Here is a 57,634-nt window from a genome sequence, read left to right on the forward strand (position 1 = left end):
CACCCAGCGTCGAATAACATGGGTACCTGGGGGAAACCCTGGGGGGTAAAGGCGGTCAGGGGCGTGATGCTCATCACATCACCCCCACTCATGACCGGATCAAGAAAGTGTGGGGCGTTACCCCCACACCCCCTATACGCCTTCATGGCGTGGTGCTATGCACAGGGGAGCACTTTTTTACTTTACTTTATATATATATATATATATATATATATATATATTATACAGGTGTATATATGCTTATCATTCTTTTGAATATTGTGAATGTAATGTACAATTTATTTTTATATTTTTTATCACATATACAGGGTGATTGGTAATTAGATGTATTCCCTGAAAGGGGGTAAAGTAGAGACAATTTGCAATAAATTTGACCATATGATATCCCGTCCGAAAATTAGTAGTTTTCGAGATAATCGAATTTCTATTGTTTTTTTAAAAAAAATGACAATTTTCCACATAAAAAGATGAATTGAGAAAAAACTGCTCATTGTATGGAACTTATTTCAGCGTTTTCTGATAGCTAACAAATAAGTGGTTCGTTGAAAAGAAAGTTTGTCCCAAATAACAATCACATGTAAGTAACGGGTGCGTCTAAACTTACAAGTGATGATAAAAAAATGCACTCTATGTTTACTTGGCAACGTATTAATAACAAAAATGGTATGACATGAAGCGTACAAATTACTTTAATTACTTCCTTGTGTCATCTGCTATCCAACAAGGTACAAATGTTGCTAACATTCACATTTGTGTACAAGAAATAATATTTCATTCATCTTCATGTGAATGGAATCAATGAACATTACAATTAAAGAACATTACACGTCTTGCTCAAAGTTGACACCTCCGTTACGAATGCAGGCACGCAGGTTTTTTCGGACATTTGTTCTCTTAACTCGTGATGTGATGGTGTCCTTGATGTGTTGACCAGCTGTTAAGATCCTCACCCTAAGCTCTTCTTGCGAGTGTACCGGTGTGTTGTAAACTAATTCTTTCATGTGGCTCCAAATGTAGAAGTCGCAAGGCGTTAAATCGGGGGATCGAGCCGGCTAGCGAATCGGGCCGCCTCGGCCAATCCATTTCTCTGGGTAATTTTCATCCAGCCACTGTCGCACGCCCAGGCAGAAGTATGGATGGGCGTCATCAACAATCATTTGATCGAGCCATTTTTCCTGCCCCAAATCTTAAATGGCATCACTTATGAACATTTTTTGAGGAACGGGATGGCAATATTGTTGGAGGATGTGCCTCTAGCTACAATACGTGACATGATTTATCAACATGATGACTGCCCAGCTAGATCCCCCGATCGATTTGACGCCTTGCGACTTTTACATTTGGAGCCACATGAAAGACAGTTTACAAGACACCGGTAAACTCGCAAGAAGAGCTCAGGGAGAGAGAGGATCTTAACAGCTGGTCAACACATCAAGGACACCATCACATCACGAGTTAAGAGAACAAATGTCCGTAAAAACCTGCGTGCCTGCATTCGTAACGGAGGTGCCCACTTTGAGTAAGACGTGTAATGTTCTTTAATTGTATTGTTCATTGATTCCATTCACATGAAGATGCATGAAGTATTATTTCTTGTACACAAATGTGAATGTTAGCAACATTTGTACCTTGTTGGATAGCAGATGACACAAGGAAGTAATTAAAGTAATTTGTACGCTTCATGTCATACCATTTTTGTTATTAATACGTTGCCAAGTAAACTAAGAGTGCATTTTTTTTATCATCACTTGTAAGTTTAGACCCACCCGTTACTTACATGTGATTGTAATTTGGGAAAAACTTTTTTTTTTTCAACGAACCACTTATTTGTTAGCTATCAGAAAACGCTGAAATAAGTTCCATACAATGAGCAGTTTTTTTCTCAATTCATCTTTTTATGTGGAAAATTGTCATTTTTTAAAAAACAATAGAAATTCGATTATCTCGAAAACTACTAATTTCCGGACGGGGTATCATATGGTCAAATTTATTGCAAATTGTCTCTACTTTAAAGTCTTTCAGGGAATACATCTAATTACAAGTCACCCTGTATGCAGCATGTAAAAATCTTTTGTTCTTATACTGCAATAGTGTAATTGCTTGTATACCATACCTTATATTTTCATATGATTATGATTAGGATAAATCTTTGTTTACATTCAGTAGTAGTACGTAATATCATAGAATAGTTTATTCTATGGTAATATCAGCGTGTTGTCATGGCTGGTAGGAAAGAAACGTAGTACTCGCCGGTAACTGCAAAACTCCAGGCCAACGAGGCTATGGCGCCTGGACTAGCCGTCAGTAATTATAATCTTCTGAGGGGCTTGTGTTGTGTTGTCCACATGTTTGTGATTGTCCCTTCATCCGTTTCATCGTATCGCCATTCATCCACATCGTCGCGTTTATTCAAAATTGGCAGGAATGCGACGTTTAATAAAGTAAATCAACGGAAAGCATTAAACTTTTTCTCTATGGATCTGGCCACTTTTATTTGAATATGGCACTATTGGAGGTAGGGGGAATAACTAGTTTCTATGGGCCCTATCTATGCGTGCATAACTCCCACTGAGATCTGGATAGCTCAGTTCAGTTCTCCGCCTGCAACTTGGCCCATGATCGAAACCGAAGAGTGTTAAAAGAGGCCAAGTCTCACACTGTTCTGCTACTCATAAACGTTCCCATGTTGACCCAAACCTACAGTGAGAAATATCTATCATCATCTTCCAGGACGTGTAATTCAAGTTGTTCGCCACCAAGCATAAACTTGTGATATTTGTCTCGGTGGACCTAAGGCCAAGTTACCTCCCTCCCCGTGAGGATAATTTAGATTTTTCTGCCTGTTTAGGCTAATCGCGACGGCGCGAGGATGAACGATCGTGGAACTGATGAAGGGACTCGCAACAGGGAAAGTCGGTGGTGATATTGAGTTCATCATCGAACGCTCTGGGCACCAAGGCAACGATCAGTCGCCCGAACAGAGCTTGATGTTTACCACTTCCTGGGAATCTTCTATACCACTCGTGTTTGTATGTTCGACAGGACAAACAATATTAATTTAGAAATGAAAAAAAGTTGGAACAATTAACTTGGCTATCTTAAATTGATCCCATATACATGCCAAGAGATTTTTGATCACCCCTCGTTTATTAACATAGTACTCACGTATTGCAAATAATTTTAGAATGTACTTTACAATACATAAGGAAACGTTTAAAAGCGATTTCGCAAATTTCCTTCTAGGGAGGGGTGTAACCTTTCCCGCCCATCCTAGGAATACTGCCTATCACTTCTTTTGTTTCTTTTTGTGTAAGCAGTGGCTTGTCCAGGAGGGTTGAGTGAGGTCATAACCCTCCCTTTTGGTCTAATTTTCCTCATAAAAGGTGGCAAAATATGACTGACCAGTGAAAAAAGAAGACATACCTCCCTTATCTGAATCCTGGATGCGCCACTGCAGGTAAGAAATGGAGTGCAAAATCATTTAAGACTGGTGGGGGGAGAAAGATCTTAATCTACAAACCCCCTCCCCACAAACATACATATAAATTATACGATATGTTATTAAAAGTAAAAACAATTACAAAAAAATATATTATTATTAATTACCCCCTCCAAAAAAATGGTTACTTTTAAATATATCAGATATATTATAAAGTAGCAAACTACATACTTTACTAACTGGTTAAAGATGTTAATAAATTATGAAATAGTTGGTGGTTTTATTTTGTGTAAGTTTTTATTAAGTTTTTCCTTGGTTAATATAAATCAATTAGATTTCCTAGTTATTATTGTTTTGCATTCTTGTTTTACTTTTATTGTGCGTATTGACGTAGATTTGTTAATGATCTCTCTCGAGAGAAAAATCATTGCACTCACAACCAGTGATGTGCCGTAGACTATAAGTTTACGTCTACATGCGTTGTCTACACGTAATCTACGCGTAGATTACATTGGGTTGTAGTTTACATAGACTACGTAGACAATCTAAAATGCATTAAAATTAATTTTCAAGGGTTTCATGAAGGGAAAGTGACATACTCAACTATATTGGTTCCTAACGAACTGACAAGAATCCTATTTACAACAAAATTTCTCTTCTCTTCTACCATCAACTATGGAAGAAGATAAATAGTATGCAAAAAACAACAACAGATGGCAGTCGTGACGCAAGAGTGGTCTTTTCCACATAAAACACTAGAATATTTCCTATATTAGGTTTCTTCCTAGGTGAGAAATTGTTCGAATTTGGAAGAAAGAGTATGAAAAATTCTCCTCAAACATCGGCAACTGATACGCAGTATAATTTTCTATTAATTCCAAGGCGCCCTTTGCTAAGTTATCACCTTTCGCCATGTTGTTTACATAGATTACCTAATCTACGTGTACAAAATAGTCTACGTGTAGAATGTAGACTATCGTTGTTTACGCGTAGACGCACATCACTGCTCACAACTACACTAATTTGCGTTTTTTTTCGATATTATTCTTAGTACAGTATAGTTGAAATTAAAAGTTATTGTTTATCTCTTGTTTGTATAACAAAACCTCTCTGAGGCAGAGATTGTTGGTGGGGGAAATCCCCCCAGGATTTCGCACCCTGTATGAAATATTCCAAAAGCTTGCGCTTTACTAGAGTATGAACACATGCTTCACCACTGCCGGGTTCACATCAACCTAGTGTGTAGTTTTCTTGTAGTCCTTGGTGATTGTTGCATCTGATTATCTTCATTCATTCTCATTGTTGCAATGAGCCACAAGTGGCAACAAAGTGACAAAATAAGAAAACCATAAATTTCAGTCCTTAAGTGTCACAATTTTCTTATTCTTCAATGTCACTTCTGCGTTATTTCACACTTAATGTATCTGTATATTATCCCCTTGAAAGCTTAACAGCCACTCAGTTTCCTGCCATACCATAATAATTATAACCAGAGTGCGAAATCATTGAATACTGGAGGGGGGGGGGAGAAAGTTCATCTACAAAACCCCTCCCCCACAAATATTTGTGTAAATTATACGATACATATTTGTAATGTTATTAAAAGTAAAAATAAATTACTCAATTAAAAATATATTACTATTATTAATAATTACATAAAGGAAATTAATTTGTTACTTTTATACATATCACATATTGCAAAGCAGCTAATTAATCCCTTTACTAACTGGTTAAAGATGTTAATAAATTATGAAATAGTTCAAGTGGTTACATTATGTGTAAGTTTTTGTTCAGTTTGTGCTTTATGATAAATCAATTAATTTCATAGTTATTATTTTCTTGCATTCTTGTTTTACTTTTATTGTGCTTATTGATGTAGATTTGTTAATGATCTCTTGAGAGAGAATGCATTCAATACTCACAACTACACTAATTTGTGTATTTTTCGATATTATTCTTAGTAAAGTATATTTGAAATTAAAAGTAATCGTTTATCTTTTGTTTATAACAAAAACTCTCCCGCCAAAAAAATTTAGTGGGGGGGATTATTGAGGCCAAGATTGTTGGTGGGGGGAAATCCCCCCAGGATTTCGCACCCTCATTAGAACCCGTGGTGCAACAGCCCTTGAGGGCCAACCAACTGTAGGTCTCATTTCCACACGCTTCAGCAAAACTCTGTGGTGGAGTGCCGTATGACCCCAGATTCAAATCCTGGCCTGAGCATGGAGGTTCTTTGCGAGTGTCCCTTCATTAATATCATATCACTCATCCTCATCTTCACGATTAGCTAAAAGTGGCAGAAAAGCGAAGTGAACTAAACTAAATCAATCCCATATGCCTCAGAAGGGATGGGCTATTATCCGACAGTGGTCGGAAGTAGCACGCTACTTGTAGCGTTGCTACTGTAGCTAGCTACAAAATTTGTAGCGGTAGCTGTAGCGGCACTACATTTTTTAAATTGTAGTTGTAGCGGTAGCGAAGCTACAAAATTCCTGTAGTTGTAGCGAAAATTTCGCTACAGCTACATTTTTTTCTCAGCATTTTGAGGTAATTTTTGAATGTGGCAACGGCGTAAAAAAAAATGACAATATTGCTTACTTTTGCAAGAGACTCAAAAAGACAAAATCCATTACATGCAAATACAGATAATCTAGAATATAAATATCTTTATATCGCAGATTATAAATATCTGCGTAATTTATTTAATTAGCATCTGAATAATTTTAATATCCAGATAACTAACTGGCATATATGAATATATTCCGGCTAATAGCCATTTATTTTAGCTGTATCTCTATTTTGGGGAGAATCAGGCCGCATTTGCTACACCACAAGGAAAAAAAATGCCCTGTTTGTGCCACCCCTGGAACAAATCCTGTGGATATCGATGGCGTAAGACAGCAAAATATTGATAATTACTGTGCAAAAAAAAAACAAAAAAAAAACTTACAGTGCAAAAACGGGCGATCCATTTTCTACTAATCTGACAAAGTAATAGTGCCAGCAATCAATGGTTCAGTACGTTAACAGCATTGATCATCGTCAATGTATAGGATCACACAGGCAAGAAATTATTTTCACAAGAACGATAGTGTTTCTGGAATTACAATTATTTTGGTCATGATGTTTGTTCGCAAATTTTAAAATTACAATATGTTTAGAACACTCGGGTTTACACATCAGTTTCCTCAATATATTTTATCATATTGTAAAAAAAGTACATGTTATTGACTTTCCTGCAGAAATGACATTTTTTTTGGTTAAAATACACAGTTTTCAAATTTATGTACTTTTCCTACTTTTGCGTCCCTTTTCTGTGACTTTTTCTAACCTCATTGTTTATTTAGTTATTTTCTTATCTATGGCCGTTTTCTGCCACTTTTGACTAATTGTGAGAATGAGGAAGAATGATAAGCAGAGTGGGGAATGGAGGAGCAGGAGGATCCCATCTTCCCAACTAGGAGTCTTTCCTAGTGTTTGTTTTGAGTCCACTTTATGCACAAATCAGCTGATCGAGACTGATACGAACCACCATGTGCCCTCCGGCTGGAATTGAACCTAGGGCCCTTTGAATATCAGTGGCGGCTCGTGGTGAACCAAAGTGGAGGGGCGACAGGTCACAAATTTGCTCTACTTGTAATGTGAGTTTAATTGATTAATTTCGTATATAACAGCCAACATGATAAGAAATTGATATATTCGTCTTTACCGAATATCATGTTTTGCACGTTTGCACATATTATGATAAATTAATAATTATTTAACAGTAATGCGAAGATTACTAAAGATGAAAGAAGAAATAGAGTTCTAACAGATTTAGTTGTTTGTTTTTTAACTTAACAGAGGGGAAAATTGATAAGCACAATGACGAATATTTACGTGCATTGAACGTGAAAATTACTATATATAGTAAAAATGTTACACAAAAAACGTTTCCTGTCCAACATGACTAATTGATATATGAAATAGGGCAGCAAAGTAAATATCTCGCTGGAAAGGTGATATCTGCGTTACCAGAAGCTCAAGCTCTACAGTAAAAACTTCAAACTTGCCAGAAATCTTCTTCAGACATGCTTGTTCTAGATTCAAATTCGGTCTAGGCCGGCCTAGGTTTTTTACGTTTATTTTATTCATCCAGACTTCTGGTAGAAAAACTTCGCAACAACTTATCCACATAGCTCGTCGCAACAAACGCACAACTACAGCACACTACCGAAAAAGCTTCACTTTTCCATGGAAAACGAAGAAACAACAAGCAAAGAGATTCGAGTATTCTCTTTGCAACAAGTGTCAATGCTATCGTCATAGAAAACTATTTATTCTATGCTATCGTCTTCCCATGCAGTCATTTTATTGCCTCAGGGTTGCCAGACAATTTTGCCAAATTTTCAGAAATTCGTAGTACACAGGTTTCTGTAGCGGCTTTTGGTGAGTTTAGATGACTAGTTTCTAATTTATTTAACAGCCGGCTTGAAAAGAAATTGTGAAACTTTGTCACACTATCAGGGTTTTTTCAAAACGTGCTAATCAAAACATGTAATTAAATCTAATTTTGTGAGTAACACGAAGCTGTAGCCGACTTCCGTGGCTAGCATACAGCATTGCAAAGCCATGGATCCTGGGTTCGAATCCCGGCCTGGACATGGGTGTTCTTTGTGAGTGCCCTTCCATCATTTAATTATCGCTTATCCTCATCGTCGTGATTACCGAAAAGTAGCAGAAAGCGACGGTAAATAACAAATTTCAAGCACCTGTCTGTACTTTTTCAGTTACCGATATTTTCTTTCCTCATTGGAAATTGCATTATTTATTGTTCTATGGAATACAGAATGATTTCTTTCCACGGTTGGTAATTTTCCTTCTTGTGTTAACTTCATTGCTTCTGGCAACTCTTCATTGTTTACCGTTCTCCGGAGAGAGGGCCAGTTTCGCCTAGGGGGTTGGTTTCGGACGACAAACCCTCCGTCCTCCCAGCCCATTCCCAGCCACAGATCCCGCGCGTGTTATTCGGCCAGTTCCCTCGCCTCTTACCCCTCGCGGCCGCGCCTGAAAATGCTCTACGTCTCGTAAGGTGGGAGGACGCCGCCCCGCCAGATTTCTCTCGAAGTTCCGTATTCCCCCGTACGGTGGCGTGCAAACTTAGCAATTGTCGCGGAAGAATGAATACAGAACCGACTAACCAACGATCTATAAGCAACGGAATATTTGTAATTCAGACAATGTAAAAGATAATATATAAATGTTAAAGTATGTTTGTTCACTTGTGATTACACACGGCAGTGCGGCGTCCGTATCGTCCTTATGAGCGGCCGCCCCTGCAAGGTGACAATTACAATTTCCACTGTGTCTTCGAGGAAGCATTTCCAATAAAAAAAACTTACATAAAGCATTGCTCCACCTGTTTCTCATTTATACCATTCGAGGCATCCCCCAGCTATCCTCAAGGTTCGAGCAAATATCCGCCATCCCCCAAATATCATTCTGTTTAAGTTAAGAAGATTATATTGCTAAATATCACATTTTTATCTTATTCCCATTTTATGCAACACGTTATAGTTAATTTCGATACATGTGATATTGTTCCAATTAATTTTAAAAAGAAGTTTGTCACATAAATATTTTTCAAATGACAATAAGAACATCACGGATACGTGCAAGACCTAGTTTTTTTTTGAACTGACATGCCACTTACATAGGTACTTTATTCTCAAACACTTTATTAAAAAATATGTAACTGAAGTAACACTGCTATAAAAATTATAGAATGAAGGGAATCATGGTAATAAATAACAGAATCTATTTTTCAGTACGTACAACTATCATACTAGGGCTTCTTTTGAATACACACATAGTTGTTTAAGTTTTTAATACAGAAGCACAAAAGTAGCGAGTAGCGAACAGGAGTAGCGTAGTGAGCTACTTTCTGGTAAATGTAGTTGTAGCTGTAGCGAAGCTACATTTTGGAAGAGTAGCTGTAGTTGTAGCGAAGCTACTTATAAAATGTAGCGTTCCGATCACTGTTATCCGGCCAGTTACAGGGTGATGTGTAGTCAGTTGTCGTCGTATGTTTCCCACACACTAGTCACTCACAGTTGACCAATTTCCTCATGATGGTGGGTGACCAACGGTTCCATACACTGGCAGAAATGGCAGGAAAAAAGTTAAGCTTGCCCCCTAAGGAGACTAAAACCAAAACCCATCCATGTAGCCATCCATGACTGACACCTTAGACTGTACGGTCATAGTGCGAGACTGCCATATCATATGATATGTTGATTAAAATGGATTATTGCCCTTCTGAAGTTGTAAATTTCACACCAAAGTGAAAAATGGCACATCAGTGTGGCCTCTCTAGAACCATGATGAAATTCCCAGTTTTCAAGGTAAGCTTTCCAAAAATTTAAGGGTATGATCCGATGTTTTCTACATTTCAACCTTAAGTATTTTAACCTCCCCCCCTCCCCCACACAAATATATTAACAATATACAGGGTCTGTGTGCGTATGGTTCCAATGTATCCAAGAATATTAGTTCAATTCAATTAAACGGTATATATATTTAAAATACTTAAGGTAAGGAATTTCCATTTGTCATTTCACTTATTTAGACTCGAAATGCATGTACAAACACAAGTCACAAATCTTACTAATCTACGAAAAATTGTTAAATGTATAAGAATTGGAATTCAAACTCAAATTTATCTCAAGATATCTTATCTTGCAATAATCTTCCGTATGTAAGCTAGATTGTTCTGCAAAGGACACTAACAAAGTAAAGGATTGAGAGAATTCTCTTTCATTTTCCACGCAGCTTTCTTTTCCTTCTTCGATAAAAATTAAAGCTAAAGTAAGTTGTAATTTTTTCACGTCTATGTAGAAAAATTCACGCATAATTCCCGGAATTCCCGGTGAGTAGCCACCCTGCACATGTCACTTTGGAACCAAACAGTGGCACATTCTGAAAATTTGACCTAGTTCACCACAATAATTCTTATTTATTGTAGATAATTATTATATATTAATTCTATATAATAGAAATAATACACCAATACAGGTACACAAGTAAAACAAAAACCGATGTCCTACAACTTCAAATTTTCAGGCAATTTCTAAATACTATATCAAAAACATGGGAGTATACGTCTCTGCAATCAACAGCAACATTTCACACCATAGCAGCATGACATGCTGCACAAGGTTGAATTCGATTCGTGAAATCCTTAAGCGACATTCAACACATGCCACTGTGAAGTGAAATTTACATAAAACTAACAAGTCTTCAACTAATCCTCTTAAAATCTTAAATTAAGAAGTTATCACACCTTAACAAGAATCATAAAAATAACAGTTAATATACCAGGCTGTCCCAGAAGCCCTGCACCGCCAGCACACTGAGCTCCACAGGTGAAGTTTGCGAGGGTAGGTGGTACCACCGGTGAAAGGCTGTTGGCAGGCATAGAGGACAGGTTTGTTGGATCAAGTGAAGGCATGCACTGCATGTGTAGCGAGGGGTCCCATGAGGTTAAAGTGGGCACAATGAGTGAGGATCAAATTTCACTTCATGCAGTGCAACATTTTTTATGGAAAAAAGGACTAACAGCAAAAGTGGCAGCGGAGGAAATTTGTCGTGTGGAGAATGAAGAAGTGGTGCATCAATCGACAGCTTCCCTTTGGTTTAAAAAATTCGCTTCAGGTGATCTACGCCTCGCGGACAAGCCCCGCATGGGACGACCTCCTATAGACATTAACGAGTCTCTGAAGGATGCTGTGAATGCTACATCACAATCCAGTACACATGGGTTAGCAAGAGTGGTTGGAGCATCCAAATCGACAGTAAACAGTCGCTTGCATGACATGGATTACACCAATAAACAGCCCCGACAAAGTCCGTAAGAGCTGACAGAGGTGCAGGCTCAGCGCAGAGTTGCAATTTGCCAGACTTTGCTACAAAACCTGCGCGATCTTCGTTTTTCGAGGATAATTGTGACAGAACACGAGAAGTGGGTGTTTCTGAAAAAACCCTGATATACGTAAACAGTGGGTGAAAAAGAGGACAGCGGCCATGTGAAACAGGACAGATTTGGGTAAAAGCTCATGCTGTGTGTGTGATGGAATATTGACGGGATTGTCCATTATGACTTTGTTCCAGAAGGTCATGATGTAACAGGTGAACTGTATTCTGAGCAATTACGCCGGGTGTATGCCATTCTTAATGAGAGAGGAAGAAGTTACTACTGAAAATTGACAATGCTCCAAGTCACCAGTCTCGATGAGTGACCAACACCCTGGCTGAGCTCGACGTGTTTGAGTTGTTACCTCATCCTGTCTCTAGTCTGGACGTTGCACCATCGGATTACGGTGTGTCTCGCTCTCTCTCACATTTCCTGTGTGGTCGGCAGTTCAATTCATATGATGAGGTAAATTCTGCCTGTCCTGAGTTTTTCAATTCTAAACCTGCCACCTGGTATCGCCATCAGATTGAACTGTTGTTGCAGAGATGGGTGAAGGTAATCAAACATGGAGGTCTGTACTTTGCTGAATAAAGTCTGTCTTTTGTTTCTGATATTGTGTGTTTCATTTTTCCCCTTATATGGTGCAGGACTTCTGGGACAGCCTGGTAAAAGTACTTAGCAATCACCCAGCTTTGATGTGTAGAAAGGTGATCTCTTCACATTGCTATCTAAAATTATATACAGGGAAACATCCTGCCGAAACAAAGAGCCAATAAACTTACGATTAAAAATGTGATTTCCCTCTTGTAATGTCATGAATTCTTCATGAAATTTTGGCGATTTATATTGTATCAGCAATATATATAGTGTTTGCGATGTACAGCGTGTTCCCTTCAAACCTCCCACATTTCAATTCATCATTGCTAAAAGGTTATGAAACATAATTGAATGCGAGTGGTACTAGATGAGAGAGAAACTTAAAATAATTTTATTGCATTACCTCAAAGTTCACCATTCTCTCACTATGCAGCGCCACAATCGCATAAAGCACAACGGAGACTTCGCAGCAGCTTGAACAATCTATATTCAGGTATGCAGAGACCAAATCAATCATTACAGTGCAAATAAATTACCGGAGAGAATATGGAGATGAAGCACCAGATGGGAAAACCATTAAGGCATGGGGTGCGAAGTTTTTGGCGACTGGAAGTGTTAATAAACAATCCAGAGGTTCTCAGATTGAATATTATTTGAGCTACAAATGGTGCACATATAGAGGTGTATTAGAGTTCAATATAGAGGTGTATTAGAGTTCAGTATAGAGGTGTATTGGTGTTTAGTGCTACATGCAATAAAATCCTTTTGAGTTTCTCTTTCGTCTAGTACCACTCACATTCCATTGTGTTTCATAACCTTTTAGCAATGATCAATTGAAATGTGGGACGTTTCAATGGAACACCCTATATATCATGTTAGCGATATATTATCACGATATTTGGCGATATATATTGTGGAGATGATATATCACTGATATCACAACATGGAAAAATTTCATTGACGATATATATATCAAATTTCCGATATTGTCCATCTCTATTCAGAATCCATTTTAAATTGTAGGTCCAGCTCTGATTTGCCTATCTGGGCATGAAGAGGACTCAGAATAAACCAGGTTTCCATGCTGTAATTTCCAGTTTAATTTCATTCAGATCACTTCAAGGGAACGAGTGCTAAATGCTTTCAGGAATAACCATTTGGGAGCAAAGTTACACAGAATTTTCAGTCTTAGGGACCTCCAATCTGTAGAAAAGCATTCCCTGCTCATGTGCAACCAGCAGATAGGCGATGCATGTTGCTTGTTACTTTGGGGTAAGAGCTCACTTAGATTTAAGAAACATTTTCTGGTTTTGTGAAAATAAAAAAAAAAAAAATAAAAAAATTATCAGCACTACTTTGGTGACAATTGGGGAGTAGAAAAGAACTAGCAGTCTTACTTCCAGAAAGAGAGATAACAGTAGTAATGAAGTTTGATTCACAGACGTGTCACCCAATGAAACACCACTTGGCAGACATTGGCCCTCAAAGGACTCTTGCATCAGATTTTAGTTTTAATAAGTGTTTATTTATTATTCAATTAAATAATTACGTTGATACATAAGAAATCCACCAGCAAATTCATTGAATTGTCGTTTTAAGTCCACTTTATGTACAGATCGGCTAACGGGACTAGACCTACAGTTTAAAGTGAGATTCGAATCACTATGCAATGTTCTCACTGGGAACCCTTGATTACAAGACGATGTTACCACCGTGCAATTGGTGAGGCTCCAAATTCCTTTCAATGAATTCTGATTTGTACATTTTTAAATGTGCAACTATCTTTTTGCCTTATGATCTTGATGCTACAAATGTGCATCTTTTTCTAGAAATCTGTAGAATAAAAAAGTTGCACCATAGAAATGCGTAGAATAAAAAAGTTGCACCATAGAAATGTGTAGAATAAAAAAGTTGCACCAAATAATGAATATTATTTATGAATAAATCAAAACTCAAGAAAATGAACACTCATTTGACAAATACCAAAAATTCTATAAATTCCTTTGCATGAACCGTGATCTAGATGTTTCTCTCAATATTACCACCCATTTCGAATCAGTCTACTCATATCTTGCTAACCAATCACAAAACAGTATTTTGGAAGCATGGTACAAGTAATAGCAATGCAACTTTATTGGAAACGGATGTGTACATACTTACGTAGAAAACCTACAGTGTACAAAACTCAGTCAAGTTTTGCAAGTACTACTCCTGGATTGAAAATGTTCATTCCAATTAACATTCAAAATTGTTGAACAATCTATTTTTACATATTCTGCACTAAGTGACACCTTGAAATCAATACCGATACAAAAAATATGTGTGTAATCAAAACTAGTTTATATGCTTGGATAGGGAGGACATAATATTATTGTTCATATCTACTTAGTCTTCCTAAAAAGAAAACAAAAAAAACAAACAAACTGCAAAACAAAATCAGTCTACTCAAAAAAATAATTTTTTTCTCAGGTGGCATATGAAAATATCAGATTTGACCATTTTGGTGACATTTTACATGTACAGGGAGTCTATAAAGTCATGCAGGAAACTAAAACTAACTTTTTAACTGTTACGTTTAAGAATACAAAATTTTTGGGTGAGAAGAAGGGAAGTTTAAAATTTTGTTCTAGCCACACTGCTCAATGACGCTTGCACTGGTAATCACGTGACTTAAGATGGTGTCCATCCAGGAAAAGGCACAGTGTGTGCTGTGGTTTGCGGAGTTAAAATCTTACGTTTCAGTGAGGAGAAAGTTCCAAACAACGTATGGGAAACCACCCCCCAGCAGACACAAGTATCAAGAGATGGTATGAAAAGTTCAAGGCAACGGGAAGTGTGTCAGATTTGCCACGCAGTGGAAGGCCAGGAACGAGTGACGATGTGATTCAGACAGCGCAGGACACAGTGGGCCAGAGTCCAATGAAATCGCTTAAATGAATACCCTTGGAACTGGGAATACCGAAGTCAACGTTACACAAGATCATACGCAAGAAGGTGAAGGCCGGGCACTAAAAGTTAAAATTTGTACACGAGCTGATAAACGAAGACTGTGATATGAGAATGGAATTTTGTGAATCAATGCTTAACCATTTACAAGGTGACGGTGACCTTCTGTCTCAGATTCTGTTCTCAGATGATGCCATGTTTCATGTGTTGGGAAAAGTGAACAGGCACAACTGCCGAATTTGAGGGGTTAAAAATCCACATGAGTTTGAGGTGCAAATGCAGGGTAGTCCCAAAGTCAATGTGTGGTTTCAATGGACCACATCATTGGTCCATTTTTCTTCGAGGAAGACATGGTAAATGGCAACAACTATCTGAACATGCTACAGACATTCCTTGTGCCAGAACTTAATAGGTTAGGCATCATCAATGAGGTCAACGTGCAACAAGATGGGGCACCACCGCATTATGCCCTTGAAGTTCGGCAGTTTCTTAACGAACCATTTCAGGAGAGATGGATTGACCGAAGAGGACCCACAGCTTGGCCTGCAACATCACCAGACTTGACACCTTGCGATTACTGGCTGTGGGGACATGTAAAGCCTGAGGTATATTCACAGAAACCAGCTAATTTGGACGACCTGAAGGACAAAATAAGTGATGCGATTCCTAGACGAGCACCGTCAGTGTGCAATTCTCAGTTTCGCAAAAAGATTGCAACAGTGTTTGGATGTGAATGGTGCACAATTGGAGGTTTGGATGAACCTTAACAAGCAGAAAAAAACTTTGAACCTTGCTGTAAGTACAGACATTTTTTTGTTAATAAAATTAATAGTTTTTAGTTAGAGAGTTTTAGTTTCCTGCAGGACTTTTATGGACTACCTGTATTTTAAAATTCTGTGTTGTGAGCAAGCTTTCATCATTATTTTTATTTAAAGGTGTTTTCTAGTTGAATTATCACTCTCTTTGAATTCCCTACACTTAGAAAACTAAGTAAACTAAGTATGAAATGAGCAAATGTCATGACTGAATGACATGCTAATGTCACGAGCCGATATTAATGCTAAATCAGCAAACACCAGCCAACTCCCCGGTGATGAGAGGTTGCAGGGACAGTCGGAAGTTTCTGGCCAAGAGAGTCGGAAGCGAGTAGCCTTAGTGTGTGTACCATAGAGTGGGCCTGATAACTTCAGACTGCCCCGACAACCTCTTGTCACCTGGGAGTTGGTTGGTGTTTGCTGATTTAGCATTTAATGTCTACTCATGACACTAACACGTATTCACTGTCTTGTGAAGAACCCAAGATACTGCTTACCGTTATTGTTAACTAAACTCTCATTTTTGTTATTTTTTCAATACGATTGCACTACGATATCAGGTCAATGGGTGTTCTGTCAAATACATTAAAAATTAAGCTGCTTACTCAGTGTGGCATGCTGAACCTAAACACACTGAACCACTGTATGTTGGGCAATGACAATATTTACCTTTTCTTTACCTCTGCAAAGAATACCCTGTACCCGGTATGACAAAATGAAAGAAAATTCTTCGAGAAACATACAGGCTTCTGATGTGGAAATTCTGGAAGCTGCTTTCCCATATTTTCAGCACGTGCACTAGTGGTTGTTGCACCATTTGATCGACAACAGGTGGCATATGGGCCGAGTAATAATCTTTACAGTGAGTGACAAGGCAGGTGAAAAAGTACTAACTTTAATTTTATAAGTACTCCCAGTATACTTCTAAGTAGTCTATTATCTTTTCAAATGCATTCAGTGGTTATTTACTTATCGATAAACAGCATGGTAGATATTCTGCAATAGTTTTCACTAACAGTAACTATCTGCAATAAAATTCACTAACAACATCATTATCATCTTTCCAATAACTGTAAGAACTAGACTGATCAAACTAAACTTATATTAAAACAAAATGCCTTGTAAATTCTAATAACAATTCCTTAACAAGATGAAGGCTTTACTCACTCCTTTTAAATTAACATGTATATTTATAATAAGACGTAACAAAGTTACTAATATTTCTCCGCGAAAACTTACTTATAGAGGTTCTATTAATTTTGGTGGCCTCTGCCACCATCCACTTAGGAACTTGTTGCTTCGCGGATAAATATTAGTAACTTGCTTACGTCTTATTATTATCAACCGCATCTTTTATTCCCCAAACACAGATGTATATTTATGTTGAGAAGGATAAAAATAGTCAACAATCTTCGTTTAAAACCTTAGAAAGATATAAACTTTATTATTCTTTTACTATCAACATACCAATAAACAATAGAGATAGCTTTCAGGCACAAAATTGTAAAAATTTCCAGTACAATTGAAGAAACATTGCATTGTAAGAACTGAGTGTCTACATAATACAAGGGAAAAATTATATACAGTATTAATGATGCATGCACATCTAATTTCACAATATCCAGCTTATGCACTGAACACTATTGTTCTGAGAGAAAGAAAAAAAGAAACATAAAAATTCCTACAAAAGCAATTTCTTGTAATGTACAAGTGGTGTAACTAAATTACTGTACACCCCATCCCCCCTTCTTTTATTCAATTTTGCAAATCAGTGCCAACACCTTTCAGAAATAATGAACTCATAATTATTCCATACTTTCCACGGTGGAGCAAAGTGACATTTTGTAATCACACGTGATTTCACATTTCTTTTTTTTTTTTGCATACTACATATGCAAAATGTCATTTGCATGCTCCAATCGCAAGAAATGTGTTCATGCAGACTGCTTGGCTCGTTCAATGATTTCTCTCGATACAATGAGCCTCTGTATCTGGGCTGTGCCCTCGTATATCTGATAAATCTTGGCATCTCTCATCAGTTTCTCAACTGGATACTCACTGTTAAAACCATTGCCTCCGAATATCTGAAAAGAAGTCAATAATTATACTTGTCTTTCAACATATATAGAGGCATGAATATATTGAAATAACACACTATAATGTTCATTTTACATGTTTCTGAAATATGCGAGGTGCATTTTTCTACCATGTTTTATCACAAAATATGCAAAATGAACTACAAAATGCGAAATAAACCCATGAAATTTAAAGTTTATTTACCGATGCAACACACTCTGAAATCTGAATTATCCTGTGATTTATGAAAATCACGGAAAATTGATTAATTCTGCTGTGAATATTTGAGAAGCAAAAATGGACTCCTTTACACAGGAATAAACTTAATACTCTGATAACTATATAAATGTACTATTAGAGGGGAAAATGTTTATTTTGTGTAACAAGTGTAGTTTCTAAAATCAAATTTAGGGTTGTAATCACCATTTTAACAGTCATGATATTTTATAAACGGCTTTTGACCCCAAAATGTACCAAAGTCTTGATCTTTTTACTCACCACAAATATGTGGCTCTGAGTATCTAAATTGTATGTATTGAAAAATGTTCTAAAAATCTGAGGGAACTCTTCACTTAGAATGTTTATGTGCTTCCTTTTAAATTTCACTGGCTCTCCAGTGAGGAGAATTTGGTTCTCTGTTCTCCTGCTAGTGGCTATCCTGTGCCTATGCTGCAGCCTACCCCTCTTGTTGTTCTTTTTACATTGCACCCGATAAGTTTTACGCAAGGAGAAACCAGCTGAAAGGTGACAAGAAAATCACTTTTGTATTTCTAACTACGGGTGCCTGACACAAGCTGCGAACTTCACGATACAGTTGACATTCACACAATTTATCCTACTTGAGTGTAGGATGAAGCCTTTTGACACTGCTTGAATACATGTATTACATTTCACAATGTGACAAAGAAGGGTTGACAGATTTTTTTATTTTCTGGGTTAGAATAAAGCCATATATTCATGAACACAGGTTGTGACGTGAAAGCACACCAGGAATGTGCTGGTATGGTCAAACACCATTTCGATCTCTGCTATACTGGTGGTAATGTGATCAGCACCCCACTCTGGCTGACTTTACCAGCCAGAGTTGCCCCCAGGTCCCCTTCTTAGAGGCTGGGTGAGACCCAGAGCTGTTCCAAGTACAGACATTATTGGAAAAGTTGCCACCTGAGATAATCCACCCTGGGTCTCCCATACAGAAGTCAGATTAAAAAAACAACTGAAAAGTTACTAATTCATGTCATTTACAAAAGATTAATAATTACTTGATTCCCTTCCTTATCGTCACAAGAGAAACAGAAAGAAAATATTTACAACACCTTACCTGCACAGCATCACTAGCGCACTTGTTAGCAACATCCCCAGCCAGAGCCTTGGCAATTGATGCGAAGTACGTGTTTCTCCTACCATTATCGGTCTCCCATGCTGAGCGCATCCACGCTAGTCGAGAAACCTCGACACCGATTGCCATCTCTGCCAGCATGAATGCCACGGCCTACAAGAAGAAAAGGAATCTTAGTTATATTTTCCAAACACCCTGTGTTATTGAAATCCTGGACTGTTCCCACCAAGTCAAGAATGAAAGTCCCTTCACAAATCAAATACATATTATTAGAAGCAACAAAAATCTTGGGAGATGTTAATGTACTGGAAACAATACCCTTGAAACTATTATCCCTTTTGGTGGCCGCTGCCACCATCCACTTATGCATTGGTTGCAAGATCGCAAGTGGCCAAATTAATCTTCAGCGGACGGTAGCCTCTCCTACTTGTAAGCCTCTACATACAGGAGATGTGTAGGCGAAGTTTTCAAATGTGCAGTCAGGTACAAAAAAAATCATAACATGAGAACTACTGTATTTGCTGTGGAAAGGCGATACCGCTTTAATTTTTCTTCCAATGACAGGCTGTTACAGGGAGGTGAAATTCATTCACTCCCCACCCCACCAAAAAAAAAAAAAAGAAGTAGAAAAAGAAAATTCAAATTTTACACAAATATCTTCTTGCGCAGGTCAGTATGACTACCTCAATGAACTACAAGAATGAAAAAAAACTGATATGTAGTACTGTTACCTTCTCACAAGCATACAAAGTCACATTGAAAATCGTTACTAACTTACTGAGAATATATAAAGGAAATCAGGGCAGTCATCTAATGAAATAGATTTCTGGAAAACCAGTTCCATCGTCAGCCCTATGAAAGTTGGATGAACAAAGTTTGCAGAAACTAACAATGAAATACCACTCTTTGATACCATAGAATTTCTGACTCCACACTTTGTAAAAAGAACTGCAAAAATGCAGATAATCTCCCGCTCCCGTTGGACCCCTAATTTCCGAACTGTGAAAATAAAACAGTCCTGTCTCGTAGTATGTACAATGTACATGTATCTAAAATCAAGCAAGCTTCCTTTGGCAACTCTTGAATAATCAAGTGTGTGCAGTTGAAAAGTAGAAAAATAAATCTTATACCACTTCTTCAGTAATATTACACATTTTTCTCTACAATTTTTTTTCGAAAAGCTTTTATTAAAAATAGAAAAAAAAACGGTTGTGTTTTGCGATTTGAGTATGTCATACTCTCATAAGTATACAAATAAACAAAAAAAGACAGAACTGAAATGTAGTGTGTAGTTTTGGGTTGATTAATTGATATGGTTAATTCTTACTTTGCTTCTCTGCCACTTTTAGCTTACAGCGAAGATGAGGATGAGGATGAGTGATGAAATTCTTCAAGCGACACACACAAACACCCATGCTCAGACCGGGATTCTAACCTGGGACCCCTGGCATAGTGTAGTGCACTGTGCTAACACAGAGGCTGACATGTAATTTTGGAGAAATAATGCATTAATCGCTGCCTCACACTGGTGGTTGATATATCAACCACTCCTTCATAGCTCAATACATGCGGTGTCCGTAGATGGTTAATAGAACCATTGATAAATAGTTTCGCTGGTAAAATAAGTACTTGTTTCCAGTATAATTTTCCTACTGTATTATTTACAATTGACAAACTTTTTTTTTATGTACATCCAACTATTTACACGTATGCATTCAAACATAGAATAAAAAAATAGAATATTAGAAGGATCAAAATATATTCATGCTAAATCAGAATGCCATATTAGCACATTTAATACTTGTCAGCCATTAGAAAAAGCTGTTCCAAAGAAACAGAACAGAAAATTAAACACACGGATTTTTTTCAAACTTTTTTTCTCTAACGGAAATCATAGTGCTTACAAATTCTGTTTGACTCACCTGGTGATTGGCAATATGAGTACCAAAAGTCTTTCTCTCGATGGAGTATTTTGCAGCTTCATCCATTGCTCTTTGTGCAAGACCTGTTGCTCCTGCTGCCACCTACAAAGAGAGAAACAAAAAACCTATGATTTTGTCACACAGTCTGGTGAATTATTTTCCTGTAGTTTACGGTTATTACAAGCATAAGAAAACAGTTTTTCTTTGTGACGTTTCAGGAGAACACAACACAGAAAGAAAAAAAAAAAAAAAAAAAAAAAAAAAAAAAAAAAAAATCTAAAAATCTGAAATAAAAATAAAACAGACTGCTTTTTTCACAGTTAAGTTGCTATATTACAACAATGTAACATTGACAACATCCATTATATAACAGATTATTTTTGTTTAAAAAATTACTAACCATTGTTATAACTGTATCTTTAATCAAAATGAAAATAAATGTCTGATGAAAGGAGCGTGTGTTCTCCTGAAACGTCACAAAGAAAAACTGTTTTCTTATGCTTGTAATAACCGTAAACTACAGGAAAATAATTCTATAATGCAAGCAATGCGTACATACAAGAAAAACAGTCTGGTGAATATTCATATTCATTAACCAGACTTCAGTTTTTGCAATATTACATTTAGCCCATTAACTTACCGATAATTTTTAAAAGATTGCCTAAAATTTAAAATTATTTTCATTACTAACCCAAACATATTTGCATTATCAAAATATAAAATACCATATTTGCCAGTGTATAAGATGCACCGGGGTATAAGACTCAACCCCTTTTTCAAACACAATTTTGAGCAAAAATGAATTTATAATTAATTTGCAGTATTTCATATACAAAGTAATATGTAGGTCTACTCTCAGCAAATAACTTACCTAATCTAAGATTTTAATTTTCTTCATCACACGGTGCAAGGAAATTGCCTAGAAAACTTCCAGAAATGAATGCAACCAAAAACACAATATTGGTGTATTCAGGCCTATTTTTTAATGAAAAAAAGTGCATCTTATATGCTGGCAAGTACAGTGCATGTTCAGTACTTAGTGGTGTCTGCATTTAGTTTTTTTTTTTAAATGGACAGTTTGGAAAGGTGATAGTGAAATAAAAGAATGACTGAAGATTCTTTGTCCGTGAAACCCCCCATTCATTAAGCCCCCTCGGCGAAAGAGGCATTCTCCCTCTCCTACTCTTCCTCTCTGGGGAGAAGGGGAGGGGCAGAATGTGTTACAGCGAGAATTGTCTTGCTTCGGGTGTTTTTATTCAACGGAAGCTGAGGTGAAAACTGGAAAGAATATTGGAAAGAGCAGTCAGAGTAGAGAAAATATCTCAAAGTGCATAAGTTTATGAAGAAAGAAGCTGAAAGGGGTCATGTGTTGAATGTTAAACACGTACAAAAGCATGTTTCCGCATCTACTGGTGTGTCAGTAATGTTGAAACAAAAATGATCGCAACAAAGTAACTGCGAAGGGATTAGTAACGCCTAACAAACTACGCAGAAGAAATAAATTTAAAGTGGTGTAGACCAATTTGACAAATATGTTATTCGTAGAATAATTGTCCCGGGTTCGAATCCTGGCCTGGGCATGGATGTTTGTGAGTGTCTATTCATCAATTTCATCATATCATCACTCATCCCCATCTTCGCAAATTAGCCAAAAGTGCACAAAAAGTGAAGTAAAATAAAGCAAGTCTATCAATCAATCGTAGAACAATTGACGAATTTCACAATCATCCTACTTTAGATTTGTAAGTATTTTTTTTTTAATGAGACAACAGCATATAGCCTTTGCCAGTTTCATGTTTAGTAAAATTTTAACTTTGGCGAATTGCAACACTGCTCCTGCAGACAACAAACATTTCCTGCTTTGAGCATGCCAGAGCTCAGGTTAACCCATCCGCATACCATTTAAATGCCAATTTTTTTGCCATGAAATACCATTTAAATTTGGCTATCTCCCGTGGAGGTTGCACAGCAAGACGTCAAATATTGTTTAAACTATCCAAGCAATTTATGTGAAAATTTTATATATTAAAGTGGAAGTATAGTAATAAGTATGCACATATGCAGTTTACTTGAAAGATAATTAGAAACTCACCTAATAAATTTGATCACACACATCTTTGCATTCCATTTCCATTCCTCAACCTTTTATATTATTCCTGCCACAGCCACCTCTTGCTCACTTTCACTACATTCTTCAATTTCACTAACACAAAATGAACCCCCGTGTTCATCTCCACTTCCAAAATCTAAATTTTCCTCTTCATCGCTATCGAAAAGCAACTTTTCAATCACAGAATCTTCTACAACATTCTTATGCAACATGTTTGCAAGACGTGAAATTACTGAACAAAACACACTTGAAATGGTATGAAAAACTTAGCAGCACAAACATACACATCATAGATTTGAAAGATCATACAACCTCTGCCATCTATTGAATGAAAAAGGAACTATGTGATGAAAATCGGGAACCCGCCGATTCGACGACTAGGTACGGGAAGTGAACGTCCAGTCAGGCAGTCGATTCGACGACTAGGTAAGCGGATGGGTTAAACCGAATGCGCTGTACAAGAGCACATCAATGATCAAAATAGCCCAACAATATGGGTACCTGCAGGATTTGTACTAAGCAAGGTAAATTAAAAAAAATATTTTTTTAGTCACCTGCATTACAATATTAATGCAAAATATATAAATCAGCTACAAAAAAAATCATATTAATTTTGTAAGTCTTTCGTTTATAAGTCTGATAACTTTGGTACATTTCGTTTTCTGCACACTGCAGAAAACATAGCCCAGGGCCCAACTGCATTAAAAAAATGAAAAAGTTTCATATGATACATTTAAATTGTTGATTCTATGTAGAGATGTAATCTATGTAAATGTAAATTATGGCTTTCAATGTAATCCAACTTCAAGCAATAAGATGATGATGATGATGATGATGATAATGATAACTTATAATCAAGGAAATATTAAAGCTATTTCATTTTCAACTTTCTTTCTCACAAACAATAATAATCAAGTAATAACAAAACAACAACAATAATAATAATAATAATAATAAAACATTTTGTACTTCATCACCCCCTTATTTTATCCTGTTACTGATTTGCATAATAAAAATAATGAAGAACACATGCATGTTTTCTTACTGGCAGTTTCTAAGCTGAAATGAACAGATCAGAGAACATCAATTGCTATGTCTAGGTACGGTGGTGCAAGGGCGCCGACTTTCCAAAATTTCTGTGGGTGCATATCAATGGGGGATAGATCTGTAATTATCAAGTATTGTATACTTTAAACAACTTACATGCACAATGATTGCAAGAGGCAATGATATTATCAACACGTTACTAAAAGAAAATACCACATTCATACAAATTAAAATGAAAAAATCTGCATAAATGCAAACAATTTTAATTGTATTGCAGAATGAATTATTCAAGGATTTTGTTGTGAACAGAAACTACAAAATGACTAACTTTATGTACCAAATAATAATAATCATGACAGTTAACTTTCAATATAAAACACATTCCTTCTTACGTCATTTACACTTCTGAATTTGTTTGCAATTTTGGTAGTGTCAATATTTTTAGTCATTTCTTTATGAAAATGCAAAATTGCCAAATCATTCAATATTATTTGGGTCATTGTTGACCGCAAAATCGTTTTCAATCGTCTAAGTGCTGAAAATGACCGCTCAGAGGTACAAGAAGTAACAGGTATAGTTAAAATCACCCGTAAAAACTTCACAAATTCTGTGATCATTTCAGGCATGGGACCACTGTTTTCTCTACTTGAAATATTTGTAATGTCTGACAAGTTGGCCACTTTTTCTTTGTTCATTCTGCACACATCTAGAAACATGTCCGTGTCCAATGTTAGATTGTCTTTATCAAAGTCTGTCCCATCTCAATGTTTTAATTGCTTATTATTTTTTGATAATGGCAAGTGAGAAATATTTATTTTATTTTGTTTTTATCAAACTAAAAATCTTGTGGGTGCGGCGCACCCACAAGATTATTTATGTGGGTGCTCGAGCCCCGGAGCACCCACGTAGTCGGCGCGCATGCGGTGGTGCACTTTTACTAGTGAAAAGAAAGAAAAAATACTATACATAAACTAAATACAACATAGTACACATGTTCTCAAACATACCTTTTCACAGGTCATGAGGAAAATAGCTACTGGCATTTTTATCTTAAAAGTAAGAACTTGCATTAAAATGTACTAACAGTCAGAAGTATTGTTAATAATAATACTTACAGGAGGACGCGTCTTATCAAATGCTCCCATCGCAATTTTGAAGCCTGATCCTTCTCCCAACAAAACATTCTCCTTTGGAACTCTGACATCCTCGAAGGTAACTCCACGAGTGTCAGAACAGCGCTGGCCCATGTTGATTTCCTGTATAGATAAAGTGGTAAATGTAATTTTATGTAGCTTTACAGCTTATGCACCAATATCTACAAATAATTTAGACGTAAGGGCTACTGTATGCACATGCATTCCTGTGTTATTTCAAGCATAGTTATAATTATAATGTTACTCAAATTCAGTTGTAATACATGTACAATGTATACTGCTACTAGTTTTATTTCCACACCCACTAGTATATTAAGGGACCGTTCCGAAAATCAAACGAGTTTAACACGTTAAACGAGTTATGGTAACTGGCCGTCCCATAAGTGCTTCCATGCGTTTCGTGACGTACATTATGCTGTCCCAAATATCGCATTCCGTGCATCTCGTGAAAGAACCAGATTCACCAAAGCACGGGCCAGGATACTGGTTTGTTCAGTGAGAATCGTCTGCTGCTCGTATACAACGCACGTGCATGATGGCTTTAAACTGCACTAGTTCAGAAAATGTATTATAATTTTAACAGAGAGCGATACGAAGCAACATGAGCAAGATGAGTGTGCCTTAATTCTTCTTACAATGAGATTAAAATGAGTAACAGTGTTCGCAGCAGAGTTTATTTCTGCCAGAAGAACATGTTTTCCGCTGGATGCCATTCGGAAAATTTCTATAAATAAAACTCTGCACCTGCGCTTTCGTCTAGAGCATCCCATACATCTTTAAAATAACTCGTTTCACCAGGTTCACGAGGCCAGTTACGTTCGTTCGAGTTGTTCATTTAGTTAAGACCTTTGGAACGCACCCATTATGTTCTGTTCAATGAAGTGGACACTACAATTCAAACTATAATAACGCTACGTAAAAATACAAACAATTTTATCCAATATAAATTACAGATCGACCACAAGGAGAAAAAAACGTTGGGACGAAAAGTCCCCGCGCAGTTTTATCTTCTTCCCTCCATCTCGGGCCATAAGGAAGCATGGTCCACTCTCCCCCTCCCCTACGCACGAGGGTACGGTGCACAGGAGTTGCGGGTCTGCGCAGGTTGTTTTGCTCGTGGTTAGCAAGTGTGAGGAGGATAATTTACTCTCACTAACTTATTCACTTCCACACACTCCTTTGGGAGTGATCAATTTCATTGTCTTCCAGCATACCTTCTAGGATGTATCGCTCACTAAAGAAATGAAAGACCATGCCAGACCTTTGGCCAGTGTTGGTCAGTTTCAAAGAAGTGCTATGATATTGAAAATTCTGAACAATTAGTATTTTATTTACAGGGTGGGCGGAAAGTCCCTTTACATGTTAATAGCATAGTACAGTTACAGTCCAGCAGAATTAACTCGAGAGAAATGGCCACTCTGTGAGTGATGCAACTGCGCTCATGGCGGATATAAGTGCTTTCACAGTTGAGGAGCGTTTGGTGGCTTCTGTGTGGGTTCACGAATGTCAGAACAAAAAGAAGACAATGACAGACAATTTGAGGGACTTCGCTGTGCAGTTTGGAAAACCACCGCCACCCAGCTATTACGACCAACGTTATTCGCATGGGAGAAGAAAACCTTTGCGACGTGAAGTGTTCTTGATGCACCATGTAGCAGAAGGCCTACGACTCGCACAGAAACTTGTGCTGCTGCGGCGGAATCAATAACGATCGCCGATGAAGTCAACCCGTAAGCGGTCTGCAGAATTAGGCATCCCGCAATCGACTATGCGAGACTACATGCTAAAAGACTTGAACGTTTCATGTTTTCGGCCATCCTTAGTGAATGAGTTGAGTGATCGTGACTTGGAGCAACGTGTGCATGCATGTGAAATGCTGCTTGCATGCTTCCCGCATGCAAATGATCAAAAAAAGGTTATGTTCTCTGACGAGTGTGCGATTTATCGTAGCTCACGAAATCGTAACTTCTTTTTTTGGGCAAAAGACAATCCGCACTTTTATGAGGAAATTGAGTGCAATCCGCCGCATGTTATGATTTGGGCAGGGATAACGGCAGACCATCTACTTGGACTATATTTCTTTGATAGTCCTGTGAACCAAAACAGCCATCTTCATATGATTAACATGTGGTTGCTTCCAGAAATAACGGCAAGGGGAATAGCTCACATCGTTACACATCAACAAGATGGTGCTCCACCACATTTTGCTGTGAGTGTCCGCAAACCGCTGGATTGGACATGGATCACGAGACCTTCCAGCACCGTTGCCATGACCTTTAAGAAGCCCAGACCTCACCACACCGGACAATGAACTATGGGGCATAATAAAAGAAGACATTCGTAAACGGCGACATGTGAACGAGGATCAACTGAAAGATGGAGTTCGCATGGCATTTGAAAGGATCACCCCTGATATGCTGCAGCGGATGCACACAAGAACATGGCGACGCATCAACCTTTGCATCGAACATGGAGGAGTGCCCACTGACGTTGTTGATCAATGAACCTTGAACCTTTGTAACAATGTTAATATGTTATTCACAATAAATGTTAATGTTAACCAGACATTGTTTATTCAAAATAAATGTTGAAATTTAAAAAAAATGTCCTGTTTTGTATTCATAACAATGTTTATCTACATTTCTAACTGTACTATGCTATTAGCATGTAAAGGGACTTTTCGCAAACCCTGTAGAACTTATTCTTTAACACTTGAGTGTATCTTAGTGTGGTTTTCTATCACATGTGTCCAGACAACAGTAAAAGCAAAGAAAATAACATGAATATTTCCTTGAATGGTAGAAAAAAAATGTTGAAGTCTCCTGTGAGAAGCATAATAGATTTTCCTTAGATATCAGCCTGTGTATGGGATTGGTGGCCACCCACTTTTCAGAGGAAATTGGGTAGCTACAAATGAGTAGCGTAACCCTGTCAGAAAATGTACAACAACTGATGGTGTGTTGTGCTGACCATGTGTCAGCCTGTAACTGGTTCGATGATCTCAAACCTCTGGTAGGAGTGAGGTTGGCAGTCAGTAGGTGCTGTTTAGCAACGGGTTATTATTATCTAGAAATAATTCCAAACAGATGTAATTTTTCCGAATTTGGAATATCAGAGCAGTTTCTCAAAACCAGAGGAACACGCAACGCGATACACATGTCACCTCAATATAAACCATCCCCCCCCCATCCCTCAAACCTATAATCATTCTGGATACCAGAATGGTTGTCCCTCCTATACATAATATTTCATACTAACAACTAGATGACTAAAACTATAAACTAACTCAAATTAATCGATACTGCTAAAAAGTTTAATTAATCCATTCACCAGAAAGAGCAAATAAAACAATAAAAAAAGTAAAGTGCTCCCCTGTGCTTTGCACCATGCCATGAAGGTGTATAGGGGGTGATGTGATCAGCACCACACACCTGGCTGTCTTTACCCCCCCCCCCCCGAGTTTCTTCCAGGTATAGGATGCTGGGTGGGTGCCGGAGTGCTTGAACAGGTGGAAAAAATTCCAGTTCTTCCCCACAGAGGATCGAACCCAGGTCTCTCGCATGGTAGTCAGATGCCCTAACGACTGAGCTACTATGGCTCATACAACAATATAAACTCAAAATTATTAAATGTATGTATAGAATCTCCATCTATTTTATTTTCTAATTGTATTTGTATTTTATGTATGAAAATTGAAAATAAAGACAAAAAGAAGGAGAATAAAAAAAACCCAACATAAATCAATAAAAAAGTTTAAATTCAGGAAACTGACATCCTGGTTATTTTAAGGTACCAGGACACTAAGCCCACACCCTCGAATGTATGCAGATGGAAGCAGGTTTACTTAAAGAAAAAAAACAGAAATTGTCAAACACATTTCTGTGTTGGCACAGGCCAAAAGCTTAGCAGTACCTGAAACAAGCATAATGTTGCCGATAACACCAAGCCTTTATTTAAATGCATCTTTTATTGTGGTTAGACAATTTGTGTGTCCTACCTTCCTTCCTGGTGTAACACCTGGCGAATCCCTTTCAACGATGAATCCTGTGAAAGCTTTGCTTGCTGGTGCCTTTGGATCTGGGTTTGTTCTTGCAAGAACAAAGTACCTAGTGTAAAACAATAAGTACATTTCAGTTTACTACCAATGCCATTTACTTATCACAAGATTTCCTAACTGTATCAAATGTATCAGTGTATCAACCAGTGGTCGGAACTAGTGCGCTACTTGTAGCGACGCTACTGTAGCTAGCTACAAAATTTGTAGAAGTAGCGGCACTATATTTTAAACATTGTAACAGTAGTGAAGCTACAAAATTCCTGTAGTTGTAGCAAAATTTTCTTCTTAGAGTTTTAAGGTAAAATGCAGCAAGTGTCAAAAAAATTCCACAATAACGCTTACTTGTGTAGAAGGTTTAAAAAGACCACATCTAATACAAGATAATGGCAATACAGATAATCCAGATGATAAACGTCCAGATATCGCAGATTATAGATATCCATGTAATTTATTTTATTGGTATTATTAACAATTCTGATATCTAGATAACCAAATTACATAGATCAAGAAAAATATGTTGATATAGAAACATAAATAAAAATATGTCAAATTTGAACAACACCCTAATTGCAATACTCTGATATCAAATTTGAATTAATTTGCCACTCATATAAGCACACATCATTCTCAAACACTAGTAATAATAGGTTACTGCAGCAACACTGCTATCAAAATAATAGAATAATGGGTATCATGATAATAAATAGTAGAGAAACTACTTTTAAATTGCACCGTTCTCATCACTGGTATCAACACATAAGGAAATTCAAGACATATACTGAAGTGAGACTTCAGTGGAACTTTGAAAACTTCTAAGACCCCGATGCCATACTAAAACTTGTTAGTCTTACCTATAAGATAGAAGGAACACAAAAGAAACAGCACATTTAAAAACAAACTAAAATTTCCAACTTTTTGCTGCATCATCAAGGATAGATGGAGTTAAAAAAAGTAAGGGCTGTAGAAACTTCAAGTTTTAACTATTCTAGTTTCTTCTTTAATGTTTTTGCACAAAGACATGACCAATGTCCAGAGAAAAAGAATGTGATGTTAATATGTTCACAAAAAACTTTTTTCATTGTTATTTTTGTATCCTTCACTGCATAGTGTGACTGATACATTCCCTATTGAGAGTTGGTCATATTATGGTACCACATTTGAAGGCAGTCTTTGAAACCTTGTTTCTTCAACCTATTTAATTTTTCTCTTCCTTTTTTGGGGAGAGGGGAGAATTTCTTTGATGAGGGCTACGTTCACCAATTTCTGACAATACTTCCTAAATGAAATCAGAAGAGAAGGAATGAAATTCAGTGCAGAAAAGAGAGGTGCTGTTAACAAGAAGAAACAGAGCCAGAAATGAACCAAGAATAAATATGGACATGGAAGAGTCGATGGTAGTGGAGAGCTTCACATATCTAGGAAGCATAATTGAGAGAAGTGGAAGAATAGATGAGGAGGTAAACAGAAGAGGACAAATGGGTGGTGGACTATATCAAAGCGTTCGAAGATTAATATGGAACAGGAATGTATCTATGAAATGCAAGAACGTAATATAACACATAATATGTGCCAATAATTATATATGGAGCAGAAACTTGAGCGTGACATCGCATTCTCAACATACACCTCGACAATTTGGCTATGGATTTCACTCCGATTATGCCTTTGTGCCCACAAAAATCGACGATGGAGCACACCTCAATGTTGGACGCCACCTCAATATGACGCTGCTTCTGGTGTGTGAACATTCCAGACGATTATTTTATCTCTCTTAGTACAGGAACACGGGTCGGGTGTAACTTACTTTTTGATTCACCCTAGTAATTTTCATTGTAGCCACTTCTTCCCCAAAGTCCTCTTTTCCTGAGCAAATGTGAACTCTATGTACAAAGTTGTACAGTGGGATCCACTAGTATTGATCAGTAAATTGTCCCATGGCTATTTTCATTAATTTTTCTCTTACATCCTATGTGCTTTTAAGCGATAGATTATGTATGCCAGTACAGAAGTTGTCAACAGCATGTTTAGAGTTATCTTTTAATTCTTGAAGCTTTTATTGGATCAAATAAAGTGCATGAACATAGTGATGGACAATTTGCACGGTAATACTCATGGATCCCACGGTACTACATATTGTTCAGGGCAGCGCTTGAAGTGGAAAATGTTAGCTGGGGAGGATGCTTGGCTGAGCCTCGAGGTTAGCTTGGGGGATATTCATATGGCTTAACATAGTGACAATGAGACAACTGGGGGTTGCTCAGCAAAAATCTCACTAGCTGGAAGGATACCATCACCCCTCACTTCGAGCACTGGTTCAGGGTGGTTGACAACTGTTACCTTCATTTTATTTGTTTTTGTACATAAAGGTATAAAAACAGTTGGGTGCCACTGTTCACAACTTTGGTGGTAATCTTAGTACTTGGATGAATGGAGTTCCAAGCATCCAGAAAGATCAAAATGTCCTCTTCCTTTTGATAGATGATCAAGAAATTGTCGACATTTACGTTAATTAAGAGGTTTTCTTGGGCAATCAGCCAGGTGATTTTCGGATAGGCTTCCGAACTTTCGAGAGGTAACATCACTCTCATCTTCAGGGCTGATTGCCGAGAAAACCTCTTCAATATTCGCTACCAGGAAAGCTTCAAGAATTATTATTCACGTTAATGTCCTGTTTACATCTATTTCCATAAGTTAGCACTGGACATTACTGAACCTTTTTAGGCTAGAAATCGAATAGAGCCTCTCTTAATGGAGGATAACAAAAGAATTAAAGATGTGCCTCAAAAATGAATTTTTCAAATTTGAAGGGGAATGCTATTATGACCAATAAGGGCTTAGTGATGGATAGCCCCCTTTTCCTGGCTGGTGAACATGGTTATAGAAAAACTGGAGAATCTCAACAGGAAAGAGAACAGCTCCACAGCATTATAATCTGTACCTTGGAGGTTTGGATGTTATACTCACATTATCTACTCTTGGATGTGTTGTTGTTGATAGTTTTGTGCATTTATACAGCTCTCAAAAAATTTACAGAAAAATAAATATGTAAGCTTCTCCAAAACATGAATAATATATTTTACGGGTGATTTTGCAATGCTAAAACAGCAACATAAAAATTAAGAATAATAATGAAGTACATACGAGACTATAAATACTTATTGCACCCCTCGTAGTACGTTCCACATCACTATTTTATAGATTCTATCACCACCTCTGTCAGCATGCCACTTAATTCACATTACTAACTCTACGTGAAAAAAGGGCACTTTTAACCTTCAAAAACTGCAATTAATAACAAAAAATTAGCCCAGGAAGTATTAAAGGAAATAAGAGAGTGTGATCAGCAGTGTCAAAAATTATACACTTACACAGCTAGGTACGGGTGTGAAAACTTACCAATTTGCAACCCCTCCATTGGTTATCCACATCTTCTGTCCATTTAATATGTATTCATCACCTTTTTTCTCTGCCTTGGTTTTCAAGCCAGCTACATCTGAACCACAACCAGGCTCAGTCACACAGTATGCCTAAAAATACAAACTGCATTGCAATATTTACTAAAATAAGATATGTCTTTAATGTCATCACGTGTTTCTGAAAGGTGGCTTACAAAATCAGTCTTGGAACATAAATCAATTAATCAACAATAAATAATAAAGCAATCAACTTCAACCTGAATACTTTGAACAGTATTACATAATTTTATTATCCTGTTCTGCCAAAATCTTCAAATAGTGCCATGAAATTGTGGTCCTGGTCTTACTGAACCCTGACACTTTCACTGCCACATGCACCACTGGTAGTACAGTGGGATGCAGAAGTATTATCAAGCAAATTGTCCCTCACATGTTCATGAAATTTATTTTATCCAATGACAGCATCAAGAATTTAAACAAAATGCCAAACATGCTGCAGAACTTCTGCGCCAGCATACATAAATATCCATTCCTTAAAAACACACAGAATGCAAGAGAAAAATTAATAAAAATTGCCATGGACAATTACACTCCCACTGTAATGCCTAACCTACTCTTGTGGGCCACATCTACCCTGTGAAGGGTAACCAGGTAGAAAAGGCAGCTGCTAGCACATGCTAACATTTGCTAGCAGCAGCTAGTGTCTACTTCAGTCTGGACAACTATTGGCTTCTGCTCCTGCCAGCTGTGTCCTGCAAGCAGGAAGAAACAATGTTTCCAAGATTCATGGAGAATGCCACATGTACAGGGATAACATTACAAGCGACAGTGCTGTGATGAATTGGTACAGAAAATTCATGACTGGTTGTAAATATGTGCATGAGCATGCATTCAATTATGCTTGATGAAAGAGAGATGCATATTTTTGATTTTCAAAAATTTCCCTACAACTTGGACTTTGCCTGATTGGCTACTTAGTGCTTCAAAACAACAATGCACATCTGGCTGCCTACTATACCTCTTTTCCAGTCTTACGGCGGGTGCTCTATATGCTGGCAAGGGAAGTGGGGAAGCAACCAATCCAGCGCGATAAGAAAAGCAGCAGCCTGTAGAACGGGGGGCACGTAGTAATTCCTCCCCTTGACGACGTAACTCTTGGTGCCACCGCTGTTGTCTGGTTGGTCTGTTGCATATTCGCCGCCTCCCACTTCCCTTGCCAGCATAGAGAGTGCCCGCTGTAACAGTACAAAAGACCTATAAGCACTTTGAAAGTAATGAGGACCTCACTGATGGGTCTCAACAACTGAGAACTAGAGGTATTGTTTTTTGAGAAATGCAAAAATTCATGCCACAATATGTCAATTGTCTGAATTTGGCTCCTGACTGATGAAGTCATGTATACGGTTACCAGACGTCTTCTATTTTCTGGACATGTCCTACATGCTAAAGCCTTATGTCCAGCGTCCAGGAGGAGGAGGAGGAAGAAAAAAAAAAGTTCTACATTTTGAGTGTCACATCATTTGAAATAAGGGTGTATCCACTGAACAAAGAGAAATCAGGCAAGCTACAAGTTTGAATGACACTCCAAACTGAATAGTGAAATTTATTTTGATTCAGATATTGCAAAAACAAGTATACCCAAGTGGAATTTCTTGCTTTGAGTTTTATACCGATGGAAGAAAATCTACAAGGTATTTTCCATTCATAATCAATATTTTGATTGTAAAGCAGGGGGGCATGCAGAACAAAGTTATTGAACTAAAAACAACCCATAGATAAAACTTCTGGACATTTCAAGTTATGTTAATTGCTGAATATATTCATTTTCCATTCCAGGTCATAGTGGAACCATTGACAGATATTATTATTTTAATTAATATGAACTGATGATGGAAATAAATTTCTTATAAAGTCTGCAAAAAGGTTGGTACTGGTTCAGTATAATTTCAGAGTTTGAGGTGCTCAGAGTTTCGTAAGTATATTTTGACTAAACCTGAAATTTTGAGAAAAATTGGCTCCTCTGAGAAGTAAGACCGAAAACATGTGCAGTAAGAAATCTATGGTTTCGTATTGATTACAATTTTGGGACTTTTGCATTTTAGAAATCTTGAGAAACCATTATTTTTTAAACTAAAAATGTGGCAGTTGTACATTATTTGCTAATATGTTCAAGTAATGTGTATTATTTACTGGGAACTATTTGTGTCCTACATTTTGACTAAAAATCCTACATTTTGGGACAGCATGCTCTACTTTTCCTTTATAGAGATATGGTAACTGTAGTCATGTAAGTATGAAAGAAAATTTTTGTATGTATATTTTTCCTTTGTCAGTCAACAAGAAGTTGATTCATGAGTAACCCTTTTAGTAATGGAAAATATTGATGTTAAACACTTACCGCAACTAAAGGTTCTTCTATTAGCCTCCCTAAATATTTCTTCTGTTGCTCTTTCGTTCCTGCTAAAACTACTGGTGTTTGCTATGTAAACAAGGAAAAAGGTTAATGTAACAAGTAAACATCATAATTTGGTTACACATCATTCGAAAAGCATTCTATTTGTAAATAATTGAAATTTACATAAAGTCTAGTAATTAAAAATTTAATGTGAACTTACAAATGTTTTTTTTATATGTTGATATATAGTCAAATAGAATGTAGTTAGTTTTTATTAAGGAATATTTATCTACATCAACAAGAAAAAAATGTTATTTCTTGATTCTAAATTTTCTACAATATTACATGTAATTCTCATTCTTCTATTTCAGATGTAGATTCTGAACAAGAAATATTAATCCACACTCCAAAAAGCAAAACTTCCCCATAAAGCATCAGAAAACATGCACTTAATGATTCACGTACATCAGTACAGCTTTTAGGTATAGTCACCTAAATTTATGTTAAGGATCTTTCAAGTGAAATATGAAATGCAGAGTTGGCAACACTGCAAATATTTGACAGGGTGGCTGGATGGTGGCAGGTCTGCATATATTGGTTCATGTGGTACCAGCAGAGAACATTGTCAGTCTGCGAGAAGTATCTGCTGAGTGGAAGAGGATGTTCTCGCTAGGGTGGTGTGTAATGGTTACGTCCATGCAGGCACAATGGGCTGAGATCCAATTCCTGTGTAAAGAAGGTGGGAACAGGATATGAGGATGGGTGTTGGTATGTAGTACTGTGCTCAAGTGGTGTGTCGTTTGAAATGAAGTACTGGGGCATTCCACGAAAAATGGCCCTACTCTACGTAAATAATAAAATGAATTGATATGCAAATTATTATTGTTTTTAATGGCATTGAGGTTTAGATGTTTGTGAATACACAAAATTTGTACACTTCACCAATAAAAGTTACTAGCATCTGCAGCCTATATGCTTCACAGACAAACGAAGTCAAAATGTTCTACATTTTCAAAGCGTCACTCACGTAATGCACTTTTGTTAATGTTTTTCATGCATTCAGCATATGCCACCATACTCATTTTTTTTCTTCATTTGTTAGCAGACACCACAAAGTACTTCAAAATTCCATGAAATCAGTTCATTATGAATATTTTAATCCTTACATATTGTGTGTATAATGTCACACACAACACTGGAATGTCCACAGTGTTCAAGTGGTGTGCCACGTTTCGAGAAAGAAGTGTAAGCACGGTGGATCTTGCACAAGCTCGGCAGGTGCCTGTAATCATTTGGGCCACAATTGAAGCTGTGAACGAGCTGGTACAGGAAAATCACTGCATAAGCATATATGAGTTTTCAATGCCTTCCTTCACGAAGAACTAGGGTACTGGAATGAGAGTGCCCATGCCCAATGGGTACCCTGGCACCTCACACACAACAGAAAAGCCTTGATTTAAGGCTATCCCTGCAACATCTCACCCTGTATAACGAACAGGGATGAAACCTGGTGCCACTATTTTGAGCTGCCAATGGAGACATATTTCATTGCCGGGACCAGTGGTTCCCGAACTTTTTCGTTTCATGGCCGAAGTCAGAATGTAGGCCTATCTAACACTTGCGATGCTCAGTTAGTGCGGTTGGGTTGCTTGCCTAAGTTAAAAAATAAACACATTTCAAATTCAGAAACATTTTACATGTTAAAAATTACTAAGTAGAGCACATTTGGATTGATGCGATGGTCCAGTTCTACAACAATGTGCAGACTAACAAGTATCATTTCAATGAAAATATTGGAACATTTCGTGGCTCCCCTGTAAGCCAGCCACAATGCCTCAGGGTGCTAGGGTGCACACTTTCAGAACCAAAGAGGTACACTTGTCCCCATCAGTTGTCAAGGTCATACTGGCGGTGTTCTTTGATGCAAATGGGCCTCTGCTGTTGGATGTCTCCACATGTGGCATATGCAAAGTGGACAATACACACCACTTGCGCTGGGAGATTATGGACCACCCCTCCCCCTGCGACTATCACATCTTTGGTATGTTGAGATGTTCACGATGTTGCACTAGTAACCAACACCTTTATTTGCAGAGGGTACACAGAAACTTGTTTAGCGTTGGGACTGCTGCCTAAATAGTGGGAGTGATCATGTTAGGCTCAGCGCTGTCATTATGATATAGTACATGATGTCCAATACATAAAATGTTTATTTCTGACCTCTCTCTATGTTTCATTTGAACGATCCTTATACAAGCATAGCACACTGGAACACAATAACACTAATAGAAAAATTTAACATAGTATTTGAACAAACTAACAATAAAAAGTTATGCGTAGAAGCCCACTAAAAAAAAATACATCACCAAACGATATCACATTGACAATTATTACGGCTAAGAGTAATGCCAGTTCCTTATCAAATTTTAGAGTAAATTCCTGGCAGTAGCATGCATAATATAACAAGCTTGCATCACTGAATTCACTGATTGGCCTGAGACTTAAAATGAACCATAAACTGTTGGCAGATCACAGATGTTAATTTCAAATGAAAAATAATTGTATTGTGGACACTTGTGGATTATAATGACCCCATTGAAAATCGATTGGCTCACTAAAGTTCGTAAGATCTGGGACTCAACAGGATAAAAATCAAACAAGCATCATTATCTAGTTTTCTCAGGATTAGTTTTTTCCCTGGAAAATATATCATGATGAAGTCTAGGCAGTACAGGTACCAGCATATAAGATGTCCTGGCATCGTAAGGTACTGATCTGAATTTTATCGTGTTTACTAGTGTAACCTGAATTTTCATTAAACTCCAAAATTGTTTGGAAAAATGACTATACATGGTGTCTTGAAAGTAATAGCGCAAAGTGACACAGGTGAAAGTACATGATAATAGAAGCAAAAAAAGTCTCGGTAAACATGGGTCTGCAAATGAGCAGTTTTCGAGTTAATCGCGAATGTATGATTTACAAGCCACCACTGACTTCATTGTTCGTAAACATCGTTCTAGTTGGTAAAATGCTAATAATGTGTGGGTACAAGTGGGTACCTCTTGGAAATGCTCTGTTTCATTACAACGCCACCTCTCGGAAATGTTCTGTTTTGTAAACAAAGTGCAAACCTCGGACCGCACAAGGAGTAAACACTAGCTGTGTTTACAAAATGCAATCAAATGACTGCTTGTAACCACACATTCGCACATATTATTAGTATTTTACCAACTAGGACGACATTTAAAAACAATGAAGTCAGTGGCAGCTTGTAATCACATATCTGCGATTATCTTGAAAACGGCTCGTTTGCAGACCAATGTTTACTGAGACTTTTTTGCTTCTATTATCGTGTACTTTCACCCATGTCAGTTATGAGACACCCTGTATTTAATAAAAAATAACATGCATCAATTTAATAATCTTCAGTGGTTGATGCATTATCTTGCTTGCTACCAAAGGTTCTTCGTTCCACAGACAAACTAAACTTCTGAAACAGTAAGCCAATGTATCCAATATATGTTACTTCGCTAGTGGCACAGAATGGTGGGATTCATCCACATACATTTTCGGTTTGTTGCATAAACTCCATGTTGCTTCACTTACGATTTACAACTATTATGTAATGCTTTTTGACTGTGTAGGTCATGTTCTCCACTTCTTCAGTGGAATCTATCTTTCATTCTTCTTTCTGAAGAACAACACTTTCTTAAAGTTTTTAAGTGTGACAATAAATAATACTAGTTTGTCGATACTAATACAATGACAAATTAATGACCACATAGCATGTTTTGTATTTGGTTACTAAACACTGGTTTTATACCTATTGAGGTTAATCATAACAATGAGGATGAATGATTATACAAAATAGAAAAAAGTGCTTCTTTTGCAAAATAACAACTGCCATGCACTCATATATGGTCAGAATTTGCAACATAAAACAATCTTTAGAAAAAAGTGCTTCTTTTGCAAAATAACAACTGCCATGCACTCATATATGGTCAGAATTTGCAACATAAAACAATCTTGAAAGTTGTTCCTTGAATTAAATGACAGCATAAGTTTGGAAAAAAAAAATGAATTTCAAATAACCCAACGGAAAAATCAACAACATGCAAATCAATACCCCACAGCTCGAAAGGTTTCTGCTGGAAGGGATATCTAAGTGCTCCAGTCTATTTGCCTTAAGCCTTCATGACCTAACAGATTCAAACCATTATTTAAGACTTTCAGGCCATGTCCAGACTGACATACATCTGCCCACTTCAAACATTGTATATAAACTTTGTTTTGTATATTTGTCCGCAAGCAAAAAGTTGATGCATTAGGAAAATGACCATCTTTGGTTGCAGATAGGAAGCTGGCATACCTTTGCCCAATGATAAAACAGTGTGAACACCTTACAAGACTATATGGGAAGATTTGAGATATTTTGAGCATAAATTTTCCCTCTGAGTAACAATCTCATATTACACAGCTTTTATTCTACATTATGAGATGTTCCACAAAATATATATAAAAGGGACAAGTGAAGGTACAACTTAACCAAGACAAACTTGTGAACTAAATTGCACAGTCATTTGTATTCTCTCCTTGTGCTTGTGATCCTTATTAACTACAGCACCACAGGAACATTCATATCTTGTTCAAGCTTAAGGTCAAACACATTTTCTTGTTCAAGCTTAAGGTCCAACACATTTTCTATCTCAGACATAATAGAGGTGATATGATCAACACCACTCTCCAGCCACCCTTTAACTCCTTTGATCCTTTTCAATAGAAGCTGGGTGAGTCCCAGAGCTGCTCCATGCAGGAATGTTGTCAGGAAAATCTATCTGAGATGACCCACCCTGGGTATCAAACCCAAGTCTCCTGCATGGCAGTCAGGTGTAATATTGACTGGACTACCTCAAATCCAGACACTATCTCAGCCAATATTTGGCATGATTGTGTGAACACAATATTGAACAATCACAAAAACTGATCTCCAGGGGAACTGTTGAGCATAAATGTGTAAAGAGGTTGCATGCAGAGGGTCTGTTCATTTGGACATGGCCCGACTTCCCACTCTTTCTACTTACACCTAAACTAGATCCTTCCATAGCAGTCTTCATTCCAGTGCAACCGTATGCAATATCTTCCGAAACAAGGCATCCATCAAAAACACCAACGCCCATACCACCTGTAAGCACACACAACACTCAGGTTCCCATGACTTTTGTTGCTGTGATCCACATACAGGATGGCACACAAAATGATCCACCATTTGTTTGTGAAATTTTTATTAATCACATAATGCCTTGACAGCAATTGCAATAACATGTGAAGCATAATTCATGATGCTGCCAGTAGGGGGACAGTGTATACAATATGGTGGGTAATGGAAGAGTTATGATGCATGTGTATCAAAAGCTCGAGAAATAATGAATTGTATTAAGAGTCAAAATGTTGACAGCCTGTATGTTTACTTGAGAATATTGAAACTGCAAGAGTTGCACTGTGTCCACTGGAGTTAGTCACGCCAAGAACAGTCATGGGCGTCTCCAGAAATTTTCCTAGGGGAGTGTCGAATTGAAGATTTTGAGGACACCCCCTCCCCTCAAAAATATTGTGATACAGACCAGTGGCATATGCAGACATTTGTCAGGGAGAGGGTTCATTTTTACAATTATTGCATTATCGGTATTTTAAATTGTTATTATTATTATTATATTTTTATTATTATTATATATTAGTAGTAGTAACAGCAGCAGCAGCAAATGCAGTGGTATAAGCATCATTTCTAGTCTGTGCTTCAGAACGTGTGAAAGTTACAAATTAACAGTTTCAGTGTTGCAAATTATGGAAGTTTCGTACCAAATTCGATATCTCAAGACCATTTTTAAACAATGACGCAAAATGAGGTGAAATAAAGTACTTCGTTTATAAATTGCCATAAATTGAATAAAAGACGATGGAAATTTCCAGGGGGGGGGGTAGACCGACCGGGTTAAACCCCTCCTGCTGACACCCATGACCACAATCAAGTCATGAACTAAAGTGGGCAGCCATTTGTTTACTTGTCTTGCTGGATTTTACACTGAAGCGAGAAGCAACATGTGTCACTTGAAGATTTCACCAATCAAATGTAGGCTTGTCAACCTGGTCATTCCACTATGGTATGAAATGCTGTTCTTGATTGGCTTGTTCCCAAACGACAAGCATATGAAATCTCCCTTACGGTCAGAAAAGATGCAAAATGTCTCCCTTCGCTTGTGGCCAAGTGCACCCATAGTGTCATATCTTAAACTTTCCTCCTTTGCTTCGATGATTTATGCACGCTCACCCCCCCCCCCCCCCCTGCCGACTTTCCAACCCAAAAATGTTCATAAAAGCCTAATTTACAGTCATTTTCGCACCAAATTTCATTCATAGACCACTAAATCAAACTTACACTTCTCCAAATGTCCAATTCTGGATAAAGCCCTGCTTTACTTTCTATGATACTTTAAAAGATACATCTCTCCTTTTGCTGTGTATGGTTTCCCCCAATTATACAAACACTTAGCACTGAATAAAGGTGCTTATGTGTTGAAGAATGGTGCACATTCCTGCAATGCAGGGGCAAACAACTGATTCAATCATGAATTGCTCGCTTAGGACTGAAAACTCATGTTTGTAGGGCACTAGAAAACAAAATGATGTTCATATTAAGCATGTTCAGTAGCATGACAATTTTCAACAGTGCAGTTTCTATTTGGATATATGCAATATTATCACAACAAAATGGTGGATCATTTTGTGCGTCACCTTGTACATGTCAACAATTGTAGTTACATGGTTAAGGGGATAAAAGTGGCTTGGTGATCTCTTCTATTCACAAGTAAGGTAACGTCTCTGAAGTGGCGAATGCACTATGATGCCAAGGGTTGAAAGAAGAATATCAAGTGGTGATACGCAAAAGGAAATGGAAGTCAATTACAAATCTTTTCCTATTTAAAAAAACACATTAACGACAAATTGTGACACGGTTTTAACCTGGAAAAAACAACATGGATAAAACTGGGACTCCATTGTGTGTGTATACACAAACTGCTTAGATTTTATTTCTTTATGAACTGCAAAAATTACTGATTTGAAAAAAAAATCCCACATTTGCAGAAACAACATCATAATTAACGGGACACGACAGTATGCAATTGGCTGTTCAATACGTTCATATAATAATCTGGCCACAGTTCATTCACGATGATGCAAGCTGTTTGTCATCTCTTATCGGAACAACATAAAAGCATGCAATGAAAACAATGTTATACGATAGGTTATTGTTCCATGATACACAAAACTGTGCTCGAGAACTAAACTTACTCCAAGATCAGTTGAATCTATTGCCGTTGCTATGCCAGAACAACCGTAAGCAAGCTCTTCTCCAATCATACAGGATGTAAAAGACCCTGCATCCATACCACCTGAAAACATTGCACTTTCACAATCTGTCACACAGCAACTTCTTATAACAGAAAATTTGACGTAACACTAAAAGCTTACCATTTTGAAGTGCCTGTACCAAACCCCGCATTACCATTAAATCTTGTACGGGAGAGACATGTTGCATGCAATTTTCCTTATGAAGTACTAACAAACTTTGACAGTTCTCAAAAAAACTACTCTTTCTACCCAGTATGTATGCGTTCTCACAGTACCAGCTCAAGGCCACTGCTGACATCATCTCCAGATTACGGAGTTGGGAGTAATGTAATGCAAGGAACATATTACTTTTCTTTGGTACTTGCATTCGTTATGCATTACTGAAATTGCATGAGTAATTGTGATGGTTTACTAATAAAACAAGTAAACATTAAAAATAAAGCGGATAGCGGTAGGTAATAGAGCTTTTTATGCACATAAGAACCTCTTCACCAGCTAGTATTAACTAGAATTTCCAAGTTAAAACTTTATAACACTATAATAAAACAAAGCATTACCTGTGCATGTGAAACATGGACACTAAAGAAAAGCTTTGAGGATATTTGTACCAAATAAGGTGAATAAAGAACTATAAATATGGAAAAATAATAGTGAACTGGATATATTAATAAAACAAAGGCATATAGTAAGAGAAGTAAAATCTCGAAGGACAGCTTGGATTGGCCGTATCATAAGACTGGAAGTGCTAAAAAGAATAACAAAATGCAAACCATTTGCATCTAGATTGAAGAAGGGCAAAAAAGGAATGGGAAGCCAATGAATAAGATTTACGGAGAATGAAAGCTAAAGATTGAATTGTTGTTTTAGGTCATTCATGCACAGTAAGGCTAATCAGAACTGGACCTACAGTTTCAAGTGGGGTCCGAACCATTATGTACCTCCACCGGGTATCGAACCCAGGACTCCTTGATTACAAGACGATGACGCTACCACTGCACCATTGAGGAGGCCCAGGAAAGCACAAGAAAGAAAGCAGTGGCACAATATTGTTGAGCTGACCAAAACTCTCAAACAGTTGTAGCACCATATAACGAAGTACAGAAAAATTGAAATGGTACATCATTACTCTGCGTTCCTTTGATAAACTCATAATGGAGGACTTATCTGTCAGGTGAAACATGCTTTGTCATCTTGATTTTCACTTGTGCATGTAAAATTACACTGAGAAAACTTGCACCATAGAGAAAAATATGTGATACTAATGTAAACGGTTAAATATCTATAATGCATGACTAAGTAATGGTAATGTGTTACTTCCAGCAACTCTAAAACATTACTTTTTCTGAGTAACTTAATTGATGGTGGCAACCATGAATTGCTACGTTGCATACATACAGAATAGAAAGCTCAGCCTTTTCGAGGGTTTGAAGTGATGGAGCAAATCCTCAATGAGAAAATTGTTACTAAGAAAAGCTGCCACCTTGACATCCCCTACACAATGTTAAAGTTTATTGGTGTTTATGGTGACCTTGTGTACAAGGAAAGCAAGTTATTTTGTCCTCTCTCATTTTTATAATTGACATATTTTGTTTGTAGCATTCATTACTAGTAAAGAGTACTAAACAGCACATTTACAACATTGGTGGTGTTAATAATTTGCTGTGATATCTTCAGTTTTACATGGAAATGATCCAAGTTAACTGACTGAATGAGAAAATTAACCAATGCCTAAACATACATTCCTCTTATATTTCAATTTCCATAACAAAAAAAAAGTGTCAAAATGTTTGGTAACACACACTCTTTCAATTACACAGAACAAGGACTTAATTAGGTTTAACTAAATGGAAGCAAAAACACACACTGTAAACACACACTGTGAAAAAAATCAAAGACAAAAGGACAGTGTTGCAACTAAGTGTGGATGAAGAGACATGCCTGGGCCACCAAGTGTCTCCATAATCAACTGAACATCTGCATTTACTAAAATCAAATAAACCAAAAAGGAAGACCTGTATGGATGACTTATTACACACTACAATATATTTCAAAATTGCCTGTACACAATTCAAATTCTAAAATAACAATCTTGACTTTTTTTAAGTTCATAATACGTTGTAGCACAACCAATTGACTACAAAGTTTCACGTGGAATTGAAACTAACATGTCTTGACCAAAGCTGCTATTTTATAACATGTGCTGTTTGGTTTTCAAAGAATGATATTATAAACATACTATGTTCCTGTGTGTATGAGGAAATTTAATGCTACAAATTTAAAGGGGAAATTGTTTTACGTAAGTCCACTTCATGCTTAGATAAGCTAAGGACCAGACCTACAATCTAAACAAGGATCAAAACTATCAGCAAAGTCAGAAGACTGCAAAACAGTATGCACATGTCTCTCTTGACTCCCTACACTAACAAAAATAAATTATTACTTTTATTGCTATGCAATTGCCAACATCACAACAGTCATACTTGACACAGTTCTAAGGTATTGCTACATTATCATCATTCTTGTTTATCCAAACATTGGTTGAATACCTGATGGAGGCACATAGTGGTTCGGATCCCACTTTAAACTGTAGGCCCAGTCCCGATTAACATTTGTGCATAATGTGGAACTAAATACCTTACCTAAATAAACAGAAGTTAATGATATTTCCTTGTAATCAAGAAATCCCAAGTTTGATTCCTGTTGCAAGAACATTGCAGTGATTGAGACACAAATTTTAAACTGTAGGTCCAGTCCTGGTTAGCAAGTCTGAGAATAAGTGGACTTAACACAAACATTGTCAAAACATTGATTGGGCTACAGCCATCCATACAAATCACTGTGCAATGTGTCTCCACCAAGAATCAAGCTCGGGATCACTTGATTACAAGGTGAGCCACACCACTATTGGGGAAGGAACCAGTCTGTTACAAAAAGGTTTTGACTGTTTTTAGAAGAAATACACATTCCTCTATTGTGTATCCCAGTCCAGCTATAGATAAATTAATATACGGGTTACCCATGCACCATGTCTTAATCATTTGGTACCGAGAGATGACTGAGAAACAAGTTTTCTGGAAGCAACCGAGCTGTTACTATTACAACCCCTGAGCAAAAGCACCTTTAGGAGAAAGTTGTGCCTTTTCAGCACGTACGTTCACAATTATCTTCCATACTCAAACACTGAAATGCAACATATTTTTGCTGGAATATATCCCACTTGAAAGCTTCGTCTGACCACTAAACTTACTCCAAGTTCGGTTCCTCCTATTGCAGTTCCTATGCCAGTACAACCATATGCAAATGTTTCTCCAACCAAACAAGAATTAAAAACACCTACAGGCGTATTACCTGAAAATATTATAATTTCAGCCGATCAGACACAACAACTGCCTATGAATCACTTTAAAACTCGTATTAATTTCAAACAGTGGAGTAAAAATTAAACAACATACGTGCATGTCCTAAATTTGTTTAGTACCCTAAATAAGATAGAACTTGATAAAACAAAAACTTGACAACACAAGAAAATTTTCCCATTTTCTTTCTTAAAGTGAAGTTTGTGATGCTGGTATTCACATAACATACTACAAGAACACATTGGCTCCTATGTTCAACCAATACAAGCATGATCAATGTTGGCCATGCACTGAAGTGAAAAACCAACTGCACGGGTTTATCGTACATTCCCTCCAAATCTACTGTAGTGCTCCGCCTGAATTTCTCTTACATGCAAAACTGTTTGATAAATTTATGCAACAAAGTCTCAAGCAAATCCACAATATATAAGAAAATGTTGTGCTTTCTTTCCCGTTATCATAACTTGGTGTGACATTTATTTTCATTTGCAACAGTGATTTTTTCCTCACATTACACCCTGAAAAAGTGTACTCATGTCAAGATTGTCCTATACAGACTAAAGATGTATGCCAGACCTGATCTGTGTCAGCGGTGTGCACAAAACTGTCACTCTAAGTTATCTAACATAGCCCTATTGTCTCATTTTCATCATGTGTGCTGTGCTGCAAATGTGTATCGTCCTTCGTGAGAAAGAAAGGACGTGTAGTGTCTGTATTATGATGCAAGTTGTTTATGCATATCATGTTGATGAGTTTGTGAATTACACACTTTAGCTTGCAACTTCAATCTAGTTGTATTCTTTCCTCCACACTCCGGCATATTGAAGAACCGGCACTCAACAAAGATGTTGCTGTTAGGTAAAATACACTCTTTCAACCCCGTACATGGGAGTTATTATTTGGTTTAAGAGATGTGGTTTCGCAGATCATCATCCTTTGGTGTTTCCTGCTTCTGGCTGGGTCAGCATAGAAGTCTCCATTTATTCCTGGTCTTCCACCACTCCTCTCTTTCCACGGTGTTCCAATCTTGTCCTCTCCTCCTAACACTCTCTGCTATCTGCTCTTTCCACAGACATCTTGGTCTCCCCCCTTGGCCTTATTCCCACTTCCTGTGCATTGTAAGCTCTTACTGGTAGTCTTTCTGCATCCTCTTCATGTGTCCGAACCATTTCATCTATGCCTGATCTACCCTGTCCTGAAGCTCCACCACACCCACTGTCTGTCAGATGTCCTCATTCCTTATTCTATCCCTTTTAGTCTTCCCCAATACACTTTACCAGATAGAAGTTAAAAATAAAAAAATAAAAGACTCAACTAAGCACATCCAGTTCAAGTGCCACCATAAACAATTGATTCTACTAAATAAAAGTTACCGAAAACTATGTTTTACCTATGCTCTTGGCAACATCATAAGTCCAGTCTATGCTCCACAACTATAATTCCAACCGAATCTAGTCTTACGGTAATATGCATTCTGGAATTTAACCCAAGACTATTGATTACAAGTGCTACTCTTAACAAGTGCTTGGAAGGTTCTCAAAAACTGAAGATATAAACATATGGAATGGAAAGGCAGTCATGTATAAAAACTGTATGTGTACAAGATTAAGTATCAGAATTTGAAGAGGATTTTGTTTCTGAAAAGGAGCAAGAACCAACTGGTTTCCAACACAAGCAGTTCCTTGGGCACTACTTCAGAAGAAATGAATACTGTTGAACTAAATGTTCCATTCTGGTTATAAATGAAGCTACTACACCACTCGTATGTTCCATAAACCAATTCTCCATGTACCAGATTCATAACCTAGCAGTACAAAGGAATGATTTGAAAAATTGAGAAAAGTATTTTCGGTACCAACCATATCTATTATTACTACATGATATGAGTGAAAGCACCTTTAGTGGAAAGCTGTACCTTCATTTCAGCAGTAATTCACTTTCACCCTGAACAATAAACAAACTGCAATGCAATTTTTTGCCTACTTGAAAGCTTTGGTCGATCACTATCAGCCAGAACCCTGCATAAGGAATGTTCCAGAGTAGTAGTACTAGAAAACACCACCCTACCACTTCTATGGTACAGTCATGGACACTTCTGGGTTGGAAGAAACCCATTGACTTTCAACAGAATTGCACAACCCATAAGCGTCCATGACTGTACCACCCAATTCTTCATGCATCATGTAATAAACCAGTTGGTATCACGAAATGATGTAACAAGCAGTAAGTACTGTATTTAACCATATATAATCGTCTCACCCTGTCCAAAAATTGGTTAATAACCTTTCATCATGTAAATGTCACATCAGATAACAAAACCAACGATAGCAGTGTAAAATCTTCAGATACAGATCATTAAATTGTGTACGTTAGTACTTCACAATATTGTAGTAAATTTTTGACTACAAAGCACAAATTAATAACAACTAGCATGTTAACTTTTATTTAGAGTGGAAAATATTCGTAAAACTGCTACGAAGAAATGAGCCTCAATTTGGCCTATTTAATTTTAACGTATATTCATGAGTCTTCTGCTCATCCTAATGTTACACAAAATACAGTTTAGTAATTAATGATTTTTAAGTAATACTGGCAATGTTTTTTTTAAGGAAGCTTCACACCCAGTAAAAAAGTGGCATAAAATCTGTGATGATTATGTGGCAAAATACGGTACTCTATCACACATTCTCCGCACAAGCTCCTCTAGAAAAAGCCATCCTTTCATGATGTACATCCACTATCACATAGAATGCTGAACACACTGCAATGAAAATTTTTTTGCAGAAGGACATTCCCCTTAGAAGCTTTGGCAGGTTCATTCAACTTACTCCAAGGTCAGTCCCTCCTATTGCTGTTGATATCCCAGTACAACCATACGCATATTCTTCTCGCATCATACACGCATTAAAAACACCTACAGGCATGCCACCTGAAATCATTGTAATTTCAACTTGTCAGATACAGCAATTTTCTATGAATCACTTATTTAAATAAGAGATTTAATTTGTGAATAAGGACATCAGCAAAACTTGGAAGAAAGCTACGGTACAAGTTGAAAACAACATGCATATCGATAAATGCACAAATATTGAAAAACAAAAGCACTATGGAATTGAAGCTTTTCTGGTGAGGAATGACTCTAGGCTAGGCTCTAGACCAGGTGAGTTCTGGAAGGATTTCCGAGCTTTCAAAACCTAATGTCACTCTCATATTCAATTCTGCCCTGAAGATGACTGTGATATTAGTTCTGAAAAGCTTGAAAACCTTTCCAGAACTCATCTCGTTGATAGCCCGAGAGAACCTGTTAATCACTGATACAAAATATAATAACTGATTTTGAAAGTTGATTTTACTCATCTGATAGTGGTTCTTTCCTGTTTCACAGACCTCCATATATATACAGAACCTTGCATACAAGAATGAATGTGTGTGTGTGTGTATATATATATATATATATATATATATATATATATCCTAGGAGTGTGGCTTTGAGAATGGTTTGGAAACAATTAAAAACACTGTTGAGGTTGCTGTAACGTTTGATCACTGCAGGGATATGGCCAGGACAAAGTATTTTTAAAATACTTTTTAACCATGTGTCAACCATTCCGCAACTCTCATTCTATCCCCGAAGAACGACCAAGGTCAGGCTGAAAATTCGGAGGTCAAACAAGGAACGTGTTGAAGATTTGGCACACACAGGAAATGTATTACGTAGAAATTTTCAGATGATTCCACGTACGTAAAACAGCGACAGCGAAAAAATCAGGCGAGGCCAGGCAGGCTCGGTAGCTCAGTGGTTAGAGCAATGGCATGGTATGCCAGAAACCCAGGTTCGAGTCCTGGTCTAGCCTGCATTTTTCACTGAAAATTTCTACCAAGGGACATGTCGTAACTTTATATATAATTTTTAACATGTTGATGACACATGGTACGAAATAGAGCCTACCATAATAAATATGAGGTTATAAAATTTAAATAGAAAAAAAACTCTTGAAACCTCTAAATCTACAATAAAAGATTTGAGAAAAAATCAATACTAGTGAAGGTTAACAGCATGATACATTTTTTCCCAAAGCAACAGGAGAAAAAAATTGATTCAAAGGAAGTCTTCATGTAAAAAAAAAGTGTGTATGAACACAGTGTCAGAGCACTCTAATGTTAAATGAGATTCATATAAATCATGCATTCATAAATCTCAATGCTTACAATGAACCATAAAGTGTGTCACTTCCGTGTACATTAAGCAAGTACACTTATATCTTATACAGAATCACAAAAGAATTATAGCACCCTAGATACCACTCATACAATTCAAACAAGCTTGAAGCACTGTATTTTAAAAAGAGCAGGACAGACAAGATCTTGTAAAATCACACGAAGTAATTGTTCCAGTCACCTTCACAAACCATATACACAGAATACAATCCAATGCATTTTTGTTAATGTTCCTGAATTTACGAAAACTGTGTCCTATGCACAAACTTACTCCAAGACCAGTGCCTCCTAATGCTGATGCTATTCCAGTGCAACCATATGCGAATTCTTCTCCAATCATACAAGAAGTAAAATTATTCACATCCGTACCACCTGCAATCATATATTTTCAAAATATGCCTAAGACAGCAAATATGGTAAAAATCCTTCAATGCACTGCGTATATTAAGACACAAACAAGAAGAATTTCCTGTAGAGGGTACGATCATAATGAATTTATAATATATACACACATTGAATGTAAGAGTTATACCATTCGTCAACATTTGTGCAGTTCTTCAAAGACAGCATATTTGGGAGCTCCATAAATTATGTTTGTTTGTTTTTTTATATAGTGATGAACCCTTATTGCATGGGCTTTTTTCTGTGATAGCTGCTGATTTTGGGCCCGTTCCGAAAGTCGCACGAGTTTAACGCGTTAAACGAGTTATGGTAACTGGCCGTTCCATAAGTGCTTCCGTGCGTTTCGTGAGTTTCATTATGCTGTCCCAAAAGTCGCATTCCGTGCAAGAACGAGATTCACCAAACGCACGGGCCAGGATGCTGGTTTGTTCCGTGAAAATCGTCTGCTCCTTGCAGACAAAGCACGTGCTGATGGATTCAAACTGCACTAGTTCGGAAAATGTATTATAATTTTAACAGATAGCGATATGAAGCAACATGCACAAGATAAGTATGCCTTGACCGTTCTTAGAATGTGATTAAAATGAGTAACAGTGGCCATAATAAGAGTTTATTTTTGCCATAGGACATCCCTTCCGCTGACGCCATGCGGAAACTTTCTCTAAACAAAACGCTGCGCCTGCGCTTTCGCCTAGCGTGTCCCATAAGTCTGTAAAATAACTGGTTTCACCAGATTCATGCACCCATTGTTGCAGTGTTGCACAACTAAACATTAAAATATGAAGATGTTACAATGTATAACTTCACTATTTCCATTTCATCTTCCCTTGCACAGAATCGCATGTTGTATTTGAGATGTCATGTGATCTGCATAAGAAATTAAGAGATTCTGTAGAATGATAATGGCTGCATGAATGATTGTTCTAGGCTCCTTACAGCAACCAGTCAAACATCAACCACATCATGTGCTGCAAAAAGTAGCAAGGAATGCATTCAGTGGCTCAACGGGAAGTAAACCAATGATACAATTTGTGATTGATTGATTTGCTTTATTTTACTTCGCTTTTGTGCCACTTTTGGCTAATTTGCGAAGCTGGGGATGAGTAAAGACATGATGAAATTGATGAATGCACACTCACAAACATCCATGCCCAGGCCGGGATTCAAACCTGGGATACCTGGCATCGTAGTGCAATGTGCTAACCACTCTGCCACGGGGTCCGGCACCAACAATATGAAAAACCATGAAAAACAAAATAACTTATTTAAGAGGAAGTGGTGGAAATCAAAGCAGTACGTGCCTGTAGTCTGCAAGTGCAATTCTAAAGACATTATTTGTGTGTGTGTGTGTGTGTATTTCATGTAGGTTAGGATTGTTTAGGTTTGATCTACTGCACGTACCTACACATCCTAAACATAGAAAACCCACTACAGACATTGGACAGTCACTTCCAAAATCTTATTTTTTTCTCCATCTTTAGAATGTCCATATTAATTTCTCTGAACTACAAACTTACATCCACAGACATTTTTAGTTATACAATCCTCAACATCCTGTAACACTTACAAAATTAATTACATAATTGGAAGTGTGATCCTAGTCACTAACACTAGATGTACCAAACTGTGCTATGTATATTTATTCCTTTCATTTTTATTCTTAAGAATAAATGCACTCTTGCAATAACAGCAGCAGATGTCAAATATGTATATTTTGTGCATCAAAACCTAAAATTCAGGTGTAAAATACTTATGCAAATACTAGCGCATGACCAAATAAATGGTTGATGCATAATTTACCTTCCTGGCACGGTTTGAAATATACACAATTTTATGAACTCCAAAGCAAAATTGCTGACCAAAACATTTTAAAACTTATTCGGACAGAGTTACTCTGATCTAATACTAATATGTTGTTCCTACTAAAGAATGTCTTCGTTCAAAGGTACTAACCGGCATCACCTGATGCCATGTTTCTCATATGTGTGCCAAAAGTCAAAGTCTGGACATGAATGCACACAAGCACACATCCTAATACAATATACATATACATACATACAATATGCAACTGAACAAAGTTCAGTAACCAACTGTTTTTTATTATTTCAGCAATCAGATGAATGAGACGAAAAACTCTCTTACCGCAATGCTGTGGGATATGCAAATTCATGAGACCAAGTGACCATGCCTTCTTAACGATGTCCCATGGGTACTCCATAGTTCTGTCATATTCGGCAGCTTTCGGAATGATCTCCTCTCTAGTGAACTTCCTGGCTAACTCCTGCATTTCCTTTTGAGAATCACTCAACTCTGAAAAAAAAAAAAAAATCGGTTGAAGGGGCATTGCACAAAAAGTAGTCCTACAACAAAGTGAATTCAACTGAAAATTAATAGTGTTTTTAATTGGATTAATGTTTAAATGTTTGTGAACGCATATAATTTTCATATTTCACAACAAAAAATATTAGTATCTGTAGCCAACATGCTTCACAGACAAAGGAAATCAAAACTTTTCTACATTCTTAAAGCATCACGCAAGTAACACCATTAATTCTAGGGCTGAGCCGATGCATTGGAAAGTATCGGTTGGAATTCATCTACCAATACCAGCCGATACTTTTCCCGCATATAGATCTTACAAGGGCTCTGCAAAATTGGCACGCAATACTTTTGCAGTCATAATTATCCTGGAAATTATGCAAAATTCAACCTTTATTTTTATTTTGCACCAATTTGCATAAAAAACTACATTTTGTGATTACATAATATCTATTTTAATATTCTGAATCAATTTTTGAACATTCTGAAGCAAATTTCTTGGTAAATTGATGCATATAATTTGAGAAGAATATTTACACACCAATATTGATCAATATTTTGAACAAATTTTAAATATTGCAATGTTCATGTATCAGTATCGGTGGGAATCGGTAAGAGTATCGGTTCAGCCCTAATTAATTCTTTTCATGCATTCAGGCTATGTCATCACGCTCAAGTTTGTTTCATTTGTTTGCAGACATCACAAAGTACAGTGCATTCAGTTTGGCTCAGGGCAGAGACAGTGTATGACTGCAGATGATGAGGCATGGAGCAAATGCAGGCATTTTCGAACTATAAAGTCTTGCTTATTTAGGGGCAGTTCACCCACTGTACCCTCTCAAGAATTATGTCGATTTTTTATAATCTACAGATTTCAATGTTTTACGTAATGTAAAAGTGGTTCCAGCATTAGGAAAGCACAAATAACGGAAATATTTGATCCCAAAGAATGGCCCACTGAAGATAAAACCTGCAATTTGTGAGTACTTTTGTCGCTTTTTGTTAGTAAAAACTGTTTGTATGTACACTTAAGTAGTGAAAGAACATGCCGAAAATACCTATCAGTACCAAAACTAACAATAGTAGCCTAACTACATAAAATGATAGTTGCTCTTGTTGAAAGTCATCTTGGGTGCTATATTCACTTGCGCAAAGCATTTGGGTTGTTCTGCTTCATGGTAAAGTAACATGCTAAGACAACAGACGTATTTTACTTCACAATAACACCATTTCCGAGAGCTAAAATCAACTGAAGACGTTCATAAACAACAAAATATTCATAAACCATACAAGATATTTCACTTTCTCTAAGGGGTACAGAGGGACAAGGGTACCCTTATTTTTATGCACATATATTTACCATGCAGCTAATTATACTTATATTGCATACTGCAATAACTTGTGTCATAAGAGTTGTTCAAAATGGTGGCCAACTGCATGCACTAAACTAAATTCATGGAATTTAATATCTGATCAGTAGAATATCTGTTATCACTATCTGTAAATAAATTTTCTATCAGTACTTTGTCAGTATCAATATTGGTCAATCCCTTATATATGTGTAAAATAAATTTATTAAAAATATTTCTTATAATATGCTTTGACACCTTTTGTTTTGTAGTTGAAACTATAATGGATACATCAGAAAGTAACCTGCAATTTATGTTAAAACAAAACCAACCAACTTACCAAATGAATATCCATTTCCCAGTCTTGCATCTGAAGCTTCAGCAGCAGCACTAGCGACATTAGATAGCACTCTGAAACTTGGTCTCAGACCACTTTTCATGAGCTGAAATTAAAGGAAGTTCACAATATTACAGCATTCTATTTTAACATAAATTATGTACTTGCAGAATATATGATATTTGTGGTCCATTTCTCCAACAAGGAAGTGTCATAAAGCTAGATAAATCTTTGATTGTATGACTTTTTTTATTTACCTAAGGTACACACACCATTATTGATTAATGTTTTTTTTTCTCCAGAATTTACACATTTATAATACTAGAGCAATGAGGTCATGCATTATTATAACCCAGTGGAGTACCTAACAAAGGGTTGGTGGGGTCATAGCCCCTCCCTTTGGACAATATTCCCACGAAAAGTCAAAGGATGGAAAAGATGGCATAGTGAGGATTGACTACTGAAAAAGTGTATGTAACGCCACCCTTTCGAAAATCCAGGTCAAGTCAGTTCGTTATGATCGATTCCGAAAAAGGTGAACTGGAAATACAAATAACCCTATCTGGAATTCGAGGTTGCTTTAATGAAGCGACATCAAAGAAAGTAATGATCAGGCTGGTACTTGAAGGACGAATTCCCTCTCTGACTTCTGAATCCTACAAAATACTAATTTTTGGCTCTTGGGGAGGGGACTATAGGCTATATATAATTTATATACTATCCTGGTGCTTCAAGGGTAGTCGATATTTTGGGTTGAGCTCCATCTTATTCACAGATAGGCTAATGAAGACAGGACCTACAGTTGTGTAATAATTGGCGGTGAAGTATGGAAATCAAGAAAAAATAAACTATGTTTTCTTAACGTAACGTAACCCTAGCATAAGAACAATAGCTCCACGAAAGACATAGTTCTCTTAGGTAAAATATTTTTTTTTTTTTGTATTTATGCTAATGGAACCTAACCTAACATCATCTGACGTCAGCAAGATTGTTGTGCGTAAAGGAAGACACTTAACGAATTGCGAAAGAAAGATGGTTCCGAATTGCTGTGGATGGACAATCACGATGGTAAATCGCAAGGTTATTTTACAAGTTCTACACATAAAAGTACAATTTTAACAAGTGACTGCCAAATATGAACTACAGATACATCATCAGGACACCGAAATTAGTAAGTAGGCGAAATTTTATAGAAATTTGAGTGGTCTGGTATTGTAAACTCATGCCAATATGCCATACATTTCCTGCATTTATTCTAAGAAAAATGGAACACCTGGAATTCAAGTGGGCCCAAGTTCCGTTTGTTTTATTGTGATTTCAACATGCTACAAATGCAATTTTTACATGGTTCGATTTTAATGTATGTCTGTTAACACATACTGAGGAGTTTCAGCGATTACTTAAGATTTTGGTCAATATATCCTTTCATGGTTATGTTAGGCAGGTTAGGTTTGGTTCCCTTAGCATTAAAATAAAGTCCCTAAATGCATTATACTAAGGTTCCGATTTACTTCTACATTCATTCCCACGCTTCTAAGATATTTACTGTCTCTTGTCGACGGAGAATATCTTCTCTATGAGAAGTGTGTAAGGTAATTTTCAAGTTGTTTTTTCAACATAAATAACTTTTTTCGAGTCCAAACAGTGCTCATTACTTTAAGGAAGGTTCAAATTTCGTGTGACAATGATTCCAAAATTCTACGATAATTAGTCTTTGTGCTAGGAGAAATCGTAAAACAATCGGAACAGTTACCTTAAAGTGTACAATCGTTAGTGTTATATTGTATACAGATATTCTATGTTGAAAAACTTCATTTTAATGCATTATAATCAAAATATATTCTTCATATATATATATATATAAATAATGTATGCATATGCGGAAATATACCAATATAACTGTTATGATGTCACCTTTCTCTGCTTTCAATTGTAACTATTAAAGGGAATGAAGCGAAATATTTACATAACAAAATCCATAAAACTTATTCAACTATAATTCTTTAATTCAGACACACAATTCATTTCTATTGAAATTGATTGTCTAAAATACGTTAATTTAATAATTAAATACAACTAGGAAATAAATAGCTGCGTCATGTGAACTAAAAAAGTGTACAGTAATGATGACACGGTTTTAATAGATTCACGTATCACTCGTATTCCACTATATTATATACTCATTCTTTTTCACTGTCCTTTAACATGCCTTACCTGTGAAAATGTTGCCATGTTAATGCAGTAATGTTGCTTTTGTAGAAAAATTAAACCTTGTTTCTCGGACGACACACGCACACCCACAACCTGCTGATTGCCGGACAGTAATGGCCACTGTGGGATGGGAAAAGTAGCGCAGAGCAGTGTTATCAAATGTTTGAGGGAAAATTATTCGTTTCCGACGTCAAAATGTCCCGTTTTGAGAAAAAAATTCCCGTCAACCCACTTCAGCACACTTGTATTGCAGGCGGCAAAGATAAATAGATTCTAAGAGATTTTTTAGGGCATAATATTTTGTCTGTGTTGTTGTTCTATGTACAGTGGGATCCATGAGTATTAACGTGCAAATTGTCCATGACTATTTTCATTAAGTTTTCTCTTACATCGTATGTGTTTTTAAGCGATGGATTTTTATGTATGCCGGTGCAGAAGTTGTCAACAGCTTGTTTTGAGTTTTTTTCTTTTAATTCTTGAGGCTCTTATTGGATCAAATAAAGTGCTCGAACATAGTGATGGACAATTTACACGGTAATACTCATTGATTCCACTGTACAGTTAAGGCATTCAGTGTTTGGCATTTAAGGCATTTTTATCTATCTGTGTCATCTTGGTCCAACTTTTCTACAAAGAAACAGGACATTTTCACGAAACGGAACGCTTTACTTTCGTAAACATGATCTCTTTTTTCTTCTGTCTCTTATTACTACAGCGGCGAGATTAACGACTAGTGAAATGACGCGCTTTATTTATGCGGGAGACCCAGGT

At 37.0% G+C, this 57,634-nt stretch overlaps 1 protein-coding gene and 1 non-coding gene across 6 annotated transcripts; one reads left to right on the forward strand and one right to left on the reverse strand.

The window, feature by feature from the left end:
• Positions 1-17,613: 17,613 nt before the first annotated feature.
• On the reverse strand, positions 17,614-56,991 carry Mcad (Medium-chain acyl-CoA dehydrogenase). Of its 5 annotated transcripts, none has more exons than XM_083110066.1 (11): positions 56,867-56,991; positions 54,656-54,758; positions 52,790-52,957; positions 40,346-40,446; positions 35,268-35,348; positions 32,850-32,980; positions 29,394-29,502; positions 25,358-25,498; positions 21,086-21,187; positions 19,146-19,316; positions 17,614-17,832 (listed from the first exon to the last, which is right to left on the reverse strand). In XM_083110066.1, exons 1-11 carry the CDS (start codon positions 56,882-56,884, stop codon positions 17,683-17,685), a joined length of 1,275 nt encoding a protein of 424 aa, XP_082966192.1. In that variant the 5' UTR covers positions 56,885-56,991; the 3' UTR covers positions 17,614-17,682. The 5 variants fall into 5 exon arrangements, with proteins under 5 accessions (XP_082966192.1, XP_082966191.1, XP_082966193.1 ...); XM_083110065.1 differs by lacking the exon at positions 40,346-40,446 and adding an exon at positions 42,612-42,712; XM_083110067.1 differs by lacking the exon at positions 40,346-40,446 and adding an exon at positions 45,919-46,019.
• On the forward strand, positions 49,810-49,881 carry TRNAT-GGU (transfer RNA threonine (anticodon GGU)). The gene has a single exon. It is a non-coding gene; the product is annotated as a tRNA-Thr (tRNA).
• Positions 56,992-57,634: the final 643 nt, after the last annotated feature.

Source organism: Lepisma saccharinum, chromosome 23, assembly GCF_977018435.1.
Source record: "Lepisma saccharinum chromosome 23, izLepSacc3.1, whole genome shotgun sequence".
NCBI lineage: Eukaryota > Metazoa > Arthropoda > Insecta > Zygentoma > Lepismatidae > Lepisma > Lepisma saccharinum.

What these genes read in the sequence shown, in the direction of transcription:
- Mcad (XM_083110066.1), bottom strand. An exon ending in AATGGAGGGGTTGCAAATTG is followed by an intron (nt 29,503 to 32,849) that starts GTAAGTTTTCAC and finishes GTTTTACACTAG; the next exon opens with GTACTTTGTTCTTGCAAGAA. An exon ending in GCGCTAGTGATGCTGTGCAG is followed by an intron (nt 17,833 to 19,145) that starts GTAAGGTGTTGT and finishes ACTTCTTTTCAG; the next exon opens with ATATTCGGAGGCAATGGTTT.